This window comes from Numida meleagris, chromosome 2 (assembly GCF_002078875.1).
Source record: "Numida meleagris isolate 19003 breed g44 Domestic line chromosome 2, NumMel1.0, whole genome shotgun sequence".
Classification (NCBI taxonomy): domain Eukaryota; kingdom Metazoa; phylum Chordata; class Aves; order Galliformes; family Numididae; genus Numida; species Numida meleagris.
Window position 1 is genome coordinate 94587327 of NC_034410.1, and position 72089 is coordinate 94659415.

The 72089-nt window shown below is 36.5% G+C and overlaps 1 long non-coding RNA gene across 1 annotated transcript; it reads left to right on the plus strand.

The window, feature by feature from the left end:
- On the plus strand, nt 12633-41693 carry LOC110394669. Its single transcript, XR_002435790.1, has 3 exons — nt 12633-13157; nt 36833-36942; nt 39781-41693. It is a non-coding gene; the product is annotated as an uncharacterized LOC110394669 (long non-coding RNA).

The window sequence follows — 72089 nt, forward strand, 5'->3', positions numbered from 1 at the left end:
CAGGCCATGTTTGTGTTTTCCTTGAGTTGCAGAAAGGTTGATTGTGAGGGTGGAGCTGTCTGCCTCCAGTGAATATATTTCTTTCCGAATTACAGTAATTACCACAGGTTTCATTTGGTTGGTGCTCTCCTCCCTGCCCCTCCTTGACAAGGTTAATAAGCAGAAGGTAACTGAACATCAAAAGATAAGTGCCTAATCACACGGGCAATTGTTGACAGTACCGTTTCTCGGGTGATGGCGATAACACTCTGTACCGGGTTCTGCTGCATAGGCATACAGGAATTAAGTTTGCAGCCCTAAGGATAGCAATCGGAGAAGTCAATAGATCTACATTATTCTCAGATTGTATCACTAGAAATATGTTGCCTCTACTAAATGGAGACATTAAAGAAAATTAGCATTTATTATTATTATTTTCCCCTAATTCCCACCCCATCTAAGCATGACTTTTTTTTTAATGTTGCAGCCCACTTTTAAAGAAAGGTAACAGTTTCCATTAAGGTACTTGTATTGAATTTATTACTTGTACAGTCAGAATAGAACCTTGGCTACTTTTCTTTCTCTCTTAATATATGCATTGGTATAAGTGCGTGTGTTTATAATATATGTCACAAGTAATATATACATAACTGTGTCTATGCATAGAAGCATATGATCTCTCTCTGTATATGTAGCTATAAGAGGGAAATATAGGACTGTAATTTTGCCTTAAGAAATCCAGAACTATTTTATAAATCTGATTTGGCCTGAAGTATTCTAAAATTAGTTCACTTGTAAATTACTTAGAGCCATCGCTGGCCATCTTCAGCTGCATTTTCTGACCTCTAATTTTTAAATGTAAAATTATGAAGGAAAATCTACCTTTTAATTTTTTTTTCCTGGTGACAATTGCATAATAAGGGAGCAGAAATATTCATTTTATCATAACTTCCCTTTGAAGTTCTTCTCTTTTAAAATTTATGTTACAATACCTTATATCAACAGGCCATCCAGTGCTTAATCTACAGGAAGACCTAATTTCAAAATCACATTTGTTAAGTAGACAAGATTTAAGATTTTATAAACATCAGGTATCTCAGAAGCTTCACATAATTAGCTCAATTATTCAAACTAACCAGTTCTGTCTGATTCCTCTCACCCAGAACATTTATAATGGTTGCTTTTATTCTATTTTCTCCTGTGATTAAATCAACCCTTAGTTACAACCATAATAAGTTAAGTTAGTCTTTAAGAAATAATTAATACTGTGACATGTATAGTTTCTGTAACTGTGTGACTGAATATTTCTCAAACATGAGTGATATGATGGAAGTTCTCAGATGTGTAAATGGCATACATATGATTCGTCAATTATGAAATTAAAAATCACAGCAGCTTATCAATAACTTAGAAACTGATTTCCAATATGATCTCATTTGCCCATGTTTCATAGAAGAGTAATTCCAGTGACTTCTAGTAAGTTGTATTTGATTTATCGTAGTGTGATAAGCATAAAATATTCCTTTCTTTAAACGGATACTGATGTTCAGTGCATTTTAAGCATAAATTTTGATGTGCAATAACCTTTCGGATATGCTAGGAAATAATTATTATCTGGGAAATTTCATTAGAAGTCATAAAACAGAAACCTCACATATAAAGTACTTGCTATTTTACATCTGTACTTAGGAAAAATAAGAGAATGAACCTCCTTTCCTGTGTAGAAAGATAAGAAGAAATTGATTTATTTTCGTCTATCCCAATGTATATATAAATAGACTCATTAATACTGAGAAGGAAGAACTCTCCACCTTTAGCACACCCACTTCATGACACGGAGATGTAAAGAAGAATTTATATTACAACCTAGTTGTTTAGCACACCGACCTATAAAGCAGAACAAAGAAAGAGGGAAGAATAGAGCAGCAGACCTGTTTTATCTCATCTGACAAATATGCCGCTCCTCCATGCTATCCGCTCCATGTGACACCTTATTTAAAGCTGAGCCTGCAGTCATCCTGCACTTGCATAAGGAAATAGCTGCCTGGATATAGGGACTGCAGAGAATCATAGCATTATAGAATTATTTAGGTTGGAAATGACCCTTATGATCGTCAAAATCTAACCACCTGTCTAACACTACCAAGTCTACCACTAAACCATGTCCTTCAGTACCACTACCATATGTCTCTCAAATACCTCCACCACCTTCCAGGGCTGGCTGTTTTAGTGCCTCACCACCCTTTCCATGAAGAAACTCCTCCTGATACCCAGTCTAAATTTCCCCAGGCAAAACTGGAAGCTCAGCTGTTTCTCCCTAAGATAAATTCTCCTGGCCCAGGAGTAGGCAATATACAGGCACCAGGGTTCTCAGAGAATTAGATGAAATCAGGAAGTGTTGACTTTAGTATAAGAGCAGGCCATGATTTAAGAAAGAAAGGATCCTCTTGTGCATACTCAAAACACACCAACTCCAGCATGATCACTTTCTGCAATTTTTGAACCATTTAAGAATACAGGTAGACCTGAACAAGCCTTCTGCATTGAAAAGTGAGAATGAATAAAATACATTCTTTCAAAATATATGCATAAGCAAAGCTTGATATGTTTAAGAAATTATCCTTGACAGTACCATTGTTGTTTCTTCATATGACAGGTGAGAAGCAGACTTAATCCAACAGGCTGATGTGTGCCTGTATGAAGAACCCCAAGAAGTAAGTGGCTACAGGCTGTTGTTTGAACAGTATATAACTTTGCTGAGGTTGAACACTCAATTCAGAAGCAAGCGATGTTAATTAACTCACTTGGGGGGGATGAATGCTCAAACTGTTTGCCCAGGACTTTTATAGTAGGCCCCAGTCAAAAGATGAAAGGTGAAAACCGAAGATGCTTTTTGCAGTCTGTGAATTGAGGTCAACACAACTTGGAAGCCAATTCAGAGAAACTAAAGATGCCTAATTTATATGCCTGGAGTAGACCGTTGTGAATAACCCCTGTGGTGAGTAACAAGAATGTGTCAATGCTAGTCCACAGAAGAAGGATTGTTAACTGCAGAGCCACAGTGTAAGGAAAAAATAACTTCATAAAAATACTCCCTACTGAAAAATGGAAAATGACTTTTTTCTATCAACTGGTAAATACTACTTTCTCGATAGCAATACATAAACTAGAGGAAACTAACACGGTGTACTGTCTGTTCAATCATAAACTCAAAAGCAAAACTTGTCCTCTTTTTAAACCTAAAAAAATTATCCCCCAAGCCTGGTTGTGTTTAGATAAACAGACAAAATTAGAGTAAAGTGACAAATCGTAGAGCATGTGCTGTAAAAAAGAACAAATTCTTCAATAGCAGCAGCCTTTACGCACAGAAACAGAAGTGTATATTCTTGTGGGAGTTGAGAATACTTTCTTTGAAGCCACAGTATTCTCTTTAAAATCATTACTAGAGAACACAGAGGACAGGAGAGAGTAGTCCTATTGTGATGTGCTGGATGTAGATCTCTGAGACACATTATCTCGGAGTCAGCCCTCTATTTTCCACTGAACATCTATACTGCCAAAAATACATCTATGATTGTATCAATATGTATTTTTCCCTCATCTTTTGGCTGAAGACAGTTCTTTTCATATAATGCAGCATCACTGGCAAACAGAAGGTTTTTCTGGTCATGGGGCTGCTGCTGATTTACATGTAGATTGCTATTCAGAGCCAAGCTTATTTCATTCCAGATGAAAAAAGAATACTTCACAAACTTTATCATAAACTTAAATTGGGTTTTCATTTTTGTAAAAGGACAGGTTTGATATTAGATTCTTAGATTCTCCTTATAAAAGTATTTAAACCCTGGCTAGAGCTTTGCACAAGGTCCCAGGGCATTCCAAAGAATGGCTCTTGAATATATGGGCTGCAAATATTCAGAGCAACTGATGCTTTTTAGCTTTGTTGCCAGGCCAGCTGAACTGGGTCCCATGGAAGATTCAGATGGTTGAAACATAGAAAAAGAACGGAAACGAAAAAATTTCCTGGAACTACTAAATAATTTATTCTTTCCCTCAGTGCTACTGTGTGATTCTCTTTAATGAGTATTTTACTGACAGTATTAGGGAAATCTTGATGACATTCTCACTTCATTTCAGTCTAAACACCAGATGAGTTTCATTTTATCACTGGCTGACCATTCACTTTCCGTGTTCAATGACCTACCTTTCATTATGTCATAAAACCATCAGCTTTTTTGTGAAGTATCTATTCTGCACCTTGCAAAATAACCAGCTGTTTCATTCACACTATTTCCATGTGGTTTTATTCCTATCTTTGCAACTGTATCCCTGTGGAAAAAGAGAATTAGATAAAGCAGACAACATCCTATAAAAAGACATAAGCTACTTCTTTCTTACCTAGTGTCTAAATACTGAAATCAATGGATCTACCCATCCTTCCCCCCACCACTGCCTCGCCTGCTCTCTGTACAGAATTAAAGGTTTGGTTTATTTTGTATCAAACCTCTCTGCATTCGTGTCTAAGATGCAGAGATGTCTATTACCACTGAGTATCCATCAGGGCCTGACCCTCACAAACTACCTGTCCTCAAACACAACACTTCCTATCTTAGAATGTTTACTCTGAGTTTTGAGTGCCCCACACTAGCCATTTTACCACTCAGAGCAGGAAAATACTTTCTTTATCCATTGACAAGGGAAGACTGACTGATGTCATCTACCTGGATGTTTGTAAGGCCTTTGACATGATTCCCCACAACATCCTAATCTCTAAATTGGAGATATTGGGATTTGAGGGCCACAAAGACAATCAGAGGGCTGGAGCAACTCTTCTGTGAAGAAAGGCTGGGATTGTTCAGACTGGAGGAGGAGAGATTGTTCAACCTGGAGAAGTCTCTAGGGAGACTTCGATGCGTCTCTTCAGTACTTAAAGGGGGCTTATTAAAACCTTGCAGAGCCTTGTAGGCCTGATAGTAATAGGACAAGGGAGAACAGTTTTAAACTACAAGTGGAGAGGTTTAGATTAGATGTTAGATGTTAGGTTGGATGGGACACTGGGCAACCTTATCTGGTGCCTGATTTAGTGGCTGGCAATCCTGCCTACAGCAGCATGTTAGAATTAGATGATCTTTAAAGTTCCTTCCAACTCAAGACATTCTATGATTTCTACATTTTAATGATATTAGTGTTAGGAGGAAATTCTTTACACGGAGGACAGTGAGGCACTGCCACAGGCTGCCCTGAGAAGCTGTAGATGCCCCATCCCTGGAGGTGTTCAATGCCAGCCTGAATGGGGCCCTGGACAGCCTGGTCTGGTGGGTGGCAGCTCTGCCCATGTCAAGAGGGTGAGAGGGGTGGAGTAGAACTGGATGATCTTTAAGGTCCTCTCCAATCCAAACCATTCTGTGATTCTATGATCTTCTAATAGAGGCTGGACTGAGCGTTTTTTTTTTGTTTTTTTTTTTTTTTTTGTGGACTCAAACATATTCACAGAGAAATGCAGAGGCATTGCAGAAGCAGACTCAGCAGCCAAGCCCAAGTGACCCATTAGGTATAAAAGGGTTTTTGCCTGAAGAGTTCAGGGTCTCAGTGGGGGAACTGAGTTGTATGCAGCGGGAGGCTTCTCTTGTTTTTAGTGAGTATCCTAAAAAAATGCTAGGGGGGAAAAAGCCCATTTTAACACCTAAAATACAATAATGGTTTTGTGTGAAAGAAATCTATTTGCATATGCTACTGTCTGCTTTTATTACCTGTAGAAGGAAGCCCCACTAGAGATACAATACCGAAGGAGAACCTAGTTATCTTTCCTATAACTTATCCCTTCCTTTCTAAGTCTGCACATTTTAGCTGATCTATTAGATAGCCAGTAGGTAAAAAAGAGCTTTATAGCTATATAGGCAGTGCGCATCTCTCTCTCTCCCACTCTTTCTCAGATAATGCACTTCTGGAAGTGCAGAACGAGCTCCATTGCATAATTTTCTATCTATTAATTATGAACTGTTCTTAAAAGAATGGAAGAGAACCACTAAAAATGAATCAGCTTAAAATTGCAAACACTAGGCTTTAAGAATAGACGCTGCTGGTATTAACACAGGTAACATCCGAATTCTCAACAGTATTTTCTACTTGCACAGGCATACAGCCATATCTGCAGTAAAATTAAATGGACTTCATTAAGTATGCATAGCACATATTGGTAGAATGGAAATGATATGTGCAAGCACATGCAGAAAAAAAATGCATACATGTGCAAGCACATAAAATATTCATGTTGAAATAAGAGTTTCATGAAATTCATTGCATCTTTATTGTGAAACTCTTTACCTAAAAGAAACTTAAGTGCAAGTAGCAATCTGAAAATGCTAAGTTGACCGGTGGTAAACTGGTCCCAGAAGCTCTACCATCGTGGCATTGCAGACAGGATGGGGAAAGCAGAGCAACTGTGAAGCTTCTGTCCACTCAGAGCTATCTTACTTTATGGTGTTACTAAAGCTGAGCTTCCTGGTCTCAGGACAAAACAAACAGACTTCAGTGTAGTCTTGCTGTTATCTGCCTAATAAAAATATGGAGTAGAAAGGTCTTGTCTTTTACTGAAGCAAAAATGGGTCTGTTATTCATTTCTTTAATGGAGTATTACAAATATAGAATCATAGAATCATAGAATTGCTCAGGTTGGAAAGGACCTTCAAGATCATCAAGTCTAACTGCAACCTAACCATACTACTCTAACAACCCACCATTAAATCATGTCCCCGAGTACCACATCCAAACAGTTTTTAAACACATTCAGGGATGGTGATTCAACCACCTCCCTGGGGAGCCTGTTCCAGTGCTTTATGAGAGAAAAATAAATGAGAAATATGAGAAATAATTGTACCTATCTTTCCTGTGAAACAACCAAGCAGCCTTAGAATTCTGGCTGCTTCAAGTCTGTGGTGAAACAGTAAAAGCCTCAACAGTATTTTCACAAAGGGACTTAAATTGTGTGTCTCATCTCACTATAACTATCCACCCTTTTTGCTGGTGAAGGAGTAGCCAAAGATCTAGGTAACTGATTGCAAGTCCAGAAGACGAAGGAGCTATTATTTATATACATTTGGGGGCAATGGAGTGAAGACAAAGGATTAATGAAGTTTTGCACAGACTTTTCACATCAACCTCTGGCATAAACTAACTCATATAAAAGAGCCTCAGGACTAATCTGATTCAGTATATTCAATGTTCTCTCTTTTCCCATACTGGGAAAAATATTTTAGTGTCAGTATTTGCAGTCCCCCCAACAAGTTGTAACCAAATGAGCTGATGTTACAATGGGACATCTCTCTGAGCACAATGGATTTTTAATGAGGAATATGTGATCCTAGCTCAAAACCTATGGCTCCCAGTTGCCTTCCTTTCCCTCCCTCAGTTACATGAAGTGGTTTCAAGGGTGCAAAATAAGCTGTAGTTACTGATCTGCACTGACTCTAGTATGTCCCTAATGTAAAACTGAGAAGTTTGGATTGTTTTGGGGAACAAGCCAACAGTGATTTTAATTCTGTTAAATGCTATGCAAATAGCTCCTTCTGGTCTTGAAGTGGCAGGCCAGTGTGTGTTTGTTTATCATCAGGGATCTGTGCAAGGTAAATCAGGCTTACTCTTCATTACTGTTTGCTGTCCCTTCTGTTGCTGTTTACCCTCACATTTGAAAGGAACCTGACAACTGGAAAGTCGGATTTGTAAATGGATTAATGCTGTGTCCCAAAAAGATAACTGAAGAAATCAATGACAGTTGGACCTCCTCCTGAGAGCTATATCATATGCCTCATAAGGGCTGCTTTACAAAATTTATTTGTGCATCAACTATAATAACTAAGCTCTGCTGGTTACTTCTTCATGCAGTGATATGAGATATAACATTTCACACCAGTAGATGTTTTGATTTTTAAATGAAATTATAGAAAAAGTAAAAAAATTAGAATGACCAAGGCACTTAGATCCGTTGTATCCAGAGATTAAATGAACTTGTGTACATTGTAAACAATAAATTAAGTAACCTGAGAATCATAAAACAGGTCCTTGGCTTTCGAAGGCAATACCATACAGCAGATTATGAAAGTATCATTATTACTTTGAAGAAAAAATTAATTTTATTGGTGTTTTCATGATACATGACAATGGAAAATGGAAATCTGGTAGGAAGACTATTACAGAACTCTCCTAAGTACCAGCAAGGATTGTTTGAAATCAGTTAATCACCTCAGAAGAGCTATCTTTTTTCCTTATTTGGTGCCATTTCACCCAAGAGTCTGTTAAATTAAAACACACCCATAATAGTGGCAAAAAGAGCAGTGCAAAGAAAATGAATGGGCTTCCACCATACTTGGTAACAATGCACTGTCTATTCAAAAGGACAATATTGTAAGAGAGTCAAGGGATTTTTCTGAGGAAGAGATCAGACATTTAAAAAAACATGCATGTAATGCTACGTTCCCTCTGCTGAGCAGAAGACATCAGGTGAATACCATCACCAGTGGAGAACACTGTCAGTTCAAACTATTTAGCAAATAACTTCTAAAGATGGCTAGGCAGTTGCATTCACTGCCATCATGTGGCCTGGGGTACTTATTCTACTGTGCACACTGAGTTAAAACTTCAGTCATCAAGCCAGTTCTTCCATGTTTAATTGTACCTTGCAGTTGTTTCTTGAGTTCAGCATAAACGTATGTGTGGATTCTGAATATATGATTTTACATGGATATTTCAGAATGAGAAATCTCTATGTAAAGGTGTTTGAAGATGCAGGTTTGTATGTTGATCTGGTCACCCTTGCCAAAGGCAAATCTGACATTGGTTCAACACTGTAGATAAACTCTACCTGGAGCTAAAGGCTGTCACAAAGCTTAATAATTTCCCTCCAAAGCCTAAAATTACCATTCTGACCTTATCTATTCTAATATAAAACACAGGAACTTAAATATAATAAACTTAAATGACTAGGCTTTCAGGAAGAAAATTATGTCAAAAATGGCTAGTTTGCTCCAGAGGAGGGAAATGGGAGAGAATTAATCAAATGGAAATTTTGGTTAAATCACTCATTGTTCAGATTTTGTTCTTTATTTAATTACTGGTAATATTAATATGAATTATGATCTAATGTTTCAGCTATGTTAGTGTTTGTTAGTACTCAGTGGTTCAGCTAATGATCAGAATCCAAGGATATATGCATCTAATAAAAAGATTACACTGTGCCCCAAAGACATATAATAGTGCCATTTCAGTAAGGAAAACATCATGACATATTGAAAGGTCTCCTTCTTTCCTGTCTCTCCTATCTGTACAGAAAGTAAAGGAAAAATTACATATGTTATCTTTTTATAAATTGATCTTTGCCTCAGGCTAGTGAAATCTTGTTCGGAAATTAACTGTAGTGTTAGGAAGCTGTTGTTCCTTTTACCTCCGCAGTTACGTAGCTGTGAGGTGAGGTCAGAAAGAAAAATAATTGAATCCTTCTGGAGATAATTCTCCTCTGCATGAGACCTTTTTCCTTTACTATCAGTGCCTGCTGGAGGTAGCAAAATCTTTGTCCTTCCTATGTTCTCAGTTAACAGTTTTCAGTGCATGGTTGCATAGCTTCTTCATTTGACAATGTTCTTTGTCAAGGAAGCAAAAATCTAATTTCTGCTCTTTTACAGTGTCTTCCTATATAGGCTTAATATTAATCACTTTACTTGGGTCATTTATCAGTTCTCTTTTCTGAAAAATGGAAATAGCGTCTGTTTTCTAGGCACTAGCAACCATTTTAAGGCCTATGTGCAGAAATATTTCTATTATTATGAATGTTAATTGTTAGTAAATAATTCTAAGTGACAGTCTGCCTCTGCCTCTCCTCAGTCCTCAGTAGATGGGTATGCTGTTATTTTTAAGTGTGATAGCTAGATTAATAATACACTAAATCTGAAGGGAGCCAGCTTCTCACCTTGATCCAATGGACTTGTCAGTCATTAATAAATATTATACTGCAGTAATTTTAACTAATTTGTATTCAGGGTATCAGTTTAGAGAGTACAGAGTTGTATTTGTTATCTCATTTTTGTGAATATTCTGCCAGTGGCTCTAGATCCAAATTTTCTAAACTTGGCAGTTAAAGATCTAGGTAACAAATCATTAGTCCATGTCATTTTTCAGGACATCCATTGTACTTCTTCTCTTGACCCCCAAAATGCAACAGATAACACTATTTATTTATTTATTTGTGTTTGTTTTGAATAATGCATATACATAGACATTGCATAGGCAAATAAATGGCCAAATTATAGCAGAATCGAATAAAGATTGTTTCAAAAACCTAATTCCAGATTAATTTATATGTCTACAAATTTGGGGCTTCCTTCCATACTGCAGTGAATGATCTTAAAAAAATTAGTGTTAGTTTTAGTCCTCCACTCAATTTACAGATTATTTATTGAATTTCAGTTTGGAATTTTGTCTTGGAAATTGTCCCTATATTTGTAACTAGATTTGTTCTGGTTGCTTTGCTGAATAACATCATGCTTTATTAATGAAACAACCACTTCAATATAATAGTATGATACAGTGTATCATACTACTTCCCCAGATGTTAGTACACTGTTTAATATCACTGGCTAGGAAATCATCAGCAGACTATCACTTTGAGATAGTAGGTTAATACTCATGCTGATGGATTTCGATATACTGTTTCTTAATCCTCAAGGTTCAATGCTGTACACTTCACTTTCTTTTTATGTATGCATACTGTACATATGTCTTGAACTAAATTATGCAGATCTGTGGTCTGTTTACCCTGTCTTGCTGTCCACACTGCAGATCTTAATTTGCCCATGTGCTTGGAGAACATCAGTAACAGTGTGCCCTCTCAAAATTTTGCCAGCTAAACTTAAGTGCAGATGATGTTGTAGCCATTCAGCTTGTCTCTCTAGGACATTCTTCCACATATTATCCACCTTTAGATCATAAAGTTTTTGAAGAAAATGGTATTGTTCCAACCCTTGTCTTGGTTCAGATCCTCCACTGGCATCACCAACAGTAGAAACAGTACCATAATAAGAGTAGTACCAGCATCATACTCAGCATAAACCCTCACTACTGCAATGCACTTCAGCAGACATGGTACACCAGATATAGGATGAAACAATATGAAAACAATGGTAGTGACTAAAAAGGGAAGGTCATGTTTCTGCTTCAAGGACATTTTGCAGCCATGACCCAGCGATGACATTCCAACAATTGACTCTTGATGCTTTTGATGTTGCCTTTTCATTGTCTCTGTATGTTTGCTTTTTCTCTTCTTTCTCTGCTAAAACAGTATTTCTAAGTTGTGTTCATTATTCATATCTGGGAAACTGACCATTCACTTCACGCTGTAGAAAAATGTCACTGTGCTGAACTGCCTAATAGAACCAGTCTGATTTATTGTTCATCTCAAATATACACAGCATATTCTGCCTGTCTTGGCTTCTTACTTTCTTTCTCTTGTCACTTGTTTCTGATCAAGCATGGAATTGATTTTTTTCAGATCTTACTTCTTGCATATAAAGCTGTACGTGACCTGTTCCATGGGCATGTCGTTTTTATTGTCTTTATATAAAGCTCTGCATGGCAGCTTGAGATTGAATCATATTGGTTTGATAAGCACTGCTATATCTATCATCTGATTTCAAAGTGACATACCACTGTGCCTTGGAATATGCTGTAAGAAAATATTTGTGATGTTTGTGTCTTTTGATCCCGCTCTGAAAAAAAAAAAAGCGATACCACACATTTAATTAACAATTCTTCTGCTTGTTTAATATTATTCAGTTTAATTTGTCTTTAAAAAACAGCATCAAGCATTTTGCATAGCAGGTATGAAAAAATACCAACTAGCACCAATATTTTGAAAACTGCTTGGAAGTTCACCAAGAATTGGGTTTTCTTTTCCTTTGCTCAGCTGTACTAAAAGTAAAATTCAGCCTGTGAGGATAAAAGCAGACTGCTTACTCAATTCTCAAGGATTAAGTAAAATGGGAGGTAGAAAGTGGGAAAGGATCATCAGATACTATAAACTTGCTCTTTCTTCCCATTTTTTCTGTTCAAACTCACTGGAACAGAGCCAGTTGCTTCACAAAAGGGGAGAGCAATGAAGGTGCATTTTGATATTTTTTATCCACCTCCTAGGGTAGAGGAAATGGGCTTTGCATTTCTGATCATTTTATAGAGGAAAAAAATCCAGAAGGGTTATTTAAAGATTCCTGTTAATCCCAGTTAGAGAGAGATTACATTCTAAGTCAAACCTAATTGTGTAAATTGTGTTATGAAAACAGAAGAAACCCCAGAGCACTGAGAACACAAGTACATAAAGCACCTATGGAGATGTCTGTGATGCAGGAAAATATAATGCAATATTTTTAATTATTCCCAAAGTGGCTCTTTAAAAAAGGTTATACTCGTAGCCAGGAAACTTTTAGTAAGACCTCTATAACATTGCCCCAAATAATAGTTAAAAGGTGGAGTGTTTACTTACCAACAAACACTTTTCTAAAATAATTTCATACATATATATACCTACATAACTAGCATTTTCTTTGTTGTCTGAACTTGTTTCAATCTAAATAATTTTTTTAAAGGAAAGGATTTTCCCGAGTGCGAAAAAAAGGAAAAGGAGTGTCTTGCTCCAATTATCAGAGCCAGAGGAGGTTCTTTGATATATGTATACCTGACATGAGATTAGGAAACAACGGTTCAAATGTTGGTCCGACCAGTTTGTTACAGATCCTAGGCAATCAGGGAGATGGGGAAGGGCACGCCGGCGATTATTACAAATTAGGGTGATGGGGAAGGGAAAGTGGGCAATAGAAAAAATAGGAAAGAGCAAGAATGACGTGAAGCGGGCATAGTCGCCACCAAAGATCAAGCAGCGACCCGCTGCACGACGTTCCAATGGTCCGAGGCCAACGCAGGAGCAGGAGCACAGGAGAAGGCAGCAGCAGAGTGGCCGTCCTTAGGCAGCAAGCAAGGAGTCCAGGAGAAACAGGCAGCAAGCGGGTAGAAGGCCCAGGAGAGTCCCGCAGCAGAAGGTAGCACGTCACGAGGAATCTGATTTCAGAGACCTAACTTATCTTCGTTGTAGGTCCCATTTTTATCCTTCTTCTGCCAGCGTGGCATTCCTCGGCGCTTAGGTAAGAGTCATGTGCAGGCGCTCCTGGGCGCTTAGGTAAGAGTCATGTGCAGCACCCCTGAGACGGTTATCTCCCTCGAAATGAGCCCACACAAAAGACCATTTCCCAGCCATTAAGCTGCTACTTATCTCTCTCCTTGCCCCTGGCCTGCAAATCTTCAGACAAAAGATTTTTCCAGCTTTGACCAGGACTTGTCTGGACTTGTCCCTCTGCGTTCCTCAGCAAGCTTTGAGGCAAAGGTGCAAAAAAGAATAATCTCTTACAAGGAGAAAAGCACCTTTTTCCCAATCTACAACAAAAGTTTGAATATCAGAAAACTGGAGGTACACAGTGGAAAAGGGAACTGATTACTTAAAAGGAATCTAAGAAAATATAAGTTGCCAAGATGACTTTTGAGTGCTGCTCAGACACAATCACGATATGATGTCATATCAGCCATTGTCATAACCTTTGATTTTCTTGATCCTTCAGTTATATTTGAGGATTTAGAGTGAGACATCAGCTACCAATCAAAAAGCAGATGTTAATAGATAATGAAATGCTAGAAAATAAAGGAATTGTATGTTAACAAGCTGACCAATCTTCAGAGAGAGAACAAAGCTGGGTCTAGGAAACATGGAATTATACCTATTCATCAACAGAATAACTAAACTGATATTACTTGGCAAAATTTTTTAAATTCCTAAACTCATAGATGAACAGGAGAACTAAATACAAGTTACTCTCTAGCTATATCTTACAAGCCAGTGTTAAAATCAAAATAGAATTACAGAATAATAATAATTAAGAAACCTAGGCAGATGGTGATTGTCCAATCCAGGGGGAAATAGAACAGGTAAAGAAATGCAAATAATGGAAGCATAACTTATTGCAGAATTATGGATCTATCAATTTATAAGAAGGACAAACTATAGGAAGCCCAGCTAAGGAAAACAGAATGAAGGCATTTAGTGCAGATGAACAGGCTTGTGCTAGCTGACTTAGCATGTCAAAGAATATGTGAATGAACTCAAAAATGAGAAGCAGAGAAAAAACTTTCTATTGCACAGAATGCAAGAAAGTATGTTTCAGTAAAAGAAAGGTTTGTAAAGGTAAGAAAGACTAATAATGTATAAAAAGAACTGATCACAGACACTTCATCTGTTATCAATGCTAATTTAAAATGAGGAATGATAAAATAGAACCTACACTTTTATATATAATAGATGGCATATATATCATACAAATGATTTTATCCACTCATAGACAAACTCTTGAATATAGCTAATGTTCTGTATAGAATATAGAATACATCATTGCGCCAGGGGAGATTTAGGCTGGACATTAGGAAATACTACTTTTCTAAAGGAGTGGTCAGGCGCTGGAATGGGCTGCCCAGAGAGGTGGTTGAGTCACCATCCTTGGAGATGTTCAAGAAATGTTTAGATGTTGTGTTGAGAGACATGGTTTAGTGGGGTTATTGGTGGTAGGTGGATGGTTGGACTGGATGATCTTGTAGGTCTTTTCCAACCTAGCTAATTTAATGATTCTGTGATTCTCTGATTCTATGACAAGTGGATGAACTCAAACTAAAAAATAAAAGTATCATGATCTACTACTAATTATAATTGCTTGAATTCATCCCAAAGTTTTTGACAGTATTTTCTCAAATATCACCTGCACATTTGTTCTGCTATTTTTTTCCAGTAAATTTGTATCCTTTTTTTATACTCAGGCAGGCTATTTTTCTATTGGCAAGAATGTTTTCAAAAAGCAATAGCAGAAGGAGTGTGTCAGCACTCAAAATACTCAGTGCTGGACTGTGCGAGAATGTGAAATGAAAGAGTGAGTATTGACAGTAGAACAGAAAGAACAGCTGTGGTCTTGACTAGCAAAGATAAAAGAAGAGGATGAACCATCAGGAAAGGGATGACAAGGAAAAGTAACTTGGGGTTATTTCTCTGACTGTAAATTAAACAGTGATGCCTTAACAAAAAGACAGCCTTTTACAGTAATGACCAGGTAAATGACCAGAGACAACCTCTTTATTAACAATAAGAGCACCTCCCTGTCCTAACATTCTTCACCTCTAGCGCTATTTCCTCTTGTTTTTCACATTCTCTGTCATCTACTAACCAGACAAATTATTTTATTCAATGTCATTCTCTGCACACTGCCTAAACACCTGAGGTGATCGGGGTATCCATCATCTTTCTAACAACAAACCCCATCAAACTACTGCAAAGAAACAGCAGCCCTCTTTCCCCAAGGAGAATGATCATAAGTGTCAGCGAAATTTTGAACTTGCAGAAACTTAAGCCTTCTCAGGCTTCTCCTGAGATCAAAGTCAAGGAGATGTGAAACCAGTTGGAAAACCAGTTAAAACCTATTTTGTCTCCTGAGCTTGCTGAAATAGGTACAGCACACCTGTGAGAGTGTCTTGCAATCTAAGATTTTGGTGTTGTCTCTCTTAGTTTTACTAAGATTGTTTGTATCATAGTAGTGGACTGAAATTTCTGAGATTTACTTGAATTGCATAACAGCGCATGGTGATGTTTGAAGATCAGAGGACAGTAACATTCATTAATAGACACTTCAAAAAAAGCAAAGCAAAGAAGCTTTGTACCCATTTATTTTTCTTATTCTGAAATATGGCTTAAGTAGCTAATGAAAGTCCTATGAATGATAATATCTGGTGCATATGAACAGCTTATAACTGATTCCAGTTTTGGTGGCAAGAAAGGGAGAGAAAGATATGGTGTCGGTGAGAAGTGTATGCATGCTGCTAGTAAAATTCTTGTCCAAAAAAGTATCAACATCTACTTATACTAGAGGAGTACCCCAAAAATTGGATTTCTCGCTCTATATATACTCATATAAACCACTATCCCTCTAGACACATGGAAAAAATGGGGAAGAGGGGCCAATTATAATGTTTTCATAATTTTTTTTAATGTTAATCTTCCAAAAATGAAGAACAAACTTTTTTCTTAAGCTCAGCTTTTTTGTTAATTCCTTAAAAAAGACATGAATGCATACCAACATAACGTATATGAGCTTCTTCCTGTCAGTGACCTTTGCACTATTCAGCATTTTCTATTGACATTTATGAAAATCAACAGGTCTGGATTTCGTTTTTCTTTAAAAGGGCTTCTCCTCTCTAATTTCAGCTCAAATTATGAAGGTCAGCCTACTGGTTCATTGATCAATTTTTGCACAAATTCTACAAGCAGGAAATAAATTAGATTGTCATAAGGACTTTTTCCCTGTTAGCCACATGTTTGCAGTTGAAACAGCACTGCACGTTATAGATTTCCATTCACAAGCTTAACAGATCTAACACTGATGAGCCTCTTTGGTGCCACCAGAAAGAGTTTGTCATGCAAAGGACAATTCCTGTGGCCCAATGCAGGTGTAATATTATATAAAACCTGGTCTAATAAAGCCTCAAATGTAGAATAATGAAGACCTTTTTTGTGAGCTCCCAGGCTACAGTAACTCGTGACATACCTTCTCAAGATATATGTGCATGAGTGCATGTGCAGTCATTAGTCTCAGAAGAAAACTGGTCTTTAATTTTTGTTTTTCTTCTACTGTTTGCAGATAGAGAGGTATTTGAACTAGATTCTGATGCCTGTAGTAGAAACTCTTTCCTCTGTTATAATCATAACACATGCCTCTAAAGTAAACCTACATTAGCACAACTCAATGTGGTAATTAAGATAGAAAAAAGCAATATTAAGCTGCATGGCCTATCAGATTCCCTGGGGACAAGAAAACACTGACGTGACTTGAAATGTGTCCAGAGGGTTTAGTTAGCCTCCAATTAGCTGCAAAGTTCCTCTATTAAAATGCATAGCAAATACCAGCCTACATGTCCCTGAACCTTTCATTATTTAAGTCCTGATTTCAGATGGTTCTTTTATTATAGCCTGTATCCCAAAAGCTAGCATTGACTTTTAATTACACTATACAATCATTGCTGTCAGGTGATTAGTTGGAAGGACGAAAGACTCCAGAGCACATCTGGGTGAACCATGAGAGCTCAGCTCTTAACCAAAAGCAAACAACAGAACAAAGGCAAACATTCTAGGAGCAATCTACAATAAAATGAAGGCCAGATGATCATCTCTGCTTAACCTTGCATTTTAAGCCTGCCATGAAATCCAGAGAGTTTACTCAGGCATCCAGATAGAACTGTGGGGACTGTGAAGTGGGAGAGAATGTGAATTATGCTTGGCTCTTTCTACTTCCTCAAGTTCAAAAAGGGCACTTTTTTTTTCCTATGTTATTATTTTTGATTTCTTATTGGAGAGGTTATATTTGAGTTGTTTGTTAAAATTTCCATACTGTGCCAATATAATTAATATATACAAATATATATATATTTTAGTGCATTGGACAGGTTTTAGCTTCTGTTTGCTTTTTTTTTAATGCTGTTTAGTGTCTCCTGGCCGTTGTCCATTATAATTGCATTTGTGAGAGAAACTTGACTTTGAAGGTGGGCCACAGCAGTTGATTAGATTTTGAAATGAAGAGGTGTTCATATGTCCTTGGAATTGCTGCTGATTCCAAATCAGGAGAACATAAATGTCTGTGAAAAAAGCCTTGGTCAAAAGAGCATAGAGCAAGCTAATAGCTAGTTTTCAGTGTCACCCTTTGAAAAGTAGGTCTGCCATAGTTGTGTGCTGGCATCATGAAGGACAAACATGGAAGATTTACATGAGCATGATTAGTACATGAGCAGTATTACATTGTCATTTATTTATTTATTTATTTTTGCTACATTGTGAAAAATAAGCCACTTAGTTTGGAAGACATTGTTTAGATTATTCTGATCTTGTTTTTTTTACTGGGGGAAAAAATAAGAAACCAACTGAAATACAATAAAATGCTGCGTATCCTACCAAGAGTATATTGCTAGGAAATGTATCTTTTTGCCTGCTGTGCCCTCTCTTCTCTTTTCACAATGTCCTTTCATTTGAGAATCTGGAGGGCTTAATATTCAGCTGAAATGTAGGATATGTAATAACCCTCTTGTTTCTTTGGCATCTCTTAATGCAACTGTTCCTCCATAGAACTGTAATAAAAAGGGAGCTTTACGTTTTGTTGCATGTGTTTTCCAGATTTATGTAGAGTCATCTTGTCTTACCTAAGCATCTTCTCAAAATCATTTTTTTCTTCCAAAAACAGAAAAAAAAAAAAACCAAGCAAATATCTGAAAACATTCTTTGCCTTAAATGTTTTCAAAATAAAATCCACATTTTCTATCTAAAATCAGTATTGCTAACTGCTGTGTTTTTCTTCACTTTAAGATGATTACAGTTGTGAAGTCAGGATTCATAACTTGAATGTTTCTTTCTTTCCCGGTTTGCTCAATCATTTCATGAGAAATTTAGTTGCGTTAGGATGCAGTTATGTAGGACAGATGCATTTTAAGTGGTTCTATAGTAAATACTAAATTTCATGAGGTGAACGCTTAAAAAGGTAATAGGCAACAATCATTAAATGGTAGGTCAAAGGATGCTGAAATCCCAATTCAGTACTGCTATAATTAAGTGCAGGCTATATCCTTGTGCTGAATTTGGCCATGAAGCATATAATAAAAATAGAAGAAGGGTCAGAGAAAGCTATAAAGTAATGACATGAGATCATTCAAAACTTATGCAGCCATTTGGAAGTCCTAGTTTGAAATGTTTAACCACCTGAAATCATTACTCTTTGGGGCATTTTTTGAATGCTCAAAGGTATTGAAATGTCAGATGTAACCTTAAAAAAAGAGATACCAAATTAAGGTGTAGGAAGTTATAAAGAGAGTGAAGAGGCAAATAAATACCACTACAATATTTTGCATTGCTGAAATATTATTATTTGTATTTGCTAAGGTTAATATTCTTCTTTCCAGATAAACTACACAGGAATGAGTTGAACATTAAGCCTAACGTAAAAGACAGTCACTGAATAATATTGCTTTTCTGATGCTGTAAACTCAGTGCAAAACATTTTTTAACCACGCCATTAACCCATCACAGACAGGTACAAATCAAGAGAATGAATACTGCAGTGCCTTCTGTTTACTGAGGAGGGATAATCACAATTAACAACAAATCAATTGTGAGTGATATACTATTAGAGAGAGAAGCATTTTTTTGATAAAAGTGCTTAAAACAATGTATTTAGGTCAGGCTTTGTGAGGCAGACATTAATCAGAAATACAAAGTGAGTGACCTGTTTAAAATACTGCAGAATCAATCTTCACGCAAACAAACTAGCTATGAAAATGTAGCGAGGAAGAGTAGTTCTGGCTGTACTGACCCCCAAAGCCAAATTGTTCTCTATTAATGGTGTTGGTGATTAAATTAATCTGGAGCTCAAGGTCAAAACGTTCATGTTTTTAAGAGTTCAGGGCACAGAATACCAAGAGAATAATTGGATGGGGTGCTAACCTTCCTTGGCTTTATATAGCCAGACTGCCTGGACAGATACATGGACTAGTCTTGAAAGATTCCAAGCTCAACCTATCATGACGATAATAATACAACTATCCATGTATTCATAAGTGAACACTACAAGTGATTTGTGAATCTGATTGAAAAATGTTTTTGGACCTTTTTCTAACAGATTGTAGCCTTACTCTTCAAGAGCTTCCTTCTACCAGCCTGACTTTTTTTCAAGAAAGGAATATGCATACTTAACGAATAACTAACAGTCCTGGATTCAGTCCAATTGGAAAGTTCTTGCACTTTACTATTCTTTTCAAAACATCTTGAATCTAGACTTCTTGGTCAAGCACATTCATTCAGATTTGTCTTGTGACTCATGACTGTTTATTAGCATTATTTGTATAATTAATCATACAGGTTAAAAAAAGTTCTTGAATCTTCCATCCAAATGTAGTGTTTGATTAAAAAAAAGTTTTAATGATCTATGAGGGGTTATCTTGCACATGTCCTTACTGGTTTTCCAATAAACTTCTTTTTAGTGGCCTGTTCCTAACAACATCCAGTGTTACAGACTCCACAGTCTCTCTTGGTGATCTATTCTAGTCCTGTTTCACTACTGTTAGGATTCAAAATACTTTTATTCAGTTTACTTTTTTTTTCTCTCCTTTTGCAAGTAAGCCCATCTCATGGCTTACAATGAGAGCCATACTTGCCATAGACCTGGAGAACAAGTTCCTCCTTTCCCTTATTGCAAATTTTATATTCCTTTAATTTTTTTTCACCTTTATCTTAGACAATCCTGATCTTTTCACTTGTTCCTTGAAGGTGAAGCATACTATATTCTCAATCATGTTCTTGCTGTCTCTGAATGCCACCCTTGCATAAAAGGAAAAAATGTTCGCCATTCTTTCCAAAGCAGAATGCCCAAACTCTAGCTAATGTTCCTTCCAACTCCTCATTGAGTTAGCAAAGTCAGAGGATTGTACCAAAACTGTAGCATGCAAAACATCTGCCATGTATCCAATTAAAACATTCACTTTTTTCACAAGGTGATGCTATTGTTGATGATTGTGTATAGTCGTGCTGTTTCTCACTCTGCCTAACAGTAAAACTTCATACTTAATGAATATCATTCCACCCTTTCAGTCTTTATTTTATGAAGACAATTTTGAATTCTGATCTTGTTCACAAGCCTGCATTCATTTCCTTCCATCATCATGGGCTATTCAGATGTTAATAAATATGCTGCTTTAGTCAGTAAGATCATCTGTTAAAACAGTAAATGTTAAAATGAGAAGGACACTCCCCAGATTAATTCCATTCAGTACTTTCTTCCGTTTTGACAATGAACCAGTGGTAGGTACAATTTTAAGTGTAGTTTACCCCCACTCAATAGTACTTTTATTAAAACAATATTTTCCTAGATTTATATTATAAATGACTTGTGACTGCAAAAAAGATCATCATGGGTAACACCTCCTGTTTTCTTCATTAACCTCATAGTGGTTGGCATTATTAAGTTTCTTAATTCTGAGGAACTGAAAATAACCTGACTGAACGTCAATTCTCTGATTTTTATTTTTTTCTCACCGTCTTGATCTCTTTAAAGATTGACACGTTTGCCTTCCAGCATCCCATGAATCTTCTGAGTTATTTGGAAATGTTTCTGAGATTCCTTCAGTTGAACAGCTGAGCTTAGTGAAATTAAACTTACTGAAGCATTGGATACTTTGAAGGCAACCAAGAAAACAGAGAAATTTGCAAAGTGTTAATGCAGAGCCCTCTTAAAACAACACATTGTAGTACAGTTCTAATTAAGATCTTTTTTTTTCTTAATTTAAACTGTTGTAAAATTTAAGAACAAACTAGATAGAGTGTCTCATGAAGAATTTTAAAATGCCAGTGGAATTTACATTTCATTCCTTTGTAGGTATTTTCCTTAATGCAGTGGAAGGGAATATACATGAAAACGAGAGATAGAAAATAACCTCTTCGCTTTTACTGTCTAAGTCTATTCAATCACATTTTTAATAAATGCACTGTAAATTTTAATTGTTTGTGATGTATAACCAAGAAATATTTTTCATCTGGTTGAGCTGGGTAAAAAAGGAAGTTAATATGATTAACTTGAGAACATTTTCGTATCATCTTATTTCTTACACTTTTCTGTCTTACTCATCTTCTTGCTGAATGGAAGAAAAGATCTGAAAGAGAAGTGAAAATATCCAGAGTTTGAAGAAAATTCTTTGGAATACATGCTACTGGATTTGTTTGTTGATCACCCAGTAACATGAGTGTCGCTAATGGTCCTTCAAAACAGTTTCATGCTTAAGGATTAGTCATTTTTGCCTACATTTCTGGAAACACTTTCAGGGTGGCTGGATTTTCAAGGTACATGTTATTTCTGATGTTGAATACTGGGTTCCTTTCATATATCTCAGTTTGGGCATGCAACAGTGTTGGGAAACACTCAATTCCCAAGCGCAGGGTTAACCGCGGCCCGTGTGGGGATGCATGCCAAACTCAATGTGAGTGAAAGTAGCTTCAGCTTTATTGTAGCAACATGCCCCTTATATAGCGTACTTGTTTACTAGATACAAGCTCCATGCAACCAAGTGTATAAGAGAACAATACCGTTGCCCAGGCTAATTTCATGTACAGGACATGTTGTTAACTACAGAACACTAGAAACATTACATTCCACACAATACAACCTGCTTCTTTCATCTTCTATCATGACTTGATAATTTCCTTTTATACTATCTGATTTTAAAACAAGAGAGGACAGTTGTGAACGTCAGTGCCAACCATCATGTCCCAAACTTTTGAGATTGGTATGATTCATAATTCTCACAGGTTCTCCATTCTGCATCAACTTTGTGTATCACACTGCAGAAACAGGTTCATCTTGGTGGAAAGCAATTTAAAAGTTTTCTCCATCCGGCGGTCATATTACCATACTTATTTGCTGCTGTACTTAGCCTGCCCCTTTGCCCTGCTCACATCTATTATAGCTGGTGAGGCTGGGGAAGGGGGGAGTAGAGGAAAGGAACAAAGGAGGAAGGAACAGAAAAATAAAGGGCTATGAAATTTTTACTCTGTTTCATTAAACCTGTGCATTGGGGGGTTAAGATATATTCTGCCAAATGAAATGTGGTGTGCTTTGATGCATCTGTAATCCCAGCACACTTTTCTGAATAGGTATTATGGACTAAAAAACTGATTATTTTCTGCTTAGCTGAGTGAACTACAAGGAGAAGAATAATTCTACAACCTTAAAGGCAATGGTCTGACGAAAAACAAATAGCAGAAAGCAATCATGGAAGGGGCAAAAGGAGATCAGCCATTCTGCTAAGGAAGAAGCAGCCTTCAATTAGATATCTATTCATTGGTAATGAATGCCAAATAACATTAAATAAGCATTTAACAGAATATTAATCACATACTTAAGGGCTAATTGCAGTATATTAACAATTAATGGTCCTTTAAGAAACTAAATATACTATGGCACATAATAAGTGTTAATTGAAAGCTATTTCAGGAACTTTATTTTGCTTTTCTTAATTGGACAGTGACACAATATACTGTTACTGAGCCCTTCTGTCCTTATCCTTTTAAGCAGTGCAGTTGCTGCTGTGCTGCAGAATGCAGAAGCAGATTTAAACCAGTTGGTCTCCAGAAAAAAATCAAATATGTTTTTCATACATGTGGCTCATCATCCAGGACCTTTGCTTCATTCCACCTAGATGATGGTTTAAGAGAGATGCTCTGTTTTTAAAATATAATATATTTAAGACAGTCTTCTAGCAATTATTCACCAGAGCCACATTCTCTCACTGGAAGTCACTGAAACATTCCTGTGGAGAGCCTTGGAGCTGTCAAAAGGTCAGATCAACCCCTTTTCAAGATGGCTTTATTCTGTAGTTGTTAAGACATCTTGTCTTTTATAATATTCATATTTTTATTATATTTTATATATTTATGTATTTATAATAGAAATAATGTTCATGACATTGGAATATATTTGCAATAAACTGTAAGCCTAGCTTTTCATTAGAAATTCCAAAAGAAGGAAAGAACAGGAAAAAAAAAAGATAAAGATATAAAAAAGCATTTAGCTCAAAACAGGGAAAGGAATGAAGAACAAATTGTAGGGGAACAAAATGGAGGTAAAGTAGAACTAAAGTATATAGGGCAAATCTTTAGTTTTCTTGAGGTATCTCATGAGATTCAAGTGAGAAATTTTGCCCCTAGCAACAAATGAAATTCTGTGTGGAATTTCTGGAAGTGTCTTGCCTCTCTGACAAGGCTATGAGATATACAGACAGATCCCATGAGGTTCCACACCATTGGGCTGTGTTATATAACAGAGGCTGAAAAGTCATGCAGGTACCAAAAGAACCTGTATAATTATTTTTCACTTTGGCCTTTTTCTCATCCCCTCACTGCTCTTTCCCTTACACCAGCAAAAATATTCATGTCATTACAGAGCTGAACATCTTGGAGGTCTGATCCAGATCAAACAGCGTCAGAGGATTAGTTCTAACTCAAGTCATTTCCTAGTGAAATTAAGGAAATCCTATAGGTTCTTTGTCTAACATGACATAACTAGGTTACTCTAGTGATGGACTGAAGCTCAGACTTTTGTTTAGTGAGCCTGTGTTATCCATTATGGTAAAATGGTGGTCATCATAGGACCAGCAGTCTCCAAATGCTCTCTGACTCCCAGTGATTCTTGTAGCAAAAGATTGCATCATTTAATAGGCAAAGAAAGAGAGGCTTTGCATTGAACACAAGGTACTTCTCAAGTCAATGACACGGAAGAAAACAATATGTCCTAAATATAAGACAGTGCACTTTTTCAGAAGTCACCACTGCTGTTTTTAAAAACCTACTGAGGCTGGTCATTACCCTCTAACATTAGCACTGCAGTACGAGAGCTCAGCAGACTTCTGTACTGAGCAGTTGTACATATATTTTTAAAGTAATTGTGTTGTACGTGGACTTTTTGAATCTTTTTTTCTCTGTTTTTTATATGATTGACAGATTCTTACTCCAGTAAAGACATTAAAAAAAAATCTTGCTACCAACTTATTGGCATATGACTTTGTAACTGAAATGGTAAAATTCTAATGTGAAGAACTGTTACCAGCAGGTTAATAATTATGAGAGGGTCATGAGCCCAGGTTTGCTTAGAAATTCTTCCACCACTTTGTGATTTGTAATTCAGTAAATATCTTAAACTGTTTCCCTCATACTCAGATGTGTGTGTTCTGGGTTTGTTTCATTTAATTTGCCTTTTTTTTTTTTTTTAATATTTGAGGTATTTGTGGACTACATTAAATTATATGTATATATTCTTTTTATCAAATATAGTACTCATTTTAGTTTAACAATTGAGGTGGTGAGAATGACACAATTACCAGAATGTCAGGAGAGTCATACTACTTTACACAAGCTATGCTTTTTTATTCCACATAGCTAGTAATTATAGTATGTATAGTATCTCAAAAGAACCTAAACAATATTTTTTCCCAATTTTTTTACTCCAAATAATGCTCTGCTTTTATAATATTTAAGTGCTTTGCTGGACTAATAATTTATTTCCAGAGTGAAAGATACTAGAGGATGCAAATCAAATCTGTTTTGCCTTTCTTTTGGTTGTTTGTTGTTTTTCTTTTTGCATATATTTTTTACAAAGGTAGGTGTAAAACAGAAAGGGCAGCAGTCAAATCTAAGAATACATTTGCTCATTCTTAGTCTTCAGAATATATTCCAAAATCTGTTCTTTAAATTGTGGATCAAAAAATGTGCTTATGGATAAAATAGTACACTGCAATTTATATGCATTACCATATAGTGTTTATATTTCTGTTTATTTATACAAAGTTATTTTTCTGTATTAGCATACTGTACATTCTGTGAAACCACAAACTGGAAAATGTAAGAAAGATGTCAAACTAATATATGTTGTGAGCCACTTCATGTCTATCTTCTGTCATGAAAACAATCAAAAGATGGCTTGAGTTGGAAGGGACCTTAAAGCCCACCCAGTCCCAACCCTGTGCCGTGGGCAGGGCTGCCACCCACCAGCTCAGCTGCCCAGGACCCCATCCAACCTGGCCTTGAGCACCTCCAGGGATGGGGCACCCACAGCTTCTCTAGGCAGCTGTGCCAGCGCCTCACCAACCTCTGAGTAAAGAATTTCCTTGTAACATCTAACCTAAATCTCCTCTCTTATAGTTAGAACTGTAACTGTCAGACCATGTAAGAAGTCCATCTCCCTCTGTTTATAAGTTCCCTTTAAACTCTGAGAGGCAGAAACTGTCTCTGCCTGTTCTGCCAACAAAGCTTATCAAGAATGTGCTGCATGCTTTAATTTCCATACCTCATGTTAAAAAACATGTATTTACATAGTATGTTCAACAACTATAAACATCATATGTTTTTTCTGTAGGCAATTCTGAACATTTATGCCACATCTCAATGCCACATTCAAACTGTAGGCAATCTACAGAACATGAAGAACACTCATTATAAGGTTATCTACTAGCAGCATCTTGATCTATGTTTCTCTGTCTCTGTCTGCCCATTCCTCACTTTTTAAATCCAGTTCTTGCTATAATGCAGATTTCTGTAAGCTGGAAATGAGACCAAAGTAACATGATATTGGCTGATCTGTGCTCCAGAAAATCCAGAGGAAACTAAAGTAACTGACAAGTCAATGAGCTAAAATTGCAGCAGTGGAGTAGCCTTCCCCTGATTTTGATGAGGAAGTGTTCACAATAAATTAGAGCTTACTTCTCCAGATAGTGTCTTTCTGCCTTTTCCTGTACCTAGTGATTAATGATTATTAAAAAAAAAAGTCACTTCCAAAGGCACACAGATTCTTATTGTGAGAATTTGTATCTCTCTATATATATTCAACTCAATAACTCAACTGTAAGCAGCTACTTTTATTCTTGTTATGCAACTTTAAGACCTTGGCTATCAATCTCTTCCTTATTCCTATATGACATAGCTAGATAAGTGTAATTGCACATATATTTAGTAAAATCCAAGAATATTTCAGGAATGCTTTTTTTTTTTCATACTGCTATCATTTTTACAGTAGGTTCAGAAAAATATTTCTGTCTAAAAAGCCAGTGATATTTAACTGCAGCATAGTTGGCTCTGTACAATCAGTACAGTAGCAGTGAAGTACCCCATACAACAACAAAAAAATGTCAAGGTCATGCAGGGTTGCAAACCTATCTGTCAAAAACTTCCTCTAGATCAATGTCAGCCTTCTTCCTAGCAAGTACTGTGTGAACCCAAATGGTCTACCCATCTCTGAAGCAGTTCTTTGCTACCATTTTTTAAAACTCAAACCATGAATAGAATTGTTTCAACTTTTTTTCTATCCAAAAGTTAGTCCATTTTTTTCTATGTTTTAATTTCCACACAGGTCAAAGTTTCTGCTGTTTACTGTATGAGTGCAAGACTAGCAGGTCTTATTTATTCTGCCAGCCTAAGAAAAGAAATAACTTTCTAACAAATAAGGACAAAAGCATTAATTTCACATTATGTTCCAGAACAAAATTTCTATTCCGAATTTCCTTACTAAAAATGCCAGCAACACTGTCCGTGTGAGCAGCTGGGTTTCACAAAGGTACCAAACATTCAGCACTGGCATAATTTCTGGGTTAGGAGCTCCTCAACCTATTGCAAGTTGAGCTCTAGCCAGTAGAGCTTCACTAGTACCCTCAGTGAGAGAGCAGATGGAGAATGAGAGCTCTGAGCCTTCATTAGCATTGCTTATGTCCAAAGACAGCCTTAGCTTGGCATGACTTGTACGAATGCTTCTGATCTGCCTACACTTTTCAATATGAATTCTCCTTACCTCCCTCGTGTTCGCAGCCTGGACAAGTATTCCCACATGAGGACACTCTGATCCTCTTTTGTAACCAGATAATTTATGCTCCCCCTTTATTCAATCAAATGTATTCATTCTTACTTATACTCTCTACAAGACCACTGGGAGGAAAGGTCCAGCTGCAGCATAAAATCCCTGAAATGAGCATTTATCAGAAAAGACAATTCCATTCCTTCAGCCAAGGGCTGAAAAGAATTGTTCCATAAGGATAGCTGCAATTCTCTAGGAGGTTTGACGTGATGCACCATCTCAAATGCTTTGGGCACTGTTATCTGAAATTTTTTTCCTGTTGAAAGGTGAAAACTTTTAAGAGCATTTGTATCTGCCTGAATGTGAATAGAATATTCAGAGGAACTGCAGAGGACTTTATTTTTTTAATGTACAGAGATCATAATTTTCCTGAGTTTGTTTTTTGAGACCTAGATGAAGCTGAACTATTCTGGCTGAGGTTTTGTGAAGAAAATGCAACCTGAAGCCTTCTTTATCTATATATAACATTTCAAACAAGGTAATTTAAATCTGACTGAATCATGAACAGGAGATAAGGTCTTATATGTGTTTTCTCATCCTTCCTAAGAAAACAATGGTACAACAATCCCATCTAGAATACCAAAGTGGAGCAGATATGCCAGATTATACATGCTTATACCAATTTTTTTCTTGCCCTGCTTGCAGAATGATCTCAGGAGACATATTCTACTACCTGAGGAATGAATGCCTAATAGTAGATGTTGGATGATCATGCTTTAACATTATTGGTTTTCTATCTCACTCGTCTCTTGTATGTTTTGCCACAATATATCACAGGCTGATGTACTAAAAATCTCCAAGGACACTGTATTCTCCAAGGAAAACATACATCAATTTTAAAACTTCTGCATGCAATTTTATATATGCATTTTTCAGTTAATAATAAAGGAAATGTGTCCTACAGGATTTTTTTTTTAACTGTCATTAAGTGCTCTACACAGAATTGCAGGTAGCTAAGTGATGTTATTGTAATGTCCTTGAAACAAAACCTTAAAATTACAACAGCCTCATTAAAAACAACTAGGATCGTCAAGATTAATGCTATCACAAAGCAAATCAGTGGGATTAATACTGATTCATCATTAGCATCTTTCATTACAAAAAAAAAAAAAAAAAAAGAGAAGAGAAGTTCCTCTGGAAGGGATAATGTCATTTTAGGGTCACACCACTGATGGAATAAAGAACAAGTGTTTTGAATGCCTAGACATTATTTACAAAAAGATAGATATACATATATGTGTGTAAAAGTTTTATAATTGCAATTGACCATTGTCTGCTTATTTACTCACAAGTGACTATTCTTGACCTTGCACAACATGGAGATATCTAAACAATCCACTCCCTATAGTGTTTACAATCTGGAAGACAAACATGAATGATAAAACACACTAGGGAAACCAGACAATAAAATTCCTTGTAAATGATAGTGGCTTTTTTCTTTGTTTTGTTGATTTTGTTTTTTGTGTTCTTCACACAAAGATGGGAAAGAGTAGAGGTCTTCAGTGTTCTCTGAAAGTATATAGCAAAAAATGTCATATCTTCCCAAGCCTTTTCTAACTATGGGAGGTGAAGTCTTCCAGTACTGTTAACAGCTAATTCATTGTGGTCCTGTATCCTGCTTTTTAGAACAATCAGAGAAGTAAATAATAATTATTGTTTTATTTGTGAGTTAAAGACATTATATGATTCCAGCAGCAATATCAAAATAGCTCACTGGGAAAATATATATACGCATGTGAAATTCTTAGAAAAATACTCATACAAATTAGTTGGTTACAGATATGGTTACATATTTTTAGCTGAGAGAGAAAGAGAGAGAGAAAAAGAGAGGAACTGAGGAAGAGAAGGCTAGGCAAATAAGGACCAGACCTAAGAGTTTGGAAACTATATATGCCATATACATGGCAAAAAAGGAGAATAATTTTGCTTGCTTGGTTCCACTATTTTTACATGTAAAAAATTACGTACATTGTTTTATATTTTTTATTCCTGATAATTGCCAAAGATGTCATTGACTTCTGAGCTCTCTAGTCTTTTTAAGAAAGATGGAACCTGCAAAGTTGTTCAAATACGAGGCAAAATACTGTTGGAATATGAAGTATCAGATTTTTAACAATCACCAGTAACATTAAATTGCCAGATTGTGTGTTCCCAAACTACAACTTGCAAAGGCAAAGAAAGTAGCTAACTAAACTTGCAATGTACCTGATGGTATGTATGGATGTGGGCAAAGACATAGCTTCATCTGTAAATCTGAAATGCATTGTCCAGTCCTGTTTTGATCTTACTAGAAACTCAGTTTACTTTAAAAATGAGGTTGAAATCAAACTGATTAAAATAATACAATGAGATGGAATATCATGTTCTTTATCTGATATTTTTAGTTATGGATTGTGTCTGTACACAGTTCCAGCTACAAAGACTTATCACAGATCAGTCTTTTTGGCCATGATGTATTTTCTCTGTTTTCTCCGTTTCTTCAAGAAAATACGTTTTCTGTTTTCCCTAGGTTTTACTGAAAGCTATTTTTGGCAATTCCCTTTAGTAACCATAGCTTCCAAGGGAGGATTTGTGTGAAAACTAATATTAAAGTAGATCTGTGACTATTAGAATTTTGTTAAAATGAGAACTTGCCCTTGGGCTGCAAAGTGAAGTCTACATTAGTGGCAATGCAAACTGTGTCCATGCACAAATGAGATAATATGTGCCCTCTCACTAGAAACAAATCTATAGTGAATCAACACTAGCAATTAGGTGCTATTCAAACAAAGCCACAGAAAAGCATCCCAAGAGAATTCTTTCTTTTTATTTAGTAATTCTCTATTCTGAGGTAAAAGTAGAAAATATTGTGCAAACATAGTGTGTCTGCAAAGCTCCAAATACTGCTTTAAGTCAGTGAAATCTGATCTGTGTTTAGAAATTCAAGGGGTTCACCTGTTTACTATTTTTTTAGCCTAAATGAACATTTTTCCACTTGACTCACCATCCAAAATCTGCTGGAATTCATCAGGAAGTTATGTTACTGAGTGTCAAGATATTGTTTTAGAATTCTGTTTGCATAAATGCAAACATGTCTGTGACAAATGCAACATTAGCTTAAAAAGCAGAGGGGAGCAGTGAAGTCCCTATGCCATACTAAGAATCCTTTGAGACAAGATTGTCACTAGAGCTAAATTTCACTAAATAGGTTTTAGGGACAGATCATTGTCTAATATCATTTATCTCCTATGAAACTTTGATTGTTTCTCTGAGGTGAGATGTTGGCTGTCATTTCCGTGTTCTGGGTGTAAGCCAGGAGAGCAAAAACAAAGACATACAAATACATATTTATGAAATGAATTTAACTGAACAACAGGAAAAAGCTTGGATCTGAATCATAGATGTTTTCTGTAATCACCTTAAGTAAACAGGAGGGATCAGATGTTTAGTATCACTGGTAAATCAAGGCCTTTTCATGGCACCTGGAGGAGCAGTGATACTCTATCCAAATGGGTTTGCTCATTCTTTCTGATGAAAAATGTGAAGGCTGAAAACAAACATACCTTCTGGTAAACTTGCTTAGAGTCTGAGGCATTTCAAAGGTGGTGAAGTGCATACTATTTGATAGAGGAAAGGAAAATGTAAGTGGATGACAGCCACCAAAAAATGTCAGTTTACCACAATGACAACAAATGATGTATACACTGTTAACCTACAGTTATGATTTATGTCTTCATTTTCCTATCATTTAACTTTGCATATCATAGAAAAAAAAGTGTCAGGAAATGCAAAAGCTTTGACTCTACTTTCTGTGGCTGCCTTTCAACCAGTTCTGGAGATATTTTACTAGAGCTGCCTGAGGAACATTCATTTGGAATGACAATGCCAATCTGCACACCAGAAAATTTAAGATTTAACTTGGTTTGTTTTAAATATTATTTTAAAGAAAAAGTTCAGATATGACTGGATAATTGTACACTACTACTAGCCTGGATATGAAGTTAAAATGTTCTTTTATTATCAATATTCCTTGTGCTTTTGCACAGAAGTGAAGCAAGCTAGTGCATAGATATACAGTACATTGGCATTACATGATAGCTCCTCAAATGTTGTCAGTGGTTTAGGGGCAGGTTCAGCCCAGTTCCATGACTAATGGGGCAGGGGGACCCATGCCCTGGGAAAGGGAAAATGGGAAAAGGGGAAAGACTAGGGAGATGGGCGTAAAAACAAAATAGTGGCAACAATCTGAGGAGAAACAAACTAATGTACTAAATAAGATATTGGAATCCAAGATAACACAGTATAATACAATATAATTGGAATTTAAGCTAATAAATAAAATGAGACAGAGTGTCCAAAAAACAAAAGGCCTCACTCTAATCCTGGCAGCAAGACAGCTAGGGAGAGAGACGCTGCCGGGACAAGTGGGAGGGGAGCAAGCATAAAAAAGGGACATCTCGTGATTTGTGAACAGTTTTATCTTTCCTCTGAACAGAAAACGGTAACACAACAGCAAGCAGTCCTCTGGGAAATGTAGTTCTCTTCTGAGAACCAGGTACCCAGAACTATCCATGATCCACAGAACTGGAGCATTAACTCTTTAACTCCCAGTGCACTACCTGATGTTATGATGTGGAATACCGATAACCAAAAATCATAAAACCATGACAAATGTATATACTCATTCAGTGGTAGGTAGGAGGCTTATCTCTTTTTTACTGAAATACAACCAAAACAAAGGTTTGTGAATTAATAATAGCTTGCCTTACCATGAACTAAAAGGCATCAGTTCCGTATATTTGCACCTAATGCAGAACAGAAGTGTTACAATCAGCATCACTGTATATGTAGTGATGAAGATTAACGATGCATAAGAAATAACTATTTGCAAGTAGACTAATAAAGTTTAAATTTTAAACCTGGCATGCTTTGCCTATCTTCTATGCATTCCCATCACAGTAACATCTGATTCCTCCTTATACAAACAAGTACACATACTCTGGCAACAAAGAGATAAACTAGCTGTCAGTCAAGCCCTTGCTGGGAGTATGCAGAGTGACATGTTCTGTCATATGCCTCCATGCCTGCCATATATAAATTTTCTCAGGGAACAATTTGCTTACTGAATGTCCTAAAGAGTGTGTAGCAATGCTTCCGAAGAGGGAGGATTAGAGAACTCTGGAGAGGTGCCATGCTTTTTGGAGAAGTAAAGGTCATATAACAGACTGAAAAAATCCCCATTGTTTCTGTTAAAACAATGAGATTCTACATATGGGATCATGATTGTGTCTATTTCTTCCCTGCCCTGACATTTCTGACCATTGCTTCTTTTACAAGGGAGACTTCCTAGTTTTGCTTGATATTTACAGAAATCACTCAAGGAAAGGAAAGACACAGACTGAATGGCTGGGAGTCTTCCCATTGTAATGAGAAAAACAAGAAGTGTACCAGACTTAGTCTAAAAATAATAACTGGATAGAGACTGTTTTCCCTTCAGGGTTGAAAAAAATGGGTGAACTATTAATATGAACTTTGAGATGCTTTTTGATGGTGTACTCTATGATTTGGATTATGATGTCAACATACTTCATAGCTACAGAAGGAAGCAGAACAATAAAATATGACAAATACAGACAGAAATGCACAAGCACAGAGACACAAATTGAATTGTTGGTGCAATTCCACTCACTTCAGTGGAACAACACCAGGAGATGAAATCCTCCTGCAGCATTATTTAAGGTTCAAAGAGTGCATTTAAAGCACAATAAATGGATAACGCCCAACTTGGGCACTTTATTACCAAGTTTTCTTGCTCTCTTGTGGGATGATCCAGTCAGTAAACTGTTATAACCTTTCGTTTCTCATTGGTACTAACATCTATCACTATGTACTCAAAGTACTGTATATGAGAAAATCAATAAATGCAATGCGTAGATGATAAATGTTTACAATTTATTTCTTTGTTGCTAACATGTCCTAATAAAAACATTACCTTTAAAAGAAAGTGAGGTTACAGTTATGAAGGTGAAAACTGTTCTTTCTTATAAAGTACAGAGGTGTGCTGCAACAAATACATTCTCTTGTTTTTAAACACTGGGATGGATGGATGTTCAGAAAGAATTAGGACTGGCACAAAGAAATAATGGCTAAGCTTTAAATTTTTCATTGCCTGCAATGAAGTCATGCTGAGGATTCTGTGCATAAAGCTCAGAGAAAAAGTTGGCCTGAACTTCATTTTTCCATTGAATCTGTGATTTATGTGTGCAAATAAAACAAGTAGTAAATGTGAATTAATTTGTTTTTCTGTTCGTCTCAAAAAAAACATTCTTGTCAATGAAATATCTCAACAGCTAAGTAACCCAGTGTCACTATATTTTATGTGAAATGGCAACAGAGAAAGGCAAGACAACACCATGTGCGCTTATAATATTACAAATAATTTTTCTGACTTATGTATATCTTTCTTTTTTTAATTGTACAGATAATTTACAACTGTATGGTCAGGTGACATGTCAAAGTAAAGAGTGAAAAGTAATTTGCTCTCTTTCCCATATAATTTTTTTAGTTTATGTATTTGCTGTGTGACTTGTTAGTAGTTTGGTAAATATATGGGATAATGTTTTTAAGAGAAGGGCAACCTCAGTTCAGATGGATGGGCTTATTTTATGAAAACTAATATCCCTGTAGTTACATCTTTCTTATCTCAAAATTTCTACCTTATCTAATATCCACTACCCCATTTTGCAACCTGTAATTATAACCCCCTTTACAACAATTCTATCTTTATCTTTGGTACTATTTTTCCTGAAAAATCATGTATTTCACTCTAAGAAAGAAAGACAAACATTCAAACAAAAGCATGGTTAATCTCTGTGTTCCCAACCTGACTTTAAAGTATAATTTCACTCAGACACGTATTATTAGAGTGGGAATAGACATCGCTATTTCTTTTGACCATAAAGGCAGTCAGAAATCATCCTGCAGAGAAAACATTTACTAGAATAAGGGTACTGCTTTTCCTCCTCTGAGATTACTTCTGAAGAGGGTGTCCTTTTTGCAGTAATGCTTAATGAAATTTTTTACATCTTCCCACATTTTATACAGAAATATTGAGAGACATTGTCCCCCTCCTCTAAAATAAGAACACTTGATTTAGTCAAGGTAAAAGGCAAAAAGACATTTTTGAAAATTTGATACAATGGAGAACTGTATCCCCTTACAACTAACTAAATAAATAAATGATTTTTTTCTTCCTACTCTATTCTATTGAAACATACATACATGCATGCATCATTGGAAAATATGTGTTTCACATTTTTAAGGTAGCCATTCTCAGAGGAACTGTGGCTTCCCTTTGTTGTTTTGTAGCAAATAAGCAACATGAGGCCCTTCAGAAATTAAGATTCTCTCTGAACAAATCAGCTCATTCCACAGATTCTAGAGAATGATAATGTTAAAAGCTAAATGGTAAAATGATACCAAGTCTATAAGTAACAAAAGAAGAAATAAAAAGATATTGTTAGTGTATGTAAACAATGGTCAGAGGTAATATTGCCAAAAGAATCTGAAAACAGTTAAACAGATGAAAAAAGGTAATTAATCTCCTAGTGCAAAATGACAGTTGAATATTTTTCTTGCAACTGAAAAATGATAAGCAAGGACATTTTATTTTAAACAAGTAATTTGAAAATTGACAGCTAAATTTGGCATCATGTATATACAATTAAAATGGATAGAAATGTGTATTTTAAAAAAAATCAAGTTAAATGGAATAAGAACTAGTACACTGGTAGATTACAAAAATTAAAGTAAATGAGAAATAATCATCCACAAAGGATATTTTCCCCACTCGTGTCTTAGATCTATTCTTGGTTTGGTACAGTAAATATAATTAGCAATGTTTACAAAGAAAATAATTTTTTTGGATGCTAGTGAAAAAGGACAAATGTCCTTTTGGAATGTGTGGAATGTTAAATAATGATGGGACAAACTGTTGGTCTAAAATGCGGGCCCGCTGAATAACTGATGCTGTAATATAACCAAATATAGGTTCAGGCACTGGGAAATAAGAATGTAGGTCATACTTTTGAGAAGAGCCGCATTCTAGATTGCTGTGACATTGAAAGGGATTTAAGGGTCAAGAGAGATAATGAAATGAAGAGTGAAATGCTGTAACTAACAGGGTGAGTGTAATCCTGGGATATGGAAGCAAGGAAATACCAAATAGGAGAAAGGAGAATGTCTCACTAATAGCATTCACTGAAATGAAGCACTTACGTGTTGTTCAGGTGTTTTCCCAAGACAGCATTGAAGAATTGGCAAGAGTTTCACATAATAGTCGTGAAATAACACTAAACACAAACAAACCACACCAAAAAGAAAAAAAAAGGGAAGTATGGGCAACTTATTTATAGCAGGCCTGTGAAGCTCAAAGTTTTTACTACTAACCAATCAATAAATGTGATACAGTTGTATTTACAAAAAGGTATATAAGGAAGTGAATTAGACTTAATTACCAGTAAAAGACAAGATAGGATCTAGTGGTTAGAATCAGAAACTAGGAAGATTAGATTTCAATACAATCAATTGCTAAAAAAATAGTTATCTAGAGATATGTTGCTACAGCTGACACAAATTTCAAAAAAGGCTGGATATGAATCTAAAATGTATGTTGTAGACATATGGTTTAGAGGATTTAAATGGTTTGAGATTTGGTTCTACAACCTAGAAGTCAAGTTAGAGGAATAAATTGCTCTGTACTGGCCTTAAATATATAAGGAATTCTCTTTATATATTCAAGTCTCTGGGATATAATCCAAGATGTTCCCTCAAAAGCACAAAAAAATCGAGCAAGCAATAAGCTGATTCTCCTAGGAATTCCCAGAGAATTGGTACTGTTTTTGTGTAAATTTGAAGTGGTATAGCTAAAGTGTCTCATCAGGAATTTGATCCAAAACAAAGGAAAAGTAAAAGCTATGGGTACTGGGAGAGAAGGCTGCTAAAGCTCAGCTGATTAGACAGGAAGATTACAGGAAATAGTTGTTAAGCCTTTGAAGTTAACTGCTGTCCTCCTACATTTAGAAAATTTATATCCAACCTATGCTATATCATTATATTTCTGATTATGAATCTTTTCCAGCACACCACAGACTTTTCTCTATAGCAAATTAAGTTCTAACTGTTGAAATTCTAGAGGTAGCTTAAACTGTGCCTTGTCTGATAGATTCTCATTAGAATGAGAACTATTGCTGTATGTTGAAATAACCTATATATTTTTAGTAGCATGAACAAAATTCCCTAACTAAGTATATTTTTCTTTCATCTTCCAGCCTTGAGAAATGAACTTGTCTGAACACACAATGCATTGGTCTTCAAAAGCAATTACCAGATAGAAGACATCACAAACAAATACTCCAATAATATTTTATTGGAGTAATTGGTAATATTTTATTTTATAACTATATAGAATTAAAGCTGCAGAACTGCACAGCAGTTTATGTTCCTGGAAGGAAAATCATAATTCATTTGCTATTATTTCTGTTTTAATTTTACTCATGTATCATACTTGTGACCTGTGTAAATTAGATCTGGGCACTGATTTGCTTGTATCATTTGTATTATGAGGCCTTTTGGAACTCTAATATTCTGTATGGGTTCCTCAGGATAGTAATTACAAACAAAGAAGACGTCAGCTCACTTACTGTATTGTGAGCTATTTTTCCCTGGCAGTGTAATTTTTCGATCTCTACTAAATTGCCAAAGATCAATCAAGTTGCAGATAACTTCCCTTTCTGTATCTCTCTTTGTTTCTCTCTCAAATTCGCTGCATATAAGTTAAAGTGAAAATTTCACAACAGTGTTTTAAAAATATCTGTGTTGCTCCATGTAATGGGTTCAAATTCCCAGAACAAATTATCACATTTCTCCAGGAACAATGAGAAACCCTAAAAGTCTTCAATGACATCTGGCAATCTAGAGATATTCCTATAATATTGGCGATGGAGTAAAGGAGAGCATTTCCTCATACAAAGAAGTAGATATTCTCTTCTATATAGATTCAGTGATTTATTTTAAACAGGCTGTTCTTGTATTCAGTGTAAGATGGATAGGATCAAAATATATGAAGGGTGCTCTGAAAACAATGCCTCCTATTTTATTATATTGTCCAGAATATCAGAGGCGGATGTTGGTGTTATGGCAGAAGGGGCTGAACTTTCCCACCAGTATTCCATTACATTTTGTTGCCATGTGGCAGATGGCAGCAGAGGGGTAGTCTGATAAATTGATGTCTGATATAGAAGTGCATATAGAATCATAGAATAGAATCACAGAATCACCAAGGTTGGAAGTGACCTACAAGATCATCAGTCCAACCATCCACCTATCACCAGTAGTTCCCACTAAACCATGTCCCTCAACACAATGTCTAAACGTTGAAGTAAAGATGTCTCATTTGTATGAAGCAAATGTGTGTCATTGAATTCCTCCATGTAGAAAAAAATGATATCTGTTGTCATTCATTTTTGCTTGCTGAATGTTTATATAGATGGAACAGTGGATGTGAGCACAGTGAGGCAATGGGTGGTACATTTCTGAAGTGGTCAGCTCTGCTTGAACAGTTTTTACAAGCACGGCATGCAGACTTTTGTTCATCAGTGGTGAAAATGCATAGCTAATGGTGGTACATTGAAAAGTAGTTTTCTATTGCTGAGAATTTGCACTATCAAATAGTGTTTTTGTATCTGTTGTGGTTTCCATGGAAATAAATAGGAGGCATTACTTTTGGAGCAACCTATGTACAAGTCACCTAGCACCTCCTCCTGGTTGCATTCCTATGTTTTTTGTAGAATAGACTGTTTCAAATAGCACCAGTGGCCATATTTCTTACTATTTGTGTTACTTCTAGCTCTACCACCTTGAATTGAAAGAAATATTTGCTTATGATAGATGTGCATGAGAAGGAATTTTTAAGTGTTTATTTGTTTTGGTAATTTTTTATTACTTTAGTAAAAAGGAAGAAAAAGAAATCTTACCTGTTGATACTGATGTGGAACACTTGCAGTGTGCTGTCCATCCTGTTATGGTGTAATTATTTCTTTGTCGACACAGCTTAATATCATGGTCAGATTTTGCTAACTTCTTAGCCTGATAACTGTACAAGAGAGCTGGAAAACATGGACAACATATTAAACAAGTATATTAATGACTAGATCTGCTTGCTGTTGGATCATATTATGATCTTAAACGTCTTGTGTCATATTATGAACACAGAGCAATATTCAGTTATTTGGTATGCAGGAGGCTAGGTTGGGACATCATGTTTTTATATCTGATAATACAAAAACAATCATTTAAAGTGAGAGAAACCAAGTTTGTTATCCGTTAGCAATGCTTAATGAAGGTTGTAGTACTTCATCCACACTAACTCAGATGATAGATGGTTGCTTTCTCTCAGTAGTCTGGTTCTTGTCTCTTTCCTCACTCATTAGCATTAGGACAGAATTCTTCCCTCCTGTCCCTCCACCATCTCAGTATTCAAGAAGATATTGCAAATGCTTTCTTCCAGCATGCAAGAGCAGATTGGTAATTACCTGGGAACCTGAAATCCAATGTGCTTCTCTTACTTCAGAGAGGAAATAACCAAAGCTGGCATTAGCACTTATGTGCATTTAAGCACTCAGCTCTCACTTGTGTGTGGAGCCAACTGATCAGTCAGTAGGCTACATCTACCCTTACTTTGTGAATGGATGCACTGAACCACTAGGTTTCAGTGCTGAGAAAAAGAGAAGCAGGTCGCTTTTCCTGCAAGGCAACTAGGTATTTGTCATCGCTTTAAATAACTGGACACTGTGAAGGAGATAACAATCTTTTTTTTGATTATCTATCCAAATATTTTTATGATTTATAACATGCAATTGCACTGTCATCTGCTACATTTAAAAATCAGAGTTTGTCCACTACCGAATAAATGATTCTAAGATTCTAAAGCTTTTAACACTTAATGAAAGGATATGAGAGAACATCCTTTTGTATAACAGAAAATAATACTTGTAAACAGTCACTGCATTTCTAAGTCTATAAAACCCGCAACTAGTGTTCTAAAAATAGATCTGTTGTGCAACATTATGCATGTAGCAATTATCATGAAGGAATTTGATTATATTCATTCATATTAATGGAGCAGTTTTCATTTATAGGTTTATAAACATTTCAAACTCTATTACCTAGCAGTATTATTTCATTTTGTTGACAGAATATATTATCTTTTGTTTTACAGCCACAATGGAGCGCAGAAAGCAAAGACGCCAACAGCAGCCAAAAAATCAGTCTTGATTATAAAACTGAAGTTGAATACTAGAGGCAGGTTCTCCTGAAAGGTCATCGCAATGGATCCAAAATCTGCTTGTCTTTCTTATCCATCATTTGAATTCATTCTCCTCAGAATGTTAGGAGTTCATTACCATGGAAACCACTTATCAAATTGGCAAAGTCTAGAATATAAAATGGCTATTTGAAGAATTTATTTAATTGCAATTGGAGATTTTTAAAAAGCCAGCTCACTAGTCAAGATATAGAAATTCTCTAGATACCTGAATATGTGAAATTATTCTGTGGGAAAAGTGTAACCAAGAAGGATGAAGAGGAGAGAGGGAGGTGATTTTTCACAGTTGGTCAAAAATGAAGTATATTCGAGTTCTGCAGTACATTAAATTCTGGGACATCAGCAAAAGTGATTCAGAAGAGCTTGTGTCTGTAGTCTAAAATTTTAGATCCTTGCTGTGGAAGCACAGCTGCAACAAAATTAATCTCATTACAATGTTTCTTGACTTTTGCTAAGGTTAGCAATAAGTTTTTGAACATATTATCACCCTACATGATAATGGTTTCCTTCTAACGTTTTTTCTTCAATAAATCTGTAAAAGTGGGGAAAAAAAAAAGAAAAAAAAAAGAGAAAGGAAAGAATTGATTAGAATGTTTGTGTTGACTCATTCCTGACAGTTAGAATTCAGAATATATATATATATATATTTAATGAACATAAAAATAATTTGGTGTCAGACTCTAATGCTTTTGTGGCTGAGAAAATCTGTTGGCTTCAACAGCAGATAAATGCAAGCTTATACCTGAGTACAAATCTCCAAAGAGCATTTCTGAATGAAAATCTCTCGCCCTGCTTCAAATGTGCCCCATTCATTTCAGTGATAGTTCTGCCTGTTTCTTCCAAAATTGTGTGTATTCTCACAGTCCAGTTTTCCCAGTGTTCAGCATTATCAGACCAACAACCCAGGGGTAGGTTTGCAGAAGTACTAAGCTTCTTTTACAGCTTCAGTAAAATCTAGATTTTCAAAACTGCTTGTAATACAGCACAACAATTTTGAAAGTCCAGTCATTTATTCAAAAGAATCAGTAAAAAATGGATGGCTTTGAGGACTTGGAACTCCAGTTGACAGTGCTAATTTCTATAAAAAGACTACAGTGGGTGGGTATGTAATTCTATTTTAAATCAACATTCTGCCTGAAACAGAAGATGCTGACTTCTTCTTTCCTATCTGCAGTTAACTGCATAATGATTATGTTCATATCTTCATTAGTCTAATAACACAGCTAAATATTGGTGGTAGGTGGACGGTTAGACTAGATGATCTTAGAGGTCTTTTCCAACCTTAATGACTCTACAATTCCATTATTCTAAAAGCAAAACAAAAATCTTTCATAAGACATAAATGCTTTCAGTAAACATAAGCTCTTCTTAGTTTACAAAATTTCCATAACTAGATTGAAATGTTACAGCTCACTTATATTTACGCATATATGTATTTTTATAAAACATTTTGGTTTTGCTTAACATTTGGTTAATGTATTTCTGTGCAGTTTATCTTCAGTTATTCTGAATTTTCATCTAAAAATTTCCATTTCACAAGATAGCATTTCTATGCTCTGAGTGTCTTAAAAACTAGAATCTTCTGTAGAGAAAACTGATGTACACCACTAGTAAAGTAACAGAGAAAAGAAAGGACCAACAGGGAAGCATGACATTATGGACAAGAAGAGGACGCTACAAGATGCCTTTGTCCTGGAGGGAAGAAGAAAACAACCCTGAGTACAGAGTAAGGGAATGAGATAGAAATCAGGATATATGTGAAGATATGCTACTGGTGGACGAGAGAGAAGAATGGAACAGACATGAGATTAAGCGTACCTACTGCATACAAAAAACAATCTCTTATATAGTCCTTGAAATACATGTCAAATGCTCTTCAAAAAAGATCAGCCTTCTAAGCTGACAACAGATGTGTTCTTCTTCTGAAAGAAAACTTTTAACAATACAGACATTGACATTGCTCTAGAAACACTTACATGATACTGCTCGTTTGGAAAAGTAGCTTCTGTATGTGTTAGCTCTTTCATGATATTTTTTGCTCCAAGGAAAAGGTGAGGCCATTAAAGTAAGATGAGGTCTCTAAGGGAAAAAAATAGAGAATTCTTTTGTTCATACAATGTAGTGTGTTTACGTATTAATCTATCACATTTTTCATACGTTTTCTTTTCATGTATTTCCCAAACTAGCTTTTTCTTCAGAACTTTCTTATACGTATTTCCTAGATGAGTTATCCAGTGCAAACTATGCAAAATCTTACATTTGTACAGACACATTGTCATCCAGGTTTGCATCCAAAGGAAACTGCCTCTTTGTATAAAATAAGCTTTTAGAAGGAAAGGGGAAACACTCCTTCTATGATATCCTTGACACTTCCCAGAATCTAAGGATTCTCTCTTATGATTCAATAGAAACAGAAAGATCAAAAAAGATGTATATCTCTACCATTACCCAGTATTTCTAGACCTTGCTAGCAAAGGCAGTACATTGCCAAGCTATGAGAAATATTAAAATATTCCTCCTTCTGATGTACAAATCCTACTGTCAAACACTAGCCAAAGAACTCTTTCCTAGGAGCTGTGTTGCTAAGAAGCAGAGGTGAGAGTGTAGTGGGTTGATCACGGCCAGCAGTCAAGCACCTACACAGCTGCTTACTCACTCCCCTCTCCTGTGGGATAAGCAGAAAAATAGAAGGAAGATGAGAAGACTTGTTGATTAGCATAAAGATGGTTTAATAGGTGAATCAAAAACTATGTGCACAAGCAAAACAAAATGAGGAATTTATTCACCACTTTGCATTGTTGGGCAGATATCCAGTCGATTTCTAAAAAGCAAGACTGCAGCATGACTAATAATTACTTTGGAAGACAAATGCCAAAAACATGAATGTCATCCCTTCCTCCTCCTTTCCCTGATTTTTTTTTTTTTTTTTTTGAGCATGATGTCATGTGATATGGAAGATCTCTTTGGTCATTTAGGATGGTCTGTCTCAGCTCTCTGCCTTCCCATAATGTTGCTCAGCATACTCACCAGAGAGACAGAGGGCAGAAAAGAAAGCCACTTGCTGTGTAAGCACTGGTCAGTAACAGCCAAAATGTATTCTTATGTTAATCATGGCAAGTTTATTTCAGTAGCTGATGTGTGAATAATTGTCAGAGTTTCCTGAAGAGGGAAGTCAGATGACAGCAGAAATTTGACTAGTCTCTAATATATTTCCTCTTTGGCCTCAGAACCTAGAAACCATCAGTGGAAAATGAGAACAATGTCCTTAGATGACTCATGACCAAATAAGGGCAAAATGAATAAGGGGACTGCTACCCAAACAATCACCAAAGATCATGGGAGACTCCCATACAATCCCCCACAAGTGCAGATGGCCAGGGAAAGTAGTCAAAAGGGGATGGAGCACCATGCTTTCCTAACCTTTTTAATATGTAGGTCTATATTAACAAGCTGGTATTATGTAGCACTGTATAAATAAAAAACTTGCATGAGCAGAAGCAGGTGTGCTTGATTTGTGGAAATATTCCACCTGGCACTCTGCACAGAAAATAAACAATGTCTGCACTCTAAACATACATTGCGTGTGTGTTCCGGGAGCGCATGATCATTATGTTTTAGGTGTTCCAGTAACATCTCCTATTGCAGCTGACTTTGGCATCCTGCCATTTACTACAGTTGGTGTCCACAATGGGGATCTCACCTCTCCCCCATCCTCCTAAAAAGTTTTATAATGGAAACCTAATGAACAAAAACAAACAGAAACTGCTTGCGCCTTCACCTTTGTGATACAATTTCTCCAGTGCCAAAACTGTTCTAATGGGCTTCCTATTCCCGTTCATCGTTGTCAAGCAGTTCATCATTGCTTCAAACAAAAGTCACTTCTTAACAGTTAAATGTTGTAACTGAAGAGAAGGAAGGAATTTTTGAAACTGGACTCCTCTTAAAGAAAATATTTACATCCCGCCGCTTGGAGATAGCAAACCAGATGACTTTTTATTTTCCTCACACTAACTTCTAACCTGGTCCTTAATTATCTGCAAATCACTGAAGTCACATTAGTCTGTGTACTGATCTTTCATTAACTTTTCTTAAGTTTGCCAGTGTTTGACAGTTGATTCCCTAACAATTACAGTAGCTTTCAATGTAATTACCACTTTCTTCTTGCTCTTATAAGTATACCACTTAAATCTCCCATGTGCATGTTTTTAGGAGTCATTCAGAAGGTCATTACTTAAGATCACATTTAATCATCCAATTATTTATTCCCAAAAGGAGAGTACAAACGATCATGCAGTACAGCATGTGAATGTAATCCCCACTGAGTTTCTATTTTTCTACAACGTGAGTATATATTAGGAGTTCTTTCTTTAAGACATAAATTTGCATAATATGTTTCTGAATAAGAAAGTTGCTCTGGTGAATCCCCAGCCATTTCCTGAAAATTTTCTTTCCATAATAATGCAGGCCAAATTGCTAGACTGTAGAATTTGGAAGTTTTCTAAAATGTCTTTTGTTGTTGCTGTTATCCTTCTCAAAAGCCATGAAATTGAACGTTTTTGTTTGAGTTGGGAGTCATCAGATCTGGATAGAATCCCTGACTTGAAGTTTTCAGTCTGTCCAGCAGAATCTGAATATTATTTATGCCACTTTTCTACTGAACTGCATGTCACAAGAACCATTCTGCCTCATGTAGCCTTCTTTGATATAAAAAGTGTTATTTATGGCTCATGTTCTGAATAAAAATAGCCAAAAAGTTACATCCTGAAAGAAACAGAACAGGAATTTCCCTGATCAGAATTCATGTATCTTTTGAACTATAGTCAGCTATATGTAGTTGAAACAGAAAAGCAGTGTACTTGGATGAGGGAGAGAGGAGAAAAGGGGACTCTAAAGATGAGACAAATGCTGTTTATTTGTTGGAGTGATAAGTCCTACTAGTGATATTCTGAAGGAGGCTGCATTGATTCTGTGATAAAGAAAAGGGATGGCTCCTTTCATGTCTGGTTTCTCTTAGTGTGTTTATTTGTGGGGTTTGTTGTAGTTATTGTTGCTTTTCCTCAAAGTTTATCTATAAGAGAACTTAAATTCTTAGACTCATTCAGAGTTGTCTCATTCAGAGACAGCTGAGCTTTTGTTTACTGTGAGATGTCTCTATAAGTTTGGCTTTCCTATCTTCACCTTTCCAAAGACAAAATTATCTGTTTCTCCTCGTGTATTTTTTTTTTTTGCACCAATGATGCCTGCTCAGTGAGTCTGTTAAAAACCTGATCCTTCTTTCCTACAAAAGCTTTACAGTGAGTTAATGTATAGTTACAAAAGATCAGTTAAGCAATAAGAATGAAGCAAAAGAGAAAAAAAAAATCAAATTCTGCAGTTTCTTATATTCCCAGGATGACAGCCATTTCCAAGTAATTTCAACAGCATTATAAGACAGTTTCCCCTTGTAACTCTCTCTTCTGTCTTAGAGGTCTGTTACTAAACTCTGTGATAGTTCTTCTGACCTGATGTACTTTGAGTAGTATTCTTGCCCTACCATCATTTCTTAACACCATTAGATGTTATGAAATAGATTATCTTGACCCATTCTTTTAAATCAAGCCCCTTATTTTTTCTCTTTACTATCTATTATTAAATGAAATATACTTCTCCATATGGCAAGTCTTTTAGTTTGTATGAAATGGACAAAATCAATTACTACTGAGAAGTTCTAATCTGCCTACATTCTACCCCAACTTCCTTGTGAAAGTTCAGGAGGAAGGAATCTGGCAACTTTTTTTCAGAATAATTATTTCAGGTTAGCATCCTAGTTTCAACTGGGACAGACCCTCCCAAGCCAATGCCCACCTTCAATGATAAAATGATTGTCCAGGGGAGAGCAGTGGATACTGTGTTCCTAGACTTCAAAATGGCCTTTAATACTTAAGACTGCTGTATACAAGTTGTTGGTGTATGGGCTGGATGAGTACACATTCTGTCTGAACATCAGAAACCACTTTTTCACTGTGAGGGTGACTGAGCACTGGCACAGGGTTCCCAAAGAGGTTGTAGAGCCTCTCACCATGGATTTAGTCATAAGCACACAGTCCTGGACTACCTGCTCTAGGTTACCTTGCTTTAGCAAGGGTGTTGAACCAAATGACCTCCAGATGTTTTTCAACTGTTCTGTGATTTTGTTATATCAAATTAATATTTCCCCTCTAAGATAACTAGCTGAAGGATATTATTCTTTATGTCTGGTAAACAATTACATTATAAAGAACTCATATCTGAAAACTCCAGAAAAACCTACCAGTAAGGTTTTTCTTTACCTATTTCCTTAGGCTTTTTTCAGATTTGAGCTTTTCTGGGTGTTTAGGACCCAGCTTTTTTGGTGAGTATCAGAGAATCTCTCCTGTGAGCTCCTGCTCCCAGAAGGGGGTAGGAGCCCTGATTTTTTGTGACTTCCATTTTTTTGTTTTGTTTTGTTTTGTTTTTGTTTTGTTAAAAATCCAACTTCCTTCTCAGTTGATTTTTCAGTCAGGGTAAGTAATGACCAAGAAATAAACAGAAACTAGTACTGTAGGACCATCAGAGGCAGTATCTGGTAATGAATAAGATAATTCCTCTCTCGTGGAAATAAAATAAAGAGTCCTTTGAGTGGAGATAATTACCTTAGCTTTGCTGTCAGAAAAATTAGAAGCATGAAAAGATATGGTCAAAGCAGTAGGTTAAAATTTTTCTATGCAGTAGCCTCAGGATGCATCTGAGTACAGCATGGCTGTATAATTTTTCTCAGCAAACTTGTGCTGAGATCATGGCCAACAATCTAAAGCTAGGTTTTTGGATTTCACAGAATCATTTGTTTCCTCTTGAGAAGAACTTGTGTTTAAAAAGGAAAGGCTTATCTATCCAACGGTAGTATTTGCTCCTCTCTCTCACATAATATCTAAAGAAGGCCATCAAATGTTGTAAGATGTAATTCTAGAGAAATAATTTCTTGGTAATTCACATATCTCATAATTTCATTCACAAGTATTCTTTGTTGCAATTACAAAAATTAAGCTGAATGCAAATGCATACTCACCTAGCTACTTCAAATGAAGTTATCATCTGAACTCTGTGCCAAATTAGGCATTTATAAAGTCATTTGATGGAATTCAAACAAGCCTATATTTGAAATTCTTGGAAATATATTGCTTGACAAGTTTAATTATTACTCAATTATTTTATCTATGCCAAACATATTACTTGAAAGCATATGTAAACAAAGGAAAAAAAACTGTTAGGAAACAAGCAAACAAACAAAAAAACCTTGTCCATTTTCCAGTACGCAAGGAGGATAAGTAAGGAATTATGAATTACAAAGGCCAAAATGTGCATTTCTTTGATCCAAAAATAGAGTTTACATATTTCTTTAGTGTGATTAGAACATTCAGTTCATATGTGAATTTGCAGATTATACCTGAACTACATTAACAAGCGCTGCAAAACAGCGGCAAGTGAAAACCAAGACCTCCTGTCTCCTTTCAGAGACCAAATCTCTCCACCTTTTCCATTTAAGACTGTTTCAGAATGGCCCATAAGAGAACAATATATTTTTAGTCACCTCTGCTCTCTGTAATGCAACTCAAGCAGAGAAATATTCTTCAATATACCAGTTTTTTTGATACCAGCAAAATAATTGCAGTTATGCTCCACTTTGCCATTTCAGTTTAGCTTTCTTTAATACTTATTTTATGAGGCTCTCTCCAGATTAACTAGAGGAATATCACTGAAGAGATAACTATTATTAATGATAGCATGCAAAGTAAGGAAGACTTTGGCCCAGAATAATTGAATGAATGTAGTTCTAGCAATTCAGGTCACATCACATAAGAGTATAAAGAACAGACAGTAGTAGTCATCCACAGAACTGCTCCCCATCAACAATTAACTTTCTATAATCTAACACCATATGCTCTAGCAAAATTACAGAATAATGTTGGCACAATTTTCACTTTCTTTTAATCTAATTGTGTTAGATCATGACATTCATCCTTCTTATTAGTACAACGTGTATGCCTTGAGTGAAAGTACAGAAGAGTAACAAAAGTTGTGAGACCTGAATGACATAATGAAAAAATGCATCCTAAGTCTCAAAAATTGAACCACAGACCCTTCCCTTCCTTGGCTTGTATCAGTAGTATTTTTTCCCTTTCACTTCAGTAAGAAAGGTGTAGATGGATTCTCTGGGAGTAATTCCAGAATTCCCAGCAATATATACACATCTTAGCTACCTATGTACAAATATTACAATGAAAGCATGCTTTACTAATGACAGTAGATGTCATTACCATTGAGAAACTATGTGAAGTATCATCAAGAGCCAGCAGACAAAAATCCCCACTGAGTTCAGGCTGGCTTTGATTCCCAGAAGTATTCCATTGAACTCCCTTTTACCAGTATCCTGACAGTTTTATCCATTATATATACACTTTGAAGATGAAATACATTTTTCATTTTTGAATGTAGAAAGATCAAACTGTATAACCAGTATTGCACCTAGTTCACTCCAAGTGCAACTGGAACTTAGCATAAAATTGTAAGTCATCCTGTTGAAGTTGTACAGAAATGTCCAGTGTAAGTAATGACAGTAGACTGCACCGACAGATATTTCCCTAAGAATTGTCTCTGAAAAGAACAGGGGAAAATTTGCCTTTCCTATTCATTTTCTATTCAAAAGCTTTTCTGAGAGCTGTGGCAACCAAGAGTCACAGAAGCAAAGAAGCAGGGACAACTGCTGCAAGGGTATCAGGACTATCAGTTTCATATGGAGTGACAGAATGTGATCTGGTAAACAGACACAAGCACTAGCAGCTGAATCCTCAACAAGGTTAGGTTGCTTATATCCTCTATAAGGATTTGTGGGTTTCTGAATATTTTCTTTCTTTTACATCTGAGTTTGCCTGCAAAGCTCTGAATCTTAGGAGGATTTAACAATGATTAAGGAAGAGATAAACAAAACCTTTTAACCCTCAGCCTCTAAGCAAAGTATAAACCAAGCAATTTGCAGCTTAAATAACATGCTGGTCTGTACCTATAGTTAAATCTTTATTCAGAGATAAGCCAGGATTTTTCAGAAAAAGAGGCTGAAATTCATTTTGAACTAGTCTAGGAACTATTAACCATAGAATAGTTTGTGTTCCATAGGAAAGCTTTAAATTACAGCCTGATAGAGGTCTGAGATGATTAGCTGAAGTAGGATATGAAAGAAAGCCTCTATCACTAATTTCATTGCATTAGGATATTTGGAGTGGAAACATCATAAATAAACGTTCTAATTGAAAAAATAATTAGCAGATACATCTTTAATTGAGACCACAGTTGACACAAATAAGGGTGGCTCTTATGAGGAGAGAATGGAAAAACTGATTTCATATTTGATCCTATTCTACATCTGTGAGTTCATAACAAGATCAAGCAACAGAATGTGCTTAATGAACATGCATTAATCAGTTATAAGTATTTCTCACCTCTTATATCAGAAACTTCTCTGATTCAGTTAACTGAATAGGGAACAGTAGATAAATCTACACCTTAAAAGGTGGAGCAGCAGAAAATGTCTGATGTATATTATTGATTTTTTTTGATGGTTTACAGTACTAAAAAAATGGCTGGTATATAAATAATTAACATATTAGTTAACTGGCAGGCAAATCAATCCATAGTATGCCAGAAAAATACCTGAAGTCCCTGTAGCCTAAGATCTTGCATTTAGGCCTTGGATTTAGCAGAAAGAGGCATAACATTTCAATATAGCTTAAATCACAGTGCAAACAGACGGCACATATCAAAAGGCATATGTGAAGGCTGCTTGTTTTGCTTTGCTTTGCTCCCAGCAAAACAAAGAGTAAGTTACAATTGAAAAATCCATTTCTATTAGCCTTGTTTCAGGAGGTTGTGTAAGAAACTGGTTTAGGAAAAGTAAAAAAAAAAAAAAATTAATGACATAACATTGATAGTTCTCAAAGAGAGATGTGACATGCACATACAAAATGCCCTGGTTTTCCTCTGGAGGATTACATTTGAAGGCTGTGAAATCTTCATATTAGCCTTTGAATCCTGCTTGAACACAGCTTGAATTTGATGTTTGGCTCTTAGCATGAATGCACATAAGACGTTTTATACAATCATAAAACTTGAAAGTCCTTGTCATGGTTTTGTGATTTTCGGTTGTTGGTATTCCACATCATAACATCAGGTAGTGAATGTACCTGGTTCTCACAAGAGAAGGACTACTACATTCCCCACGGTACTTTGCTCCTCTGTTACCATTTTCCAGCCGGAGGGAAAAGATAAAAACTCGCAGTATAAAAACTTGCAGATCACGAGACCTCGTTCCTTTTTCCACCGTCTCTCGTCTTGGCACCACCTCGCTCTCCAGCCGTCTTATCGTTGGTAGTAGAGTAAGGCCTACCTTGATTTTGGGACATTCTCTCTCTCTGTATTGGATTTATCAGCTTAAATTGTAATTATATTGTATTATAGTGTGTTGTTTTGCATTCTGATATCTTATTTAGTAAATTAGTTTGTGTCAACGGTTTACGGTGAAACGGTTTTGTTTCTCCTCAGATTGTTGCCGCTGTTCTTTGCTCTCAGGGCCATCTCCTTACCCTTTTCCCCTTTTCCCTTTTCCTGGGGCGTGGGCCTGTGGGTCCCCCGTCCCCTTCGTCACGGAACCGGGCCGAACGCCTGTAAACCATTGACAGTCCTCTGTAAATTCTGAGGTTTCCAAAACACTTATTATTATTATTATTATTATTGTTGATGCTATTAAGCACTGGAACTTTTAGATTTTTAATAACTGTGATTTTTTTAAACATTAGGCCTATCAGAATAAATCTGGTGCTATATATTTTGCAACAGTACCTTTTGCCCTTGTCTTCCAATACTCTGAGCGACTTTTCACTCTGTAGCATCATCCAAATTGTGGTGCAACAGTGACAGCTACTCCATTGCACAAGCTCTTTGAGGTGGAGCAGGAAGCATCTCAGAGAATGGCAGATTTCTCAGGAAGGTAGCAGCAGTTTATCAATTCAAATGTCCAAAAAATCACAGATTAACTAACTTTTCTCACCATAAAAATGACATAAGAAGCGTCATCTCGTGAAACTGAGCAGGAACCAAACCCTTCTGTTTTTTTCAGATTTGTGTTGCAATCCTAAGAGGAATGGATACTAGTAATTTTGGCATAACGCTCCTTTACTCATATTTTCAGCTTTTTTTTTTCTCTGAGAGTTTTGTAAACACTAGAAGTTTTGAAAATCATTCTTTTTTAGAAGTACACAGATACATGCAGAATAAACCTCTATTTCAGTTTTCTGTGGTTTAAAACAGCATTTTGTTTAATGTTGCAAAAGGGAAATAAATTTTTGGTTTTTTATTTCTCCCATTTTCTATCAGTTTAAATAAGTTACTGAACTGAGAACTTATATTTATCCTGGGAATAACCAGATTGTCCATAAATTATAAACTTCCAAAAAAGTAATTTATTATGTAAGAATTCATTTTGTCCTTTCATCCCATATTAAAAAGTAATCCAGGTTAATGCAACAATTATACTAAAAATCAAGTCCTATATATCTTGATTACTGACTTATCATCACCACTAATTTTAGGTTCAGATAATGTTTAGGGATTCAAGAGCAAACTGGTCTCCAAATGTACTTCACTAGCAACACTCCTTTTTTGCAGTTTCTCCTCCCCACGTGTAAAGAAATGCTGTAAAGCAGAATGTCTACTTAGCAAAATTTTAGTATACAAGTAAAAGTCTGTGGAGGACTAACACCATGAGACCACTTACACAGTCCTAACTATGAGTACTGAAGCAGAAAATGCTGATGTGTTAGTGACCAGTTTTGCAAGAACAAGTTTGATTCTTTAAAGTAAACATAAAGTAATATCAGTTTCAGAAAATGCAGCCCAGCAGTGTCTTTCAAAAGTTTGAGCATTGTAGCCGTATTCATATCCGATAATATGGATTAACATTCAGGGCGTATAGTATGCAACTGCACAAAAGACATATGTTTGGATTTTTTGGTTGGTTAAATACTACAGAATCATAGAATCATGGAATAGTCTGAGTTGGAAGGGACCCATAAGAATGATTATGAAGTCCAACTCCTGGTTCCACATAAGACCATCTAAAATTCAAACTCTATGTCTGAGAGCAGCGTCCAAACACTCCTTGAACGCCGGCACTTGGGTCTGTGCCCACTGCCCTGGGCAGCCTGTTCCATGCCCACTGGCCTCTGGTGAAGAACTTTTCCCTAACCCCCAGCTGCCCCTCCCCTGACACAGCTCCATGCCGTTCCCTCAAGTCCTGTTGCTGTCACCAGAGAGCAGAACTCAGCACTGCCCTTCCACTCCCCTTGCGAGGAGTTGCAGCCACCATAAGGCCTCCCCTCAGCTCCTCTGCACTGGGCTGAGCTAACCTAGGGACCTCAGATGCTCCCCATACAATTTACCCTCTAGACCCTTCACCATCCCTTCAGACCTCCTTTGGACACTCTCTAATAGTTCTATGCCCATTTGATATTGTGGCACCCAAAGCTGCACGCAGTGATTGAAGTGAGACCTCCCAGCACAGAGCAGAGTGGGACAACCCCTCCCCTCTCCGGGTGGCAGTGCTAGGACTGGTGCAGTTGGCCCTTTGGGCTGCCATGCATACCGCTGACTCAGACTCAACTTGCCATCAACTAGAACACCCAGATCTCTTTCCGCAGGGCTGCTCTCCAGCCTCTCATCCTCCAGTCTGTACAGATATCCAGGGTTGCACTGTCCCAGGTGCAGAATCCAGCACTTGCTCTTGTTAAACTTCATGTGGTCAGTGATTGCCCTGCCATTTCATTTGTCAAGATCTCCCTCTAAGATCCTCTCTATTCTTGATAGAATCAACAGCTCCTCTTAATTCAGTGTCATCTGCAAACCTAGTGTGCACTTGACTCCTGCATCAAGATGATGTATAAAAACCTTAAGGAGAACTGTCTTTACTGTGGAGCCTTGTGGAACCCCACTGGACACCAGCCTGATGTAACCCCATTTACTATAATCCTTTTAGCTCGACCCATAAGGCAATTTTTTTACTCGTCTGATAATGTATTTTTCTAGCTCCATGCTGGACATTTTTTCCAGAAGGATACTGTGAGACACAGTGTCAAAAGATTTGTTGAAATCCAAAAAGATCACGTTTATCAAGCATTCTGTCCTTCTATCCACAAGCCATTAATGTTGGCTGATGGAGCTCTCCAGGTTATTTCCATTGATCAACTTTTTCTACAAGAAAAAATGAATCCTTAATAAGAAAAGTAAATAAGTATTCCTCAGTGATACTAACTCTGTGAGAACATCATGGGAAAAAAAAGTAATGAGTTCGAAGTTCTTCATTCTGAAACAAAAACACAATGAAGTAAATAGATTGCCAAGAGTAATGTGCGCACTGTGGTTACAACAGTTCTGAACACAGTAGCAGAAACAGGTGTAAATAGTACATTTTACAGATGAAGCACAAGGAACAGCTGTTATTAAGGCTGCATTTAGAATTGTATTGCAAACTGAAAATGTTTTCACTTCCTCATTGTTTTCTGAACCATTCATTTATCAGCGTGCACTTTTTTCAGGCCTAGAACATAGCCAGAGAGGATGGCTGAGGATATGTTGTTAAGAAAACTTTTCTCAAAGAAGAAGTTAATAGAGTTCACTTTCCTTTTATAAAAATGCTTACGCCCCATTTTTTAAAAACTCAGCACAAAAAAAAAAAATGACTGAGATGAATGAAATTTCAAGGGGAATTTCTAATAAGTAACATTCAATGTAGATATTCATTTCTGGTCTGGCCAAATTTAAGAGCTTCAAATACGCATTTCATGCTTATTTGTTGCATGAATTGGCTAACATGAACAGAGACTATTTGCACGTGGATTTGAGAACAAAAAAAAAAAAATGAAAGAAGAAGAAAGCTACATAACTTCTCTCTCAGACTTCTTCAGAAGTGGAAAATTATTTTCTGAGACCTCAATTCATGAAAGCAATGAAACATGTTTGAATGTTATGCTGCACTGAAGCCAAAGGCAGCAACAAGTAGAAATCAAATAGAAGTCCTTCAAAATATGTCCTTTTTCTTCATTGCTCACCAGAAATAAATTGCTTACCAGCTATACATGACAAGATGGGTAGCTATAAATGTATTTAGATTTGATTGCTTACAGAACCTATTAAGTATTGGAAAACTGTTGACAGGATTGATCCAATTCAAAACAAATTCCAACAGCAAAAAGCAATAAATCAAAGACGAACATTACATTGCATAATTCCTTATAACTGGCTCCATTTTATCTGTAGTATGGTTTGTTGAAAATTTACTTGTATTCTCAATATATAGCTAATAAATATACACATATAAAAATATTGGCTGTATTCAAAATTACTTTTTTTTCATATAATTTATAACTTTAAAAGATTTATACACAATGAGTTAAAATAACAACTTAGATTTTCTCCCTCTCTATTCTTCTGTCATGTGACCCCACCTAGAGTACTGAGTTCAGCACTGGAACTCCTTGCATAAGAAAGACACGGAGCTGTTGGAGTACATCCAGAGTGGGGCCATGAAGTTGTTCAGAGGGCTGGAGCACCTCTCCTATGACTCCTATGAAGACAGGCTGAGAAAGCTAGGGTTATTAAGCCTGGAGAAGTCTCCAGGGAGACGTTATAGCTGCTTTCCAGTATTTAAAGGGGCCTTACAGGAAAGATGGGGAGAGACTCTTAAACAGGGAGTGCAGTTACAGGCAAAGGAGTAACAGTTTTGAACTAAAAGAGGGTAAGATATACATTAGATATTTGAGAGAAAAATTTCATGATAAGGGTGGTGAGGTGTTGAAACAGGTAGCTAAAAGAAACAGGATGCCCCATCCCTGGAACTGTTCAGGACCATGTTGGATGGGGCAGTAAATAACCTGGTGTAGTGGGAGGTGGACTCCCATGGCAGGGGGAGGTGGAACAAGATGATCTTTAAGGTCCCTTCCAACCCAAACCATTCTATGATTCAATGATTCCATGATTTAGCAGTCTGCTTGCAAAATAAAATTTAATGGATATAAGGCCCTGCACCTTTACCATTTATTGCAATAGACAAAAAAAAAAAAAAAAAAAGAGTCCTTACTTTGGTGAAATTGTGACTGATTGTCTTTGATACTGGTGCTTTTAAAAAAGCCATTGTTTCCCAGTGCCAACTATGCTGTTAGGACTACAAAATGCATTTTTATTCAATTTCAGATATGCTAGTGTAATTAATTAAAATCATAAGTTTAATATATGTTTTAATATTTTCAGTATGCATGATGTTACCAATCTATGCAAATTTTTAGGAAAATATTCATTTATTTTCAAATCTATCAAATTTGGAGCTTCTAATTTATGTTAATTTAGAAAACTACTCATGCAACTTTAATTTCTGGTTATTTTAAAAGTGCATTATTTGGAGACAGAAATGGACATGTTTTTATGTTCCATTTAAATATTATTTGATCTTCTTTTGAATTTCCTGTAATATTGTTTTTTGGCACCAAATCTCTACGAAAAAACAGATGACAATAAATAAAAGCTATATGGAAAACAACTGCTGTCAAAAAGCTGTTTGAATAAAATAAATTAATTTTGAAATTAGGTAAATTTTTATTATTATTACTGTGAGAAATTTTTTAGTCTTTTTAATAGTACAAGTTAAAATTCTGAAATTTCATTTTTTTAATCACAGATAGTGTAACTATGAAAAAGACTGCACATTTTGAAGTAGAAAAGAAAATAACTTGGAATCTCTCCATATTATGAGACATCACTGGTTTAAAAAAACCCTACTTTTATTTTAATATCACATCACACTTTAATAATTATTCCTTGTGACAGAAGGCATGTCAAAATATACAACTAATCATAATGAACACCCATTTCAAAGCAGAAGTTTCTTTTTACAGGAAAATTATCAAACGTTAACATCTTTATAAAATGATGTTTCAGTCAGCTGTGTGTGTATCATTCTGCCTGCCTACTGCTTGATTACTTCTAGAAGTAGCTAACTTATATCTAAAATTATTTATATTAAGTGATATTAATATAATAGTATGACAATGCATATTTTTTTCTAAGGAAAAGTCAGAAAAATATTAAAACATTCAACCATCTATAAAGTATCTATTTTTTTATCCTTCCAGGTATATTTAGAATTAGAGTTGTAGAAATTTAGAACAACTCTGTATTTGTGGAGTGCAGTATATTTCTGCGTTCAGTGAAAGCACTGTCCTACAGACAGAAATGAATTTATATCTTAGTGTTACAATTTCTCTTACAAAAAGGGATAACTTGCAATAGGTAGGGAAAATTAATTTGCACCTCAACAGATGTAAGTGAAGACAAAATTACCCATCTGCCAGGTAAGAAATTGCTTTAAAACAGAATGAAAAGTGTTAGCTTTTCTTAAAATTGAATTTACACCTTGCCTTTGTTGAAGAGCGTAGGCAGTGAGGTCACTCAGTATGTATTTTAAGGGACCCTACACAGTTCTTCATCATTATTCCAGAACACTATCTTATATGCAATAATCAGAGTTCATAACAAAATTTATTTACATGATTATCTGTACATGACGTAGACATTTCCTTTTGTTTACAGAATGCTCCTTTCCTTTGAATTTTCAACAACGTTAACAATTCTATCATAGTTTTAAATATATATTGGTGCAACAGAATTTTGTAAAGGACAAAAAATTCCAGAACTTTGTCTTTTTCAAAATTGTCTGAAAGATTATTCATGGCTATTAAATTGAAGGCTTCCATCAGCTTGTGAACAGTCATCCCTAAAGCTGAGTATACAGGTTCAGAAATGCTGTATCTCAAAGTCCTAAAAGTAAACATATCCTCCTACTAATGTTTAGGTAAATTTTAGAGCCCTGTGAGTTATTTCCATTAACTTGAAAATGATGATGGAACAACCTATCTTTGGTACAGCTTTTTTTCCGTCATGGCAGAAGAAAGATGTATCTAACTGCTTAGATACTGTCCTATGTCTTAATCAGTAGTCAGTCACTAGGTCCTGTGTCAGGATTCTCTCAATATCCCAGAATCCAGTGTACTGACGATTTGATCTTTTAAAGCATGGTTCCATCTATCCTTAACACAGGAACTGTCTACCATGCCTGTCTCCAAGGAATCAACATATTTGAGTAGTACAAGTTCCTGGCAGTGCAGTACCACCTAAGTTTTGTCCTATGGACAAGTTTAATAAAAAAATCTGAAATACCCAAAACAGCCTTCAGTCTGGGCTGCCCTAGAGCTATGGATGTAGGTATCAGAAGCTCACCAACACCGTGATACAAAAGTCAGAGCACGGTCAGATTCAAGGTACAATTTTGCTCATATTCTGATGGAGAGAGTGTCAAGACTGTCAATCTGCACGTGGGCCAGGGCAATCCCAGATATTTATACAGACTGGGGGAAGAACTCCTTGAGAGCAGCCCTGCGGAGAAGGACTTGGGGCTCCTGGTGGACGAGAAGCTGGACATGAGCCAGCAGTGTGCACTCGCAGCCTGGAAGGCCAACTATGTTCTGGGCTGCATTAAAAGAGGAGTGGCCAGCAGGGAGAGGGAGGTGATTGTCCCCCGCTACTCAGCTCTTGTGAAGCCCCATCTGGAGTACTGCATCTGGGCCTGGAGCCCTCAGTACAAGAAAGATGCAGAGCTCTTGGAACGAGCTCAGAGGAGGACCACTAAGATAATCAGAGGGCTGGAGCACCTCTCCTATGAAGAAAGGTTGAGGGAACTGGGCTTGTTTAGTTTGGAGAAGAGAAGGCTCTGGGGAGACCTCATTGTGGCCTTCCAACACTTGAAGGGAGCATATAAACAGGAGGGGGAATGATTGTTTACAAGGGTGGATAGTGATAGTACAAGGGGGAATGGTTTTAAACTGAGACAGGGGAGATTTAGGTTAGATATTAGGAGGAAGTTTTTCACTCAGAGGGTGGAGGTGCACTGGAACAGGTTGCCCAAGGAGGTTGTGGATGTCCCGTCACTGGAGGCATTCAAGGCCAGGCTGGATGTGGCTCTGGGCAGCCTGGTCTAGTGGTTGTCAACCCTGTACTCAGCAGGGGGGTTGAAACTCGATGATCTTTGAGGTCCTTTTCAACCCAGGCCATTCTATAATTCTACACAGAACTATCTGCTTTGTAACAGCATTTCTAATTTGAGAAAAGGCTGGGACACTTGTTAAAGGGCAGCATGCTGGCAGATCTCCCCACTAATGAATCCTTACAAAGATAAAGCTGGGCACAGAGCCTGCAGGTAAACCAGAACATCTGAAGCAGTCAGAAACTCTTTCCCACTTCTGGAGACCTTCTAGAGGTTTGACATCCACATTAGAAGCAATGAATGCCAAACACCACGAGACCTCTCTTCTCTGCCCGTCTCTCATCCTGGCAGCATCTCACTCCCAAGCCATCTCACCATCAGTACTAGAGTAAGGCCTACCTTAAATTTTGGACACTCTCTCTCATTTGGATTTATTAGTTTAAATTGTAATTATATTGTATTATATTGTGTTATTTTGCATTCTGATATCTTATTTAGTAAATTATTTTGTTTCTCCTCAGATCGTTGCCGCTGTTTTGTTCTCAGGCCCATCTCCCTACCCTTTTTCCCTTTTCCCTTTCCCGGGGCGTGGGCCCGTGGGTCCTCCACCCCAATAGTCATGGAACCGGGCTGAACCTGCCCATAAACTGTTGACAGCTATGTATGTTATTTGATGGGTTCACTGCTGTGTTCATTTCAAACTTGTTACAAAAGCATTTAAGTTTCCAATTTATTTTTCATTAAAGAAGCTAAAAAGAAAGGAACTGAATGTTTCTTTGCCCAGATGGCTAGACTTTAACCAGACAGATGGAAGAAAGCAATTCCTGCCGGAACTTCTGGCAGATTTCTAGAGTCCACAGTCTGGGAAAAGTTGTGCCAGACAGACTGTGTGGTTCCCCATCATGTTTCTCGAGGGCAGGCGGACACCATGGTTTACTAAGTTCAATGGGAACTTCAAGGATTTCAGGTATCCCAGTACTAACCAGAATTCGGCTGTTGCCTCCAAAGCCTGAATCCCTACAAGGAAGCCAAGGACTTGGGATAGGTTCCCAACGTTCTTGATTCTTAAGTAACTGCCATATGGAAGGATTTAATGTTTTGAATAGTTTGGTGAAATTGTCTTGCAATAACTGGCCCTCAGAGTACTGCTGAGCATCATGCAAGGTTGTGAATAAGGAATATGTTTTTCTTCTGAAATAGCTGCTTGCATCTTGCATCTCTGTTTCTATATACTCATCTTGTCTGTACTACTCACTGGCATATTTCAACTCTGCCCCTGTCTTGGTAAGAATAAATCCTCATTATTAGATACTAGGACATTAATCTCATGTAGAATGAGAAATGAAGAGGTGTATAACTCCTGTTACACTCCTACAGTATCAGTTAAATGTCATCCATTCTCAAAAAAAAAAAAAAAGGAGGATGTAGAATATACAAAACATACAAAGCAAGAGAGTTATTGTACATGCTACAAAATGATGCAAGATCTTTTCATCTAGCTATATGAGCGAAGTTTACATTAACAAAACCACAAATTAAACTAAATTTCACAACTAGAGAAAGTATTTGGGAAACAGACTGGGACAAAGAAAGAAGTTATATTTAGGGGCTTCTTTTGAATTTTTAGATGTAAGTTTTAGAAAATAATCAAGGATTATTAAGGAATAAGAAGTCAATCCACTGTCCAGGAACAGGCTGAACTAGTAACAGAAAGAGAAGATTTTTACATATCTTTCCTCTCATAATGCAGTCCAGTTGCTACACTATTTTGAAATACGTGACTCTAGGTTTGGAGTTATCTCATAATCATGCAGCACAAAACTGTCACATCAAGAAATCACTGGCAAAAAACTGTTATGGCAACAAATTACTGAGAAGCTATTCTAAAGAGCTTTCTCCCCCTCCTTTGAACTTCTTATCTTTGTTGGTTGTGAGGCATCAGAGCAGCCACTGACTGCCAGGAGCACCCAGTAGAAAAGGGTCTCCGGGATGTGCAGGTTGCCCCAGCCCCGAGTGGGCTCAGGGCACCTCCCTGGGGATAAGGCTGGGTGGGGGACCAGGGGTAAGGCAGGGCAGAGTATGGGGAGCTTGAGCCTGGCCTTGCTGTGGCCTCAGAGGGCCAGAGGCTGACAGCCTTGGGGCTGGCGTGGTGATCTGGGCTTGGTTGGACTAGGAGAACCCCCAGGTGGGCAAGAACATGCACGGCTAGGAGAGCCTCACTTCCACGGAAGTCAGCATGGCAATAAAGAGTTGAAATACTGCCATTAAGCTGACAGAGCTTCAGAACAGATGAAGGGAGAAATTTGATGCAAATACTATCACAAAATATAGACCTTTCCACAACTTTCCATGCCGAAAGTGTTTCCATCTGGAAATATATATTTGTAAAATTTGCAGTTCATCTCTTGGATATTATTAATTCTTTAAAAAAAAAAATTCCTGGTTAGGAGCGTCATGTTTGGTTGTTTGTTCTTATTTTCAAATATTACTATAAATATTGTATGTGCTTTTTATAGAATTTAAAAATATTAAGAATAACAGCTTAATTCTCCTGGTAAAACTGAAAAATCTCAAAGAAAATAAATGCACGGATTCTTTTTCTCACGTGTTGTGCCCATAATTCTGTCAAAATAAACACTATACATCAGCATATGTCTATATAATAGATTTGTATGTGTATGGATGATAGAAAAGCAGAGTTCTTACCACTGTAGATTCAAATAAATACTGAAGAGATATTAAGAAATGTTTTTGAATTAACATTTTCAAAATAACAATATGTCTTTGGATGAGACCTGTATTCATTCTGATTTTTAAATATTATCTATTTTCAAATGGGAAATTTCAACTTCCTCAGGAAATTTTCCATCATATTCTGGGATCCTGTGTTCTCCTTTCCAGAATGACTGGCCTGCATAGCTTTAAAATTACTGAGAATAACTCATTTGATGCCATGAATGCAGTAGAAATAATCTAAAGCTGTTCCCCTTCTAAATGATTGGAAAGGATCAAAGCCCTTTCCCTGGAAATAGGAAATTAGAGCATAAAGCACAGCTAGTATATTTGGCGTATGCACTCCAATCTGTCATATACATTCAGTTTTCAGGACTGAGTTACAATATTGCAAAAAGTAATTTGCAAAAAATCCTTCGTCCTTACATGTGACTGACAGGGCATCAGCTTCTAGAATTTTCTAGACTCTATCTGTAGAAACACGTCATTTTAGTGTGATAGAGCTGTTGCACCTGCTGATTTAACTTGTTGATTCTGCCGCTTGTACTGCTTAAATGAAACTGTCCAGTCCCATGACCATTCAATTTTTCACTAATATCTTCAACAGTCTGGACAGTAGCAAAGTTCTGTGGAAAACAGACTGTAGACACCTGTAGACGAACATCATTTGTAAGTAGTTATAAACATACAGAAAAGCCTGGGGTGGGGGGGAGGGGGAAGATGTTCATTTGCATTATAAAAATATATATGTCCATCGCATCAAAGGATGTTAATCTAAGAAAGTTGCAAAGATGGCTACAGCAAATGTAGTTGTTCTGTGGACTCAGGCACAGACAGGGAGAGCATCACCAATAATCTGCCTGTGCATCCTCTGCTGTCAGAGAAGAAAGAATGGAGGAGAGAAAGTGAGAGACTGATGTGGTATGTCATGCTATGATATGGTATGATATGGTATATGGTATAGAGTATGGGCAAAACCCTGAAATTCCCTCTGGAATAGGACCTTTTCCTGAAACTAAGACTTTCACCTGTAATGAGCTATGAATTAGATTTTATGAATTTCCCTCACCTTGTCACCAGGACAACACAGATAACGACAGTAACCACTTTCCAAATCATCCTGAAAAAAAAGCAAATACTTTCCATGCGTCTCTATGCTAAAACATACTGCTTATTGATTGGACAAATCTCCACTTCAATAATTACAGCAAATCTGAAGAAAGAATTTAGTAATTTAAGAGTCATTGTTGCAAGATAATTAAGATGGTAACTACAAAATAATATAAAAGATATTAAAATGGAGCAAAACTTTGTGTTCTAAATGCAGTTTTATAATAACCTCAGTTTTAGAAGTCTATTGTTAAAACATGATGAAGATTAGAGTTTTAACAAAATTTCTACAGTGCTTTATAGGATTATTGTCTATCTTGAAGTGGCCAGTTAGTACTTTGGGGATGAGAAAGATGTTTCAGGTACCAAAGAATTGGGGCAATAAAAATGAGACATCATGATAAGGGATGTAATCAAATACAGACAGGAATAAAAGGAAAAAATGTGATAGTGTAAAGAATGAAACATCTGATGCAATACAAGTTCTTAATAGGGGCAAGGAAGAGAAAAGAAAACGATCAGGAGGAAAAAAACTGGATGCTTCTATGCTCTTTGTCTCTCTTCCCTATTTATTCACAGAATCACAGAACAGCCTGAGTTGAAAGGAACTCATAAGGATCAAGTCCAGCTCCTGGCTTTATGCAGGACCACCCAAAATTGAAACGTTTTGTCTGCGAGTGTTCTCCAAACTCTATTTGAACTCCAGCAGAGTTGATGCCGCAACCAACAGGCTACTGTTGGAGCCTGTTCAGGTGCCTGGCCACTCTCTGGTGCAGAACCTTTACCTGACACACAATCTGACTCTCTCAGACCCAGCTCCATGCCACTCCATTGGGTAACTACTATGTTTCCATAATTGCTCACACTCAGTTTGGCTTCTCTTCCTTGGGCAACTCTTACTTTTGACCTTTGAAACTCCAAACTAGAATGAGAAACATTTTCAAAAAGCTTATTGGAAGTAGTTTATTTTGTAGCTCAGCATTTAGATAGTTAGCACTATATACTAGCTGAACTATAACTTTGAAAAAAAAATATTTTAAGGAAAACAATACCATATCATCCCCATTTTATATGGAAAATTATCAAAACATTTTCTTTCCATAAGGCTGAAATGTGTTGTTTTCTATTCTTTTGTTTCAAAACAAAACATTCATTATTTTTCTTTTTTAAATATAAAGTAAATATAGTTCTGTCCATTAAATATTTTATTTTATTCAATCACTATTTCATAATCAAAAAGATTTTTCATCTGAATGTTTCTGAGCAAATGTCATGCTGCATGAAAGGGGGAATGTAAATATATTTAAGTATCTTGCATTCAAAGGGTAGAATTATCACTGTACCTATAGATAGCCATAGGACTATTCTTCATAGCTATCTTGGATACGGAAATGACCAATAACGTACATTTAGACTTATATTAACATATACACATGTAGTTTAAAAATCTTGTTAATCCTGCAGTCTTCAGGTCTCATTCTGTGGATCCTCTGCTGCTACTGATCATCAAAGGTTTCTTAAAGGTAGCTAGGAATAAGCCTGCAGTTAGTAGGCTTACATTTATTTTATAAGAATCTCACCTGCATCAAAGATATTTTAGGCATTTGCAAACTCTGAAAAAGCACTCATCTACACTATGTCACAGTGACAGGCAATGAGATATCCTTCACTGAGAAATAAGTATGGAATAGAAACAAACACATAAGCTGCTACTATACTTGATAATATCTCTTAGAGGAGAGTAAAAGATTTGCAGATATAGATTCAATATTCAGAAGAAATTCTTTAATGTGAGGGTGAGACACTGGAACAAGTTGCTCATTGAAGGTGTGAATGCCCCATCCCTGGAAGTGTTCAAGGCCAGATTGGATGGGGACCTGGACAGCCCAAGCCATCAGCAGGGGGTTTGGAACTAGATGATCTTTAAGGTCCCTTCCAACCCAACCCGTTCTATGATTCTATGATTCAGTGATATATGTAACAGACACAAAGAAACTCAAAATCACTACCAACAAGCAAAGTATTATTTTGCTTTAAGACAACCAAAGTGACAGAAATGATCGGTATTTGTGAAGTTACATTCTGATTCACATGAAAAATTTTTTAAATGGAGCTACACAGGTATTGACTTAAAAAGGACTACTCATATGAATCAGCTGAATATGATTTGCTCCATGGCATAACTGGCATAAAATTCACTCCTCGCTGCCAACTTCAGCTTCTCATTGAAAACTATGCTAATTACCTAAATACATGTAAGTATATTTTCTCTATTTCTTTTTCTTCTGGTCCAGCCTGCAGGAATTGGTATTTTTTAATGTAGGGGAGTGGGCATCAGGAATGGGTTTGCCTAATGTTTTCAGCATTTCTTCACTGTCATTGTCAGATCTTACAGTTAATATATTTCATTTTCTGAATGTGTTAGACTAGCGTTTAGATGAAAAATGTATCATGCGCTATAACTTACTGATTCACTAGAAGAGGCAACACTGTTTGGGCTTCTCGGCTTGTGCCTATCCTAAAATCGTATATTCTTCATAAATAGGCACCTCTAGGAAGCTACTCTCCTAAATTTGCACAGAGCGGATTGAGCAGTGATTCTAAGCCTAGACTAAAGCTAAGCAGTCATCAAGATTTTTGATAAGCCAAACCACTGAGTCTTGTTTTGCTTACTGCTTGATTTGTATTAAACCTGGTCTTAGCAATGGTACTGGATCAACAGCAAATTTCCCTAGTGGATTTCTGATTCTGCTTTCCAAAATTTAGCATCCTGAACAAAAATTCAGCTGACTTTTACTGTATCTGGTCATGTTTCTTCTTCTATCAGTATTCTATCCATCTTTTCCTAGTGCTGTGTCCACACCACCTGTTAATCCATCTGTGCAGTTTCTGTGTCTGTTGCCTAAATGCCGTGCATTACTTGCTTAGTTTCCAGTAGCTCCCAATCTATCTGCAAATGAAAACTGCTGCATTCATCCTGCCAAGATCTGACCCTAATTTATTTTCCTTTCTTGTCATGATCCTTGTGTCTGTGATTGATCAGGAAGGCTGTTAACTAATATTCTAGTATACAACTGGCTCACCCACATCATAGCCTTGTGAGGCTGAAATGAAAACACCTCCCAGAGATTCCCTACATTCTTCTGTTGAACCACATCAGATAGTTCTCCCTTACTGCCTATCTACCTCCTTTATTTTAGTAACAGATTACACATCCCTTCCTCACGCCCAAACCACCATGGACTCACCCAGTCCAGATTCTTTGTATGCACCTTACCCATCCTCTGTCCCTTGTCCTAGACCCCATAATTCCCTTCCTCCCCCTTTTATTCATCCCTCCAACTTACCTCTTTGCTTTTGCCAGAAACCTTCTGTGCCCTTATGCCACAGATTCCTATTCTCTATACATTACACTGTCCCAGTTTTTCCACTTAGAGGAGGATGCCCTTTGTTTTCTATTTCCTTTTGTTCTACCATATGACAGCACCACAGAATCAGGATGGCTGAGGTTGGCAGGCCACAGTGGAGATGACTAGCCCAGGCACGTCCAACATGCAGCCCACAGGCCACATTCAGACCGGGATTGCTAGTAATGTGGCCCGCCCTTTGAAGCTGTGCTGTCATGGCAGCGCCTCTACTCTGCTAGGCAACCCACCCACCCCCAGGCATGCACTCATCACTCAGCAACAACCAAACATCGGTGTGTGATGGGCACTGCCTGAGCTGAAACCATGACAAGGGGAGGGCACAGTGCGGTGCTAACTCTACCTCTCACACCAGCCGCACACTGGGTTGATTTGAAATCCACATGTATTATACATTACATGCGCCTGTGACTCTTGGTGAGTAAAACACAGTGATTATCGATAATGATATTTCAACCTACTTAATGTCGTGTCAAGAAAATAGAACCCCCAAAAAGAAAGGTTTTTGATGAAGGAAGACCTTTGAATGAAAAATGGACAGATGATTACTTTTTTTGTCAAGACAAATAATATGGTACTCTGCTTAATTTGTCAGGAAATTGTGTCAGTTTTCAAAGATTACAATTTGAAAAGATATTATATGCAAAAACATGCTGCCATATTCAATGCAAAACAAGGAATGTCTTGTAAAGACAAAATAGTGGAACTGAAATAAATATGTCATCTCAATTTTTTTTTAAGTTACAAATCAAATGGATTGTATTATAAAAGCTAGCTATGTGGTAGCAAATCTGACTGCAAAAAAATCAAAACCATTTACTCTTGGTGAGTTTGTTAAGTAATTTGTGGAAAGCATGGCACATATAATTCATCCTAATAAAAACAGATTTTTCTAAAATCAGTTAGTTTCACCAGACTACAGCAAGGAGAATTGAACAAATAAGAAAATCTAGCTAAAGAAATTTGGAAAGCAAAGTTGCTGATTTCAATTTTTATGCTTCAGCTACAGATGAAGGTACTGATGCTCAGTGGCTAAACTTGCCAATTTTATTAGAGATACTGATAATGAATATGTCACTGAAGAAATGACTTATTTGGTGCCTTTAAAAGACACTGCCAGATCTCTTCCTGCTGGCAATGCTCTTCCTAATGCATCCCAACATGCTGGCTGTCATTGCTGCAAGAACACGTTGCTGGTTCACATTCAGCTTGTCCAGTAGGATGGCCAGGCCTTTTTCTGTAAAGCTACTTTCCAGCTTGTCAGTCTCTAGCATGTACCACTGCATGGAGTTATTCCTCACCAAACCTGGGATAATTTCACATCCATGTCTCTGTACCACTTCATTTCCCAGTATTATACGAAAATAATCAGCAACACTAAAGCTCAAAAGGGAATAAAGATATTCTGGAAACTGGTCCCCTTGCTAGATCTGGAGGCCATCAGGCATTATGATAATTGAGCTAAGAGTGCACAAAAGAGTGCCTATGATTCCCACCTAGTTTTCCAGTTCATTCAGGTTGACATTGATGTCAATTTTTGTAATGTTATAATTGCTTAGAAGATATAGCTAAAACTAGCATCGGGAAAATGTGACAGAAGTGCTAGGAAGGATCGCAAGATAGTTTCAGGTCTTGTGCTACAGACTGTCCTTAGTTTGTGAAGTACCTTTCTGACACAGTAATTCACGTAATAGATTCACTGTGACATTATTACTGCAGAGAAATTTGGGATCTGATGATAATAATGTAATTTGTGGTCAGAATAATAACGTAAAGTGGTCAGAAAAAAAGATTCAGAACAATTTTTTAAGAAATCCTGTGTGAAGATGAGACAGAGATCACTGAACTACAAAGTCACTGTCCTGCTTCTGAATATATTTGTATGTTTCTATTTTCTGTTCTCATTTTCTGAAATGTAGACTCTAAATTCTTAGCTTGACTTTGCTCCAATAAACAACACTTAACTATAATATCAGCTATGAGACACTGGGAAAAAAAGAAAAAAAAAACTGACACACTTTATTCTAGGTGTTAGCATTTGCAGCTTTTGCAGAACTAAACTCAAGTGTGGGAACACCATCTTCCTTTATTCCAATTGATTTCATATGTTTCTTGGCAGTTGTTTGATTTCAAGACCAGGTTCTCATTGTGGACTATTCTTTTGTGTGTTTCCAGTGTTTTTACCTGTTCCACAGGTAAAATGTATATACATATATCAATATGTATACATGTATATACGCATATGTATGTGTGTGTCTATATATGTATATACAATGTCTGCTCTGAAAGCAGTGCCTCCTATTTTATTATGTTAGCCCATGACATTAGAGGCAGGTGTTGGTGATAAAAATATAATTAGTTTTTAAGAATAGAATATGCAAATATGCAGACAAGTATAAGTGTATGTATATATGTAGTATAACTTCCCACATTTTTAAATCTGGTTCTTTTGCTTCCTCACTTGGCATTACTAAGCATGACGCAGATTCTCAGAGATCCTGGTTGGAGTTGATCTACATACCCAGTTACATATGTCAAACCGTAGAGATCCAATCTTTTCATCAGAATTAATCAGATTATTCTGCATGAGATCTTCAGAAACCATAATTTAGATAAACTAGCCATCCATTCTGTCTGTTCTCTGCACATATCATAACATAACTTACACTTCATGCCTGATGTCTTGTATCTTAATTGATACTTAGCAGCTGCAAGGGTCATAAGTTAAACTGCAAAAACATGATTCCAGATCATTATTCCTCCTGTAGCTGTCTTCTACTACAGCTCTGCACAGGAGCTCCTGTACAGTGCTGTGTGTAAACTGTGCTTACTATTCATAGGTACCTAAAGATTAAGTTAATATACAAACTGATTTTAATTGTATTAAAAGCATTGACAAAGTAAGAAATTCTTTTTTTATGTGTGTTAAATTATCAGAAAAAAAATTAAATCAAATACAGATGAAAGCTAACTGCTCAAAATTAAATTCCAAATGTAATTTTGAAAGGTGTATAATTGGCCAGTCACGTTTTTGAGAGCTGGCTTTAAGTGAAAAACCAAGAACAGTCAGAAATCAGAAAGGAGGAGCACAAAAGGCAAAAGGCCATACACATACATGGGAGAAGTGACTTGAAAACAGCAAGACACAAACATGAAAACAGGTCTAAGAGAAAACTTTTCAGTCAATCAGGCAAGATAAGTGTCTTCAACTTTGTTAGTCGCTTTTGTTTGTTTTGTAAATATAGAGAGTTACATTAAGAATCCTGGCTCTTTTATCTAGGTCTGTTCCTCACTCCCCAAACCCAAATATTATTATGTCTCTGCTCAGAAAACACAACCATGCTTAATTTTCAGGATTGCCATCATTAGAATACAAAAGGTTAACATGTACAATCATACAAGAGTGATTTGACAAAAGTGAATGTGAGTCTGTGGAATCTTGTGTTTATTACTGTTATAAACACCTTTTTTATGTTTAAGTTTATGTGACTGGGTGAGGAGAAACTTGTACAGGTGGAAGGTGTGTGGTGATCTCACAAAAGTTATTTGCAAGTGACACAACAAACAAGTACCTCTTAGAGATCCCGGTGACTCAAGTTCTTGTCACAATTTCTTTTAAATAACAATTTTATAACTGTGAAATATATACCTTTTTTTCCAAAACTTTAGGCTGCCAGTGTAATTGCTGCAGATGAATTCATGAACTTATCTGTAGGCACTTCATTAATTAAATTTGAATTAAATTATTGCAATGTTATATTTTAGAAGAAAAGCTATATGTGTTAATACTATTCATCCTTTTAAACTGAATCAACATAAAATTTTCAGTAAGTTTATAATTCACTGTGTTTCAAAATTTTCTTCTGTATTTCACATTATTTAGATTTCATTACTTTGCTTCTCAAAAGCAGAATAAGGTCACTATTTCATTCCTGTATGTGACTACAAAACCACTGTTAGAAAAGGTCAAAGTTTATTTCCCTCCATATATCCTAAATACGCTCATGTGAAAGTGATTCTTTACTAAGCAATTTATTTTACAACTCCAGCAAAAGGACACTTCCACCTTAATTAAAACTTGAGCATTTATACATGGTACAGCCAGCCTTATTTCAGTCCAGTAGTTTTATTGAGTCTCCCAGTTAACCTAAATCTTCACCAGAAGGTGATAAATTTCCTCCTGTTCTATACCACCAATTATAATCTAGTGTCTCATTATTGGTCAAGTGCATTTCAGATCATAAAGAAGTTCAAACAGAGGAAATGACCTAGTTTTGCAAGGATGAGAGTAGCACTTTTTTTTGGAATGCACCATCTCAGACCAAAGTAATTTTTTAGCTCCTATGTACAGCGTCATAATGCCATTTCATTATTTGATTTTTCCACAGAGCATGCTATTTTATATAGTGTAGTGTCAAATTAAGGAATATTCTTCCTCTTCTTTAAGGTGACGTAGGATGATAAGAGAAGAAAGGGCTAGTCTACATGAATAAATGTGGAATATCAGGGTCTTAATAACTGAAGGCAAAGAAATTCTCTCTTTTTAAGAGTAGAGTGTATTCTGTGTAAAGAAAAATACTTTCGGGGAAAGAAGAGTATACTTCTCCAGAAAAGCACAATGAATGTCTAGCAGGGAATGATTTAGTTCAAATTATTGCTAGATAATCACTGTCTATTAGGTTTCAGTTATGATTGTATTTAAAATAGATGTGGCTGAACCTCTGACTAACCAAGGTTCAGTGAGCTTCAGTGATTTGGCTGGTTTTCCAGAGTTCACCAAAGCTTCAATAAAAATATACTTGTTATAAGGTATATTTTAAAATTATTAAAGAGAAAGCATGTTATGATTAGAAGACATTGAATGTTCAATCAATCTCAGAGCGTATGAAATGTGTTGATTGACCTTGATAATAATGGATAGATAGGAAAGATAGGATAATAATGTTTCAGACAAGAAATACTGAAACCTATCAGAACCAGCTACATTCCTTCCAATCATAAAGCACTTGAAGACAGAGTCTTTGGTGCCATGCATAAATATAAAACTTGTGCTTGTGAATTCCCTCTTCTTTGCATATGATCACAGTTAGGTTTTCCATCTGCTGTTTGATTTCAAGTTTTCAGTGACCCCTAGGAAAGGATTTCCAGAGTAGTTTACCTAACTATATCTAAGTCTTAAATTGACTGGCTATTTTCTATACATCAAATTAGCTGAGAGTTTGGGTGTAGTAAAATGGACTGAAAAGATGGACCACAGAATATGTTGAAAATGAGCTAAGCTACCGAGCTCAAAGGCTTATGGTAAAAGTCTTAAAGTCTAATTTGGCAATGGATCACAAAGTTTCTTGTATGTTGATGCTGGGTCCAGTCCTGTTCAATACTAAAAAAAACATTCTGGATAGTAGGATCGAATGTTTGCAAATGACACCAAACTGGAAGTTTGTTGCCATACAGAGGAACTTTGACAGGCTGAAAGATGGGCCAGCAGGAACTGCATGAGATTTAACAAAAATAAATTTGGAGCCCTGCACCTTGGACTGAATAAGCAGCTGTAAGTTTGGAATCTGGCAGACTGGGAACAGCTCTGCTGAAAAGGCCCTAGGGGTCCTGCAGCTTAGCAAGCAAGTTTTAGAAGCAAGTCCTGTGTTGGGAGTTTCAACTTATATATATATACTTTTTCTTGGTACACTGAAAATTATCTTTGACATCAACAGCATTGTTAGCTGTTAGTCATTCCAGAGAGGGGACAATGTCAATAATCCTTTGGGTTAAACTGCTGTCCTTTTGACAATATTGTGCACACGACTGTGCCATTAAGTCTGGAAACTCAAAAGTAAAGCCTTCTGATAACTGTCTTCTGAAAGCAGAAAACAAACAAACAAACAAACAAACAAACAAAAAAAGACCAAAGAATATGAGCATGAGGAAGAGAAAGAGAAGCACCTATAGAAAATGGTAATAAAGTAACACATAATATCTACTCCCCGTGTTACATAATCCAAATGCAAATGATATGAAATGATGCCAGAAAATGTGCCACTCTGGACACTTACCTGAATATATGAAAAATTCTGTGGATCTGGATTAAGTATCTTAGTATTCCACTTGAAGTCTTTAGAAGAAAAATGAGGATGGACATTCCTGTCTGAACCAAGCCAATTAGTCATCTAACCTTGCAAATCACTATTATTTTTGTGACCCGGTGCAGACACTCCTTAAATTAATGGAATTAAGGATAGCTCTACTAGGCATAATAGCTCTTATTTGCAAGGAACAAAAGGTGAATGTCAAAAAATTTGAAAAATCCAATTTATTTAAACTTCCAAATACAAAATACACTCAAATTACACAAACTTCTTTAGCTGATTTCACTCTTTCTGCAATGACAATGAACTAACACACACACACACACAAAAAAAAACAAAACTGAAAGTAAAATGTGTGGTGTGTTGTTCTTGTCTGACTGCCAGACACCCACACAGTTGCTCTCTTATTCCCCTTCCTCAATGGAACACAGGGAGAAAATCAGGTGTAAAAGCTTGTAGGTGTAACAAGAAAAGCAAAAGCTGCACAAAGAAGCAAAGCAAACACAGAAATACATTCACTGCTTCCCATTAAAAGGCAGATTCCAGCAACTTCGTGGAAAGCAGGGCCTCACAGATGTTGCTAAGGAAGGCAAATGTCATTAACACAAATGTCCTTGCATCCTCCTTTTTTTCCTCAGTTTTTACTCCTGAGCATGACATTGTAAGGTATGGTATATCCCTTTGGTCTCTTTGGGTTAGCCGTCCCAGCTATGTCAC